Source organism: Osmia bicornis, chromosome 7, assembly GCF_907164935.1.
Source record: "Osmia bicornis bicornis chromosome 7, iOsmBic2.1, whole genome shotgun sequence".
Classification (NCBI taxonomy): domain Eukaryota; kingdom Metazoa; phylum Arthropoda; class Insecta; order Hymenoptera; family Megachilidae; genus Osmia; species Osmia bicornis.
The window spans coordinates 4386186-4447133 of NC_060222.1; the positions used below are offsets into that span (position 1 = coordinate 4386186).

A 60948-nucleotide genomic window follows, 5' to 3' on the forward strand; every position below is an offset into this window, starting at 1 on the left:
CAACGTCCGACCTCGCGAGAATAATTTCGTTTTCAGCCTGTTAATCGGGTAATTGGACGCGCATGACTTTCGCTCGATGATCGAATTGCTTTCCAGGCATAATTTATCAGGGCAATTGCACGACACGGCCGCGCGTGTCTTCCTGTGAACACGATGCAACACAGTGTAGCCTCGATATTTCGTGGTAAACGGTACCACGCGGCCCGGTTAACCGAAACAACCAATTGCGGTGACTTTCGTGCTGCACCATTTTTTTTTTTTTTTTGTTGAGTTTTCATTAATACACTCGAACGATATTCCGAAATTCCGTGTTCCCTTGTAAACAGACACGAGCTTGCAACGTGATAAAAGTAGAATTCGATAACGCGTTTTAATTGCGACAGAATGGTAACAACGTTCGAAAACAGAGCGTGACTCTTGCCATTCTTCGTCATAACCGAGAAATCGTTTCAATTGATATCGATGTGCATCGGCGAACAGGCGTTTTTTTCAAACATGTTTATTCATAAACGCTTCTGTACATTGAATTAACGGTGTCATACGCGATTCGAGTAATTGTATCGCATATAGTCTCTTGTATCCTCGCCCCCTCGTCACGTTTGTTTCTATTCGTTTTATTTGGCCAGGTTTCGTTTGTACCATCGTGACCGCGCGATTGTTTTATTAACCTTCGTTTTATTCGGTACCGATGAAACCGTGTTCATGGGATTTTGTTGTCTGCTCATAATTGCTTTTCCGTACACGTCCGTTGATCGATCTACCCCTCTTTCTATTTACGGCCATCCTATCGTTGCTCGGTTTGATACATCGCTAAGAGCCGAATGATATTTGCAATCTCGATTTTCATCGATTCGATTAAAACGACGTATCCTCGATTCAAAGATCCCACTTCATCACAGTCAACTCGCAAACTAAATTCCATCGAAGAATACACTTTCATACAATTCCTAGCTCTGTCGAAAACCGGAATTCTTTCATAAAACTTTCAAAAGTTAATTATTCAAGGTCAATTTTCTCGAAGAAAAAAATAAATAAATAAATGCAAACTATTCGCACGGTAGGTATTTAATATGCAAATCGAGATTTAATCAGTTATCGAATTGTATTTCGTTCTCCGTACACCAGCAGCTCGAAATTCGATTTCCAATCGAATTTTTGTCTCTTTTTGCGACACAGCCGATAGCTCGGTATCGTGTATATTTGCCAGCGACGAAATCATGAAGATACACATTCGTTTGAACCAGCATCAGATGTGACCCCGGTATTATTGGTCCGCCATGCCAGCCGGCTCTTCACGATTTCCAATGAAATTCAATTCCTTCGAATGCAATCAACCAACTTCATCCAACACTTGCTATTATTTTTCTGGAAAAACTGTGACGTCCATTGGTTCGCACTTTCCTTTATTCTTTCGCCTTCGTATCTGGCTCTCTTTCCGTTCTCTATAGTCGCTGTCGAGGCAATGAACGGTGTATCCTGTTCCGGATTGTTGCGAGCTTCCGGAATCCATACACGGAAAGACGAGCTCCGTTTCCTATTCGACGCTTCACGCCGGAAATCCAATCATACCGTTGAGCTTTCGTTAAAAAAAAAACTAAAGAAATAAAAGAAAGGTAGAAAAATATCGCGCGGATTTTCACTTACACCTTCGAAGAATTATAACGTAATTTAAAACACTAGCTCGAAGTTTGTTTAAAAAGTGATAAAATCGTTTGATCAACGGCAGTGAACGGAAGTAAGGAGAAGTTTCGTGGCCAATTTTCTTGCGTAATTATAAATCATGCCCGAGCCCGATGCGATCAGAAGTTCGTTACGTAAACGCGACTTTGTCCAGGACGGTTAAAGAGACTTGGAGGCGGCACGCGAAGAAAGAAGCTCGGCGTAGAATAGAATTTTCCGAAAGTTTCTTCTCCGCTGACCCACTTACCCGACCGAAACTTTCGAGCGGCCCGGTCGTCTGAAACCACCGTGCTTGCGACAAGCTTCCCGAGCACAAGGATATTTTTCTTCTCATGATTCCCGGAGAAATTATTACTGCCCGCCTCTATACACATGTACGTCGGCTTCCGAAAAAGTAATTTATGGATTCGCTACAACATCCACCCATCCTTTAAAGTACACGTGTACCCGTTTATTAAAGTCGCATATTTTTTCATTTTTTAACCGACTTCGAAAAAGGAGGAGGTTGTTCAATTCGATCAGTATATATTTTTTTATTCTCAAATTTTCAACTATTATAGATTTCCCAGGACTTCTTTCAGGGTCGGTTTTCCATTTTTGTTTCATTTTTAATACACTCAAATTTTCGCACGTTAAATATTTCCCAGGGCGCTCAAAGTGTTGAAAGAGAAAGAAAAGATGGGAAGTATAAACAGATTTAAGTTTAAATTGTGTTACATTTTGCAATGCATTATTCACGGCTCCACTTTTGGTTCGATCAATATTTCGAGGATCGATACGAGGTAGCATCGTGGAAACAGGCGTTCACGATAGATCCACAGGATGGATGTTTCTTTTCCGACGTTTGCTCAACCCCCACCCGGGGGGGATGGGTAGTCTTTCAGCTTTCCCTTGGATTTCGTAGCTCTCTTCTCTCCTTTTTTATCCCGCGAAAACTTCGATCTTGTGTACACACGTGCGCGTAAACCTACAGGAGCATTCTGTTGCTTCCTATTGGAGCTCGGTCCTAGGATTCCCAATAACACGCGAACGTTTGGAAAGGACACTTCAGAACGTTATTGCGAGCTTTCACTCCTTTAATTTCTCGGTTGCATTTTGCCGTGAGACGTTGCCTCGTTCCCGAGACACGTGTACAGGAAGAAGCGACGATAGGAAAAAGAGAGAGAGAGAAACGAATGTGTATACAAGGGTTCCTTTATTGGCTGCTACCAATTGGCCTTAGGTTGGCTGTATCTACTTTGTCAATAACGACTGATCGAGAAACTCTTCCATTTACCGCTGTAAATACGTGTCTTCGCTTTAACTCAAACTTTCTCCTCATGTTAATTTAGTTGCGCAATTTTTCCCCTGTCCCTCGTTCCGTACTTGGAGTTTGATCGAAAGAGAAACGGCACGGCAGGCTACCACTCTTAATGGGTTTAATCAAACACAGATAGCAAAGTCTAGCGAAACGTGTTAGCGTTCAATTGAAAGCAGCAATAGCTTCGGGTCAGATTCAAACGATCTGGAATAGTTGAATGCTTAGCGCATACTCGAGGTAGAGCTACCGGTAGGAATTCGGTTGGATAGTTTATAGGTCCGAAAGGTGTTTGAAACAATAGCACCCGGGAGAATGGTTTAGCAGAGGTGTGTTCCCCTTGTTACCATCGGGCTTGCTAACCAGAAAGCGAAAGATGCGAGCGCACCCTCGAGATTCGGCCAAGTTCCAAGCGTCCAAGTCAGCACGTCATGGAAGATTAAGCTTGCCGAAGCTTGCAAAGCCCGCACCGCAGGGGAGGGAATTGTTCATCTTTCTCGCTAGAGTAGTTCGAGGAAAATGAAAAAGAATCGAGGACGTTTGCTTAATAAGGGAAAATATTGCACGAAGCTAGTTCCAGGAATCTTTACCCGATCTCATTCAAATTTCTGCGATATATCTAGACGGAGGGGTCGTGTAATCGGGTCTGCGAAGATTGTGGTCGGATCAAAACACTCAGGACTCCCTGTGGTGCCGGTAAAGGAGTCAGAATTCTGTCGGCGTTCGCAGACGTTCAATGTGAGAAGCGTCCTTGCCCGGCAGAGATTGCGGCGAGGAAACGGAAAAATGGCGAACGGAAAATTCGAGGGGTAAAAGCGGAGAGCTGAGCATAATCGTCGAGCAGGGACAGGAAATCCAATTTCACCCTTAACTCTGGTAGGAGGGAGGCGTTTGCATCGCTCTTAATAGAAGCCCCACTCGAAGACAGAAGAACCGTAGCTGGTTGCACCTTGTTGCCGATCGATCAGCTTCGTTGTTTGATCGTGTCACGCGTGTTCAAACATTTCACAGGGAATTACAGCGTAAATTCACCGTGAACGATCGGGGATAGAATTAATACGACACACCATCCAGCCACGATATTGTTCCTTCTTAATATCTGTCACGAACAGTTGGAACGCGAATACAAAGTGTCTCTCGGCTAACGGAACGCTTAACGAAAATTACAGTCACGTCGTAAGTTTCTAACAGCCGACAATCCTTAGTGGTACAACACCGGTGCTATTTCGAGAAAATCGTCTTCGATTAAACTGGAAACCTACTAATCGGAATAAGGACCGCAATCTTGGCTTGCAAATAAAAGCAGCCGAGTTGATGTTTAGTTTAAATCAAGCGCAGCGTTGAAACTCCTTGGAAATTTGGTAAATCATTTTAGAGAATTAGTTGGAAATCTTGATTGGACGATATTATTCGTCTGTAACCCTTTGACTTAAGTTAGCAGACCGTTATTCTGAAAGTTGGATAAATCGCGAGGGCCGAATTCTAGCTGGAACACGTTTATGCAAACGAGACTCGTTATTTCTGATGAAAGGGTTAATACGAGATACATTTTATCTGCTCAGCCTGTTAGCGGATAATGAAGCTCGAATCTGTAGGAATTCGCGCTTAGGTAGCTGTTAAATTCGTCTTTGGTGTCCGTTCGGGCGAGTCAAAATTTTGGCTCGACTTAATAGGAGCTGGTAGACCACAGAACGGGAGCTGAACGTTGGTAAAGGGCGGCACGAAACCATTGACATAAACCGAGATTCTCCAAAACTTCGGAATTGATTGGTGGAGTTCGAGTGTAACGCCGTCGAGACATTAGCCCGTGGAGAGTCTCCTGTTACGATGTGACCATAATCGTTTACATATATCTTCGATAAATACCATGCAAATGGGAGACTTCCTTAGTGTCTTGTTTTGGGATACCGACTTTTAGCTGCTTTTCTACACAGCCAGACACGAATATTCTTTTTATAATAAGATATACAGTTATTCACCCTTTTATTTAAAAAAAAAGTTAGAAATATAAGGCGTTTTTTAATTTTTCAACGGCGGCCACAATTTTAGCCCGAATAATTTTTGTTCCGAATAAAATTATAGTTTATTTTCTACCCTTTTTTAGAAAAAGGGTTAATGAATATATACGTTATCCTATCGAGGATTGTCTGCTACTGGATTCAACATTTAATCAAATAATTTCATTCATTTATTAAGCCGTGTAATAAAATAATTATGTCTGTTTTTAACCATAATAAACGTAAAATTAGAAGAATCGTTTAGATCCCGTACAATTTTATTTTATTAGTTTGAAAATTGCTGGAAATATTCATTCTGCTGTACACACGAGCTGTTCGTAATAAAACGAGCTTCGTTAATTAAAAACGCAGTATGAGCTCGTTCGCAGCAGACGAATTTTCAAAATTAATTTGCTCGGAAGGGTGCTGTAACCCATATGAAAAAAGGTATTTTATTCCACATTCTCGACTTATTGCTTCACCTACGATCGTTCATTTTCTCCTCGCGCCCCGTCAGTTATGTAACACTAACTAAATTCCTAATGCTTCGGTATGAAATTTAAAATCTTTTTTTGCAATCGTTTTCGAACGTTCCAGCGTCGTGGAAATCGCACAATTCGAAGCGTTTCACGGCGGTATTATCCATCGCAAACTTCTTGCCAAGCGTCGAATTCGTCCGACCGTCCATTAATATTCGTAAACGACGTTGAGTCAAGTGCTTGGGGAAATTCGAGCACACGGAAACGTGGCTGCAAATTCGTGCCCTTAGACAGAGACATGGCAAAACAGTCGGGACGAGGACGTTTTCGCGGGATTTAATAGAATCGAGCGTACCGCAAGAGCGGATTTCAAGAGTGTTGCATAGATCCGCCGCATCGAGAGCGTGACGGTGTTGACGTAAACTCAAATTCGTATGCAGTTCCTGGCGAGCATTTCCGCTTGACATCGATGTATATACGTATACTTCTAGAGGTGTCAGATTTTCCGTCCACCAACGGAAAGGCGAATCCCATTTTCGAGGCTAGCAATCACCCTTCGTCCGCGTTCAAGAACTTTGCCCTCATTTCCGGGTGTAGACGCGACATACACGCGTCCCACTCTGCTTTATGGAAACAATATTTTCATATTGACGTTGCTTCAACGTCCCTCTGTCTCTCTTTTTTCAGACAATATTTGGAGTTCTTGTTTTTTTCGTTGAATACACTTGTTAGCTTGAAAAAATACGAGCGAAGAGAAGACCACTTTGTGTCATGCATACGTGTGTTTTCTTGTGATTTTGTATTTGCTAGCTTGGTATTTCTTTAAAAATATAGGGTAATGTATGCGGCTGTTGATCCCTGTACAATAATTGACCCCTTTCCTAAGAGAGTAACAAATATAAAGGATCATTGAAAGAACCGCCAAACAGTGGACCATGGAGAGAGCCACAATTCCAATTTAATTCTACACCTTATATTATTTTAATAATAAAATATAATTATTTGTTCCGAATAAAATTATAATTTATTATGTTAGAAACGTGTTATTTTCTACTCTTTACAGAAAAGGGTCAATAACTATGAATATTACTCTGTTCATAATTTGAACAAAAAAGGTGTGATTATAAGTTTGAAAGAACAACGTTTTACAATTCCTCCCAAAGTTCGTTGACTGTTCTAGTTGCCCGCTCGTCTTGTTTCGAAACACTGGACAAGTATTTCATTAGCGAGGATCATTTAGATAACGTGGTCCACTTTCGTGACTGTCCCGCGAATGCATCAGCCCGCCAGTAATTAATCAAAAAATGCTTCTGATGGAAACGCGCGTAGGAGCACGAGTGATGGACACGAGAACGAGTACGGATCCTGTTTAATTTAAGTCAAGTTATCGGTGCATCTCGTCGCGACCTGATTAACCAAATTATTTTCATTTTATTCCAAGTATAATATTTTTTATTTAAACGCATAATCAAATAATTTTGGACCTTTGCAAAAGAACGCAGCAATGATGAAAAGCTCTTTTTTATACACAAGTACCACTTCATCTTCCCGAAGATGAATTTTATGTTTATCCAAAGATATCCGCGAAATCGATTCGATTCGGGAACAAAAGTAGGACAGCAGCACACGCTTTACCGTTGGCTGGTTCCAGATATCAAAATTAATTGGACTCGGACTGTAAATCGTCATTGGCCGCGGAAAGGCAGCCAAAAAGTCCTTTACTTCGCTTCATATTGTCTTCCTTTCGCGAACTTTCGACAACGTAAATTCAGGTCGATGAAGGAGCGACCAACGAAAGAGAACGAGAACGAGAGAGCCGTTCGATTTTCCAGACTGTCGGAGAACTTCGTTAATCTTGCTTGGGAAAGCTCGAAAAAGAGGATCGTTACCCTGTCAGGATATAGCAAATATTTTTCTGCACCGAATTTCGACGTATCCTCGAGCGAACTCCATTTCCATTCTTTTATTTCACGGCAAATCAGGAGGGTGTAAAATGAAAAAAAAAAAAGAAACATTTTCCTCGGCTTGAAAACACCCGACCGTGAAATATTCTACTTCGAAATGAAGCCGATAACTTTCTCAACCAAGTTAACATTTATCGCAGAAATTTAGCACGCCGCTGCAGGTGGTCCTTTTTCATCGCTCCACTTATTTTCTATTAAAATTCTGCAAACTTTTAACATTCTATTCTCCACTTTTTATAGCATCCCCCATCCTTTTCCTTCCGAATTCTTCCAAGAGTTTCGTAAAATGTTTGACAACCGGTCACGCATCGTTCTTCCTCCGGGTCAAGTCGGACCCGGTTCGACGACTCAGCTTCGATACGCAAGGTAAATTTTCTTGCGCTATCGAGTTTTCACCAGCACCCTTTCCTCTTCGCGCCGTTCCATCCCCGCGGCACGACATGTGTCGGCGAACAAAAAACATTAGACAGCTCGAATGGAGGGCAAACATCGCATTTCAATTGCGCGACTCGAATCGATTGCTCTGCAAAACGAGCGTACCAACGAGAACGCAACGATATATCCGCTTCGCGGAGGGCGAAACGAACAAGTGCAGTATCCTGTGTCGGACGTGTTACCCTGTTGAATTTATATCCCTATATTCTGCCTCTCTCTTTCCCTTTCCTCATTCTCATTGCTCTAATCTGTCCTCATTAACGAGAAGCATAGACACGACATTGAACAAGCCAGCCGTATCGTCCTGAGATCTAATCGCGCAGAGGACACTCCTCCTTTTAATGCTTCGTTACTTTATTAATGTTTGCCTCGAGGAGAAAATTCTGTTTAGCTTGATATTCGTAAGGATAATTTGTCATTAACCATCTAGATTTCTATCTGGAGATAGGTTAACCACGCGAACCGGAATGTCCTCTGTTCTATGGTTAATTCGGTCAACCGGGCTGTCGCTTTCAGGGACTGATTGTTATTTATCACCTGGCCAGACGAGCCGCCATCGGTGTTAAGGTGTCGGATGTTCCATATAACTCGAACGGTATAAGCTCTTGTTACGAGGAATATTGTTTTTTTTCTTTCGTGTTTTATTTTTTTTTTTGCACGGCAGGATTATTGTATCATCGATTGGCTGAATGGTGTGGATGGAGAAGGTGGTAATCGAGAGGGATGAAAACTCGCGCAACCAGACACTCGCTATGTTTAACACCTAATCTCTGTTGAAAGCTATCCCGCGTTCGAGCAGCATTTTCGAAGATTACCAACGTCAACAACATCGATGGATAATTGTACTTTTGTATCGATACTGATCCATATTATGTACCATTATCGTATGCCAACGATGACTAATACGTCTGTTCGCGTCAGAGGAATATTTATCCCGACGGAATAATTACATCCTACGGATTTGATAATTAATGAAACGTGCGCAGAGGAATGGTAAGCAGAGATAATTGAATTGCTAATCAGTTCGGGGAATTTTATTTAAACCCTTATGAATTCCTAGGCTTCTGAAACACCGATCTTGTACGATTGTCGAATAAACAAATAAAAAGTGAAAAATGAATTTTCTATGGAAATTATAACACAGTTTAGCCCGGTCTATGAATATTTAACGACAACCGTCTGTCGAGTATCGTTTCACCGGAGAAATGAGATCGAAAGAGGGTGGAACGGACGATGAAAGAATTTTTTTTTTCTTCCAACCGACAGAGTGCATCGAATCGCTATTTTCCTCGTTTGGGTGATCGCAAAATCAAGAGTGCAACCGAAGAGACCCTTTTGTCTCGCTCAACCCTTTGTTCTCGATCGCTTCCTTTGCTGCCCTTCGCTCGTACCACAATTCGTTCTTCAGAAACCCTTTTTCCATTCTATGATCTCACCTCTTCATCATCGACCGACTCGACTCGACTCGACTCGACTCGTTTCGTATCCACCCCTCGACTCCTCCCTTTCTCTCTTTCTCCTTCTTCTCACGGGGGGTGAATACACTTTGCCCGAACAAAAAAACTCTTAATTGCTGTGCAGCGTATTACGAGAAGTCCTTAGGGTCGAACGACGGAATCCGTGAGAAGTTGCTTCGGAATTCTTTGCATGATAATAGAGGACCGTGGCTCTTTGTTGTTTCGTATAATTTCACCGGAATACCATCGTGTGTTCTTCGAAGGCGAATTATTTGCGAAACAATGATCTTCAACTACTTCTACGATCACTCGAGGGTGTATTATTTTTTCTAGGATAATAGCGTTCCGACGGAAAATTGGAAAAAGAAAATAACCTTTCGACGGTGGAACGACTTTATCCAAGTACTCTTGCAACCCTTAGAAAAATAGAGGAAAGAAAATATTCGATTTTGTGATAATAGAACGTTGCTTACTTCGAATTGTGAAAGAAAAAGGATCATCAATTAAAATTGAATGAAAATGGATTGAAAATCGAATTTCATTTCGTGTATATTGCGAGCTAATTACCATAACAATTATCAAGGGGAAATTCTGTCCATCGGAGTACTCGTCCTGGCGAGGATCGAATTCTACTGAAAAAGTACGCATAAATCTTTGGGCCTCGTTAAAGCTATTCGACAGCCAATTAAGTTGCCGATGTCGAGGCTTTTTGTGGACGTACTTTGCTCGTGGAAGCGTTCCAAAACCAATTCTCCAAGGGAATTTACGGGTCGCCTACTAACGTATTCAACGAAATACCCTTGATCGTCGATGACGCCACTTCCGTATCCTCGGTACACGCTAGATACTCGATAAATTAATACCTTATCATCGTTCGATCTTTATTATACCGTGAACGTTGGCTAACTTTCGGGTCAAAGGTGTCGCTCTCTGTTTTTCAATATTTAAAGTCGCGATCGTTATTCGAAACAATGAATCGTTTAACGTTTAAACGTTGTTTCAAAAGTCGGCTCCCTTTGTCTGGCAAGTTTCGTTGAAAATGCACTCTTTGAATAGCGTTTCACGCCTTGAACGTCACTCGGCTAGATTAATTTTATTTTTGATTTTGAATGCCTAGCATTCCTTAGAGAAACTTCGTTTTCAAAGGGGAGCGTTCACTTTGAAATCTGCTACGCGAAAGTTCCTCTAACGAATAAATTTTCAAAAGTGTTACGTTTTAATTACTCAAACGTCCTTTGTCTGTTCCTCGCATTTTGTCCGCTAAATGAACTTCCAAGGGTTCGTTATAAATCGTGAAAGGTATTTAAGATCGACGTGGATCGTAGGGGAAAAGGGGCGAGAAGCGAAGAAAAGGAGGAGTGAAATTCGGCGTCGCGCCATTTTCTCATCGCCACTTTAATTTATTCGTTTTCTTTGCTGACGAAACAATACAGGGACGCTCTTGCCAGGCGAGAAAAGGCTACGAACTGGCTGTTCGTAAATTTTACAGCGCCACTTAAATCGTTCGCTCGGTTAATTAATTAAATTCGCCAGCTTTTGCGCCGACTCGCTGAATACTCTGGCAAAGAAAGGGGTGACTCACCCTAAACACTGTGGTTGTTTCGTCGAAACGCTTCGGTTAATTGTTTTTAACAGTCGATGTAATTGGGTCATCGATTTTCGTGATATCAGGGTACCAGTCATAATTGGAAATTGAAATTTATTACTTGAAACTGAGAGAAGCCTTTTAAACATTCTAATTAATGTACCTACTATCTTCGTTACGTAAAACAAAACAAGCAAGATATAATGGAGCCTGGCTAATGATATTCTCGTTATTTAAACATACGCTGTTGTAAACAAGGGATTTGTTTCCACGGAATTATATTTCTTTTATGCTTTACACCATCCAACTTCGGCGGTGGAAAGCGGAAGAGTTATGGGAAACGAGAGAAGGAAAAGAAGAAAAAGCAGAAGCACGTTTTATACCATTATGCCGAGAAGCATAGCCAGAGGCCGTTTTAGAGCGTTAATATTTCTCAATGTTTCCCTAGACGACGTAATTAATTTATGTCTCGACCCTTGGAACTTCCTAATTAAGCTTCGCTCACGTTTCACCGACAAACGGAACGCGGAATCCGCGTCGATCGTTCGCTCTCATTTCCATTTCATTAATCGCGATTCAGAGCGAATAATAAAAATTTACGTTTTCAATTAAATCATTCTATTTTAAACATCGGGTACAATGAAATTGCCGGATATCCTATTTAATTGATCGTCGATAGACGTGTTAACTCATTAACTATCCCCAGTCGATCGTAATGAATTTTCGCGAATACAGGTCGCGTACTTTCGTTACGGTCATTTATTACGATACTTTTGCGTGGACCGCGTCGAAAACACAATTAACATCCTCGAATGTTAACCAGATACCGTGGATAATTAAATGGCCGAAACGTAGGACGCTCGGTGGCAACGCATTTAGTCCTTGTTATTAAATTTTCAAGGTTGTCAATTGTATTAGCCCGTGACACGATGAAGCGAGTAATTGACGCGACGAGAGTATTGTATTAAAACGGTTTCAAACAAATAGCCGTTCGCTGACGTCATCGAATTAATCGATTAATCCGTGTAATTACACTTGTACAGAGGATCGATTGAACGGTATTAATCGTTTAAGCTTTGAAACGAATTATCTATGAAACGCGGTTAATGAAATTTTATAATAATCAACCCCGGATGCGATTTCTTGCGAAACATTGAAGAAGCAACGGAAATGACGTCGTGCCATTTAGAGAAATAGAAATCTCTCCACTTAGAGAAACAACGTAACTGTTCGCGTCTAAAAACCCTTTCGCTCAAAGGGTTAATGAACAAACGTGGATAGAAGAAAGAGAAGTAAACGTAGATGTACAACGCGGATCGTTTGTAACATGGAAACAGAAAATCGTGTCGATCTTTTTAACCCAAATGATTCTCGTTCGAGTTAACGACTTCAATGAATAAAATCCTTGATATCCTCTCGTGTTCTTTTTTTTCACGCTACTTTGTTTTTGTTGGAACATCCCGTTGATACTGGAAAACATGGTTCTGGATGAAATTGCAATCGATAATCAGCTGCAACAGGATACGCTTCCGTTTTCATCACTCTACATACGGGCATGTTCCAACGATGAAAAAACGTAATCAAAGAAGAAAAAACAGGAATCGAACGGTTATCGATAAAAACACACCGACGAATTTCATAGTTCGCGCTTAACGAATAACGTTAATATTTGAACGGTCTCCTTTCCAGTATGGATTTATTGTTCAATCGAGCGAGTGATTGTTGGAACAAAAAGTATTATTCGTTTATCGTCTTCAAATAAAGTTTTAATGAAATCGGTACGAAACAATATGCAAATACATCAGATAATAATATTTAACCCGAAATTGAAACGAATGTGAAAGAATAACATATATCATATTTATGTAACGCGTACTTATTGTTTGCCTCTGTTTTACGGCCATTTCGGGAATAAATTTAATAAATCGTTAATGTGCGAATGCGTTTGGAATCCAGAGTGTAACTACCAATTTGCCATACTCGAGTGGAACGTTCAATCTCGTGCTTCCTAATCGCTTAAAACCTTCGATCCACCTAACTTGGGCTCGGTATTTGGATATAAATCTATCCTATATCGGGATCCAAATCCCTCTTACTTATCCATCAATTAAGCAGCTGCATTGTTGAACGCTAGAATCTAGCGAAACACGAACAATGTTCGCATCAATGAGATCAACCCTCAACGATCTCCTGAAAATAGGGATGTAGAAACGTGTCGCTGGTGGCACTGAAAGTATCCGTCAATGATTGATTGACAGACAATGGGCACCGCTTATTTCCACGGCAGGATATGACCATTCGAATCCTCGATAATCGTCATCGGGCTTTTTCAATCGATAATCGATGCCGATTGAAGCGCGACGACCGAGCAATAGCCAACATACGGGGGGTGCAGAAGGCTTGTAATCACTTCGAACCGTGTGTATTGTGAAAATATCAATTCGTTTCGAGTGTCGTTGAAAATTACAAGAATTCGAAGGGGGTCGAGTCTCGAAGCTCTCGATACTCTTAAAATCTTTGAAAAGTCTCGAGAGTCTGTAAGTTTCCGAGATGTTGAGGAATTTCTAAGTTCCAGGAATTTTGTAACTATGAACGAAGGTGTCGATTGTATTTTGCAAGACGGTGGTGTTAAATTAGTCGAGCAGGCGATTAGCGAATCAGGGATCTCGGGGATCGGGTAAGGCTGGGACGTGGGAGACGCGGATGCGGCGCGCCACCAGATTGGCTTTGCAACGGAGAAAAGTTTTGTTTGATGTTTCGATAGCCGCTCGCATCCAATTGGCCCACTCTAGCCCGGAAGCCGCACACGTACACCGGCCTCCGGTGCACCGGGTAATTTCGTTTCGAGTGGACTCGCGTGACGAGCCTCGGCCTGCCGGCAGCAGCCGAGAAACGGACAGAGCAAGAATACCGACGAACCGACGGTGCAAGAGAGAATGGAGGAGCAAGAGGAAGCACTCTCGAGTAGCAAAACTCCATCCAACAGGGGTAGGGGCGAAACACGAAAGACAGAGACGGGGTTGTGCATATTGATCCTATTTGCTTCGCGGAGTCGAAATGGAGGAATACATAAAATTTCAACGAACAGAAAGGAGAGGGAAAACGAAGGAAAGGAGGACAGGTATCTATCGCGGTTGAAATTCATATTGAGACACGTAGCGCGGAATCGTGGTTTCGGTTCGAAGAGTTCATTTTCTTTCTCCCATTCGACGCGCAGCAACCCTTTCAACTATTTCGCGACCGACGGCAATTATAACGATCCTCTTAAAAACTGTCCTGCATAATGATTTCTAGGCTCGCTAGAAAGTTTGCTTTGCGAAATCGTCAGTCTAGCGTGGAAAGGTGGAAAATTGTTAGCCCGTAAAATCGACTTGGCGACATGGCACCGGTAGAAAAATTTGTTTAATTAGCCTGGCCGAGTGGACGAGGCGGAATTAACCGGCTGGTTTATTTAATATTTCCCGGGTTAATTAGTCGCCAAACGTTTAAACATCGTCGCCGTTGCGTACGATCGAAGTAATTAAAACGCCTACCGTACTGACATTGATTTATTAATGAAAAACTACGAGTACCTTGTCTTCTCGTCTGTCTGGCGAACAACGTTCCGGTCTATAAACGCGAGAGACAATTAGATTTCGTCAAAGTACGAACAAAAAGCTGGCCGGTTGAGCAAACATCGAGGAAACAAAGGCGCGGACGCGTTAAAACGCGGCTCGCGATGGCTTTACGATAGACATCGATATTTTGTTTCGTCGAATTTATTGGATTGATAAGCTAATGCTTGGATTCTGACGGGAGGGGGTTAATAAACAAGCAACGCGATAAAAGCGAACGGACGAGTGCCCGATGACGTTTCGAGCTTGCAATTTGCTTCGATATGTCAGCTTCATTTTAACGTTCTACTGTCGACGGGAAATGAATGGTGTGTTTGCTGTATGATTCAAAAATACCAGTATCGTTAATCGTATTATCCAATTCCCACCACCCCGGTCGCGGGATTTTCTACCCTTATATTTTCTAATCAAACGCTTACGTCTGCACAGCTAAAAGATAATAAATATCGAAATCGATGCGTTACTCGGACGTGTTCGTGCAACAGCGTATTCACAGTCGAAATAAATAAAAATTATAGAGTACCGTAAACATTTGTTTTAAAACATAGTTTATCGCGAGTGAAATATTCAAAGATAACATTTTCTCGTATGAAGGATATTAATATGCAAACATAATTTTTTCAAATTACCACCACAGAAAATTTCTCGTTATTCTAAATAAAGAGGGCATTATTTTTAACGCGACACGTGAAAATGATACAGTAAATGTACTGGAAGGATTTACAAGGATTTTAACGCGGTACTTAAAGCATTAACCGTGAAAATACTGTTCTGCTCGATTACTTTTGTCCGCCAATATATTTTACTCCGTAGACGGACAAAAAGTGACAAAGAAGAGCTTCTAGTCCAGAGAGCTGTACAAAAAAAGGAACGTACCGGAAACAAAGGGAGCCATTGTAATTCGTCGGACATGGTGTTTAATGGCTATCGTAGAAACCTTTAATCGGCTTCTGTTATCTGAATCTATCTGACGGGAAAGTGCTCGTGTAAATCACGATTACAAAACGATTTAATTAGAGAGATCGATCGCGGTCGAGCTGATTGCTAGGCTGAACAGCAGAATCGATTCGCTATTCGACCCTAAGTAGCTACTTTCGAAGGAATCGTTTCGTTAAGGTCGATTGTACACTCGAAAATTCAGTACCTTGCAATATTTTCCTCGGATAAGTAGAATTGCAAAGTCACCCTTTTACACACCTAAAGAATCCTAACTCGAAAGTTTAGATTATGATTTCATGTACCATTGTTAACCCTTTCGTTGCATACAATTCTCATTCCATTGAAGTAGCTAAAATTCTCGAAGCATTTAACGCACGCGAATAGTTGCAATGATGCCTGCCGGCAATTATACGGTAAAAGGCGTTGCCGAAAGGATTTCGTTGGATTTTCTTTGTTTGCATAATTTATGTTGCCTCTCGACGCTTTGTTCTTGTTTCCGATCTCTACTGAGCGCACTTTACGTTATATTATGGAAATTCCTCGGCATTAGTTAAATGTGTATCGAAGTTAAATGACGAGGATTTTCGTGGATCAAAATCGAAGGAACTTTATAAGCTGATTCGAAACATCACCAACCATGCAGAACCGTCAAGAGAAGGTTTCCTTTTTATTAAGCTCTCTAATGGTTTCTCCGCTATCTTTGAGCCGGTATTTGAGTTCGCTTAATTTGTTAGCTAACGTCAAATAAGCCGAAACGTTTCGAGCGATGATTATGCGAATGGAAGCGTGCAAAAGCGCAAGGGAACAGGTAAACCCGAGCGGCGACGTGGAAATTTCCTTCGTAACTTCGGCTATGCGACTGTTTGCCTGGCCGCCAATAATTTCCGTGACCTGGCCCGCCGACGAAATCCCGAATTAATTGGAACCGCAAATACGTTTCGAGGGACACAGACTAATGAGAATTCGAACCGCCTTCCACCACCCACGCTCGACCCGCGTAGAACGTCTCAGGAGACGAATGGAATGATCCGTCCTGATGGAGACGAATGGCACGATGAATGGATGAAATTGATAGCTGTCTTCGTTATTATTATTATTCTTCCCACGGCAATGTCTTGAATTACGTCACGAATTGTATCAAAATACGAAGATACCGGGATGAAAAGCAGAAGAAACCGGAGAAGTCCATAAAATCAAGGAGGAAACGAGTATTTAATTTCCCGGGAAAACTGATTCATTTCCTTCGCTTCCTTTCGCGTGGAAATTGAAATTCCCCAATACCGGTGAACGTAATTCTAGCGCAATTTCAATACTTTATTCCGTAATTCGTACGCGAATGATTTTTCTTTTTCTATTCATCGTCGGCAGAATCGTCGAAATCGACATACAAAATACTTATTTTCTTTGTACGAAACAAAGAAAGTGTCGGGAGGAATAAAAACGTCGGGACACCTGTTCCGTGAAAGGTGTGCGTAAAATCAATTCTGTCATTTTCGAAATGGATTTGAAAGACGTCTCAAAGTCGCTGACTAAAATCCTTCGTGTTCTCGGTGTAGCCCGGTTCTTTTTTCCCCTCTATCCGAGCGGGAAAGTAACAGAAGTGAAATATTGTAACGCACGGTGGGCCTTTCAAAGTGAAATGCAAATGAAAAGGTAGGCCAGTTAAATGCGAGTACGTTTCAAGTGGTGGAAGAGGAACAGAAAAGAGGATAAAAGAAGCTCGTCTCGCTGTCGATTCTGGGATTACAGTCTCTTGCTTGACGACCCTTTTCACCTTTTCAAAGTATAAAATAGGAGAGGGTCAACCCTTTAACTTGCCCAGAGGTCATCGAATTCGTCTCCACGGTCACCGGTTAAAGCTGCGGTCTCAACCAGACGGTCTTAAAACCCTCGCCGGTGAATGAAAAACAATTTTTCATTCGCAGAAATGAAAAAGCTAAAAAGGAAATACTATTGCAACCGCGGCGGGAGTTAAAAGTGAGCCGCAATTATCCCGCACACAAATTGTCCTGGAGCGCGGACCGTGAACAGGACGAAGAGGATGACATGGAACGATGGGTAACCCCGGGTGTTGCTTTCGGAGAAGGCAACATTCGCGAGATATTTCAATTTACCCCAGGACCCGTAAAGCCGTGGTATTAAGATTCGCAACTGGTCTCTCCCCGGGTCTCCAGCGAACCGTCACCACGGACAGATGCGACATTCCCCAGTATCATTATTCACGGAAACTTAGAAACTAATCGGTTAACTTAAGTTTCTACCCGCTGCCTCGGAAATAACATTCGGCTTCTGTTTAATACACAGCAATAAGTCAGACCCACGATACCATTCTCCGTAGTGTATACGTCCAACACGATTCGATGGCAAAAGCACAGATTATTATGGAGGAATTTTATTCGAAAAGCCCGCGGGCCGTTCCGCGACCTCTTTTCGTTGCGTCATATTGAACTTGTAGCAAAAGTGGTATTGTATCGAGAGCGACCTACTTGAGCGACCAAAGGATCCTAGAAATTTCCTATTTCCTTAGGAAAACCGTCAGGATCAGTGAAAAGTTTTAACAACATCCGTTCGAATTAGCCGTTCGGAGAGCAACAGGGTCGGTGAACCCGAGGTGATGCTGTCTTGTGTGTAAGGGTTGAAACTTTCCCGACACCCAGGCGGCTAATTTACTCTGGATAGCCAGCTCGTAACCTTAGCCAATTCCTGAGATTCTCGACGCTTTTGGTCAGCGAGAATCTCGTACCCTGGAGAATCCCTTTTCCTCTTCGAGAGATAGCGAACCGGCATCGCGGTTAGAAAGATCCCGTGATTCTTCATCGTCGCGTCAGATGCACGTGCGAAACGGCTTAAACCGTGATGCAGTTAATTCGAGTCCTCGTGATTTGTTCGAGGGATCGAACAAGAGCGTCGGGCGACGAGAGGGTCTGACGAGAAAGAGAGGGTAAACAGAAGAGGAAGAAGAGAGGAGGAGAACGGTAAGAGGGCGTGTGCTGGCGTAGAAACGGGCGCGAAATCACAAGTTGCCAAGAGGCATGTAATGTCGTCGGATTTGCAATTCCATTACCGGCTGCCAGCGTATAGGTAAAGGGTGAAAAGGGTGGCGACGCCGACGCTCTCGTCCTCGCTTCTCGACCGTACCTCACATCCCTCTTTCCCAATGTCGCTCACAGTTTCTCTTTTGCTCCTCTCTTCTCCCCCTTTCACCTCTCTACCCATTCTCCTATGCTTCTTCTATCGGCGAATCCGTAGGTTTCACCCTTCAGCTTGTTTCTACTTCCGTTCATCCCTTCACTTTGCTTTTCACCGCCATCGTGTCATACATTAGCTATTAAGCCGGGGATCGAACGGCTCGTAAGAAGCCGAGTGGCTTCTTTCGTCGGTAATTACAGAGTTCCGCTCGTTCCTTAGACAAGCTGGTAGAAGAGGAACGATGGATGACCAGTTTATTGCATTACTCGAACGTTTAAACCCTTTGTGGGGTCCGACGGTGCTTTCCAGTCGCGAGTTATGAAATTCAGAAAATTTCATCCCCCCTCGATAAGGATTTAATACTTTCTATCTAATGAAACGAAACGTTTCGCGATATGTTTCTTATTTCAACCTGCATTTTCTATTATTTCGTTTAGCGAATGACCGGCTACAGTGGCTGATGAATTGGCTCTAAATAAGCTGAATCCTTCGGCAAATTGGATCAAACGTACAGAATAAACAGACCGCAAGGGGTCAATATCTACTTTAGGGTGCAAAGAAATACGTGATCCAATTTCGCTGGTCTGATAACCGATAGCCTGCCACTCTATGTATAGCTACCGTGGTAAAATTCGATCGGGCACTTGGTACGAGTTAATAATGCACCGATGCCGCGAACGACCAACGGCAGCTAGCCGAACGAGCCGCACAGTTTATTGATATATAAAGTAATTAAACGGTCAGGCTGATTTTCGGGCCCTGCGAAACGTGCCGACCGTTCAAGTAAATCTGTTATTAACCGTTATACGCTGAACGCGATAATAATTTGATCTGCATCGATAGCGGCTTAAACGTTGAATCCACTGTGCCCGACGCTTTATTATAATATCCTGCCGGTTATGATCGATACCATCGAATCGGTTTATCGTTTTATGAGGTTTTGATAAATGTATTCGTATCGGGTGTATCTAATATTAGAGGTAGACGAACGATTCGAACGACGAAAGGCTTGACTAATTTTCGATTAATTATAACAGACGCGTTAAACGATAGGTCGATCGGCTCCGAATGTTCCACCGATGTCCAACCTGACGCTATTAACCCCCCGATGTTCCGGCTCCTACAGAGCGTGCAACAACGCGTCGGTTTTGCTCGCGATCCTGTTCAAAACCGCGGATCAGTTTCCAGTCATTTTGAATCGATTCGACAGGAGGGACGCGTGCGCGTTTGATCCGCGACGATCCGGGATTTCGGAAGCAACTATGCCTGCCATACCGTTCCGGTGGAACAAGGACACGTGTAACTCCGCTAGACGTTGCCGGCTAGAGAGGGTTAATTTAACCCCACCTCAGGGTGGTAGAGAGGTGTGGGAAGTCAGGGGGTGAGGCACCGGTGTCACGGATGTATGCTAATGGAGACCTCGGGAGATGTCTAACATCCAGCATCCTGAATTGCCTATACCGGATACGCATGAATCCTCGAATGGTAATGGAATTTAGTAGCGTTACGAATCGACCATTCAGAAATTTATTAGATTACACCGGCTACCTTTGACGTTTCTTTCTTCGAGACACCCCGTTCAGTCGAGCAGAAACGTTCGATGATTGAGTTGGAACGTTCCTGCTGCGCTGCGATCTTGATACACGGGTTCTAAACATATGCAGATGGAAGTTGCAATATATCGCGCGAGAAATCGAAACATTGTAATGCTGATTGCGAGGCTTGATCGTGAGACCGCAGGTGAATGAACTGTTCGTTCCTATTTAGATACCAGTCAGACTAATATCATTTTCATTGATCAAGTAATTCTACCGAAATTTTGTAGAAGCATTTTTAAAGAGCTTACTTCAGCGACCGTCGTTCTTGTCGCGATAAAATGACAAGACTTTCAAGGAACGTCCAACAATTTAATGGAAGTAGACTTTCAGAGAGGAATCTAAAAAGACCAACGTTAATAATGGAATTACGTCTGGTATAAAGGAAATAGGCGAACGGCGATGTCGAAGCTAGCAGAAGCATTAAAAAATAAAACCCGGTCTTCAGGAACTATAAAACGTGAATAAACTGTTGCCGCGGTATTACGTCGCATCCTAAAGAATGGTCGGATCCGCGAGATACTCGCATCCGACTGTGCATACACGAGGTATATCAAAGTTTACCGCGGAACCTACGAATCTTCCTACTCAACGTTCCGGATATCCGGCTCGTTACGTACTCGCAGAGCATCAAGACCGTATCGCGCGGATATATTTATGCAAATTCGGCTAAGCGCGCGCGCTTTTTCGCGATTCGATGCCAGCCAAGTCGAGCGAATCTTTTCTTCTGGATTCGTTCAACGAGATCAGAGTTACGGAGCATGATTTATATAGGTAAACAATAATGTGGGATGCCGGCGGAAAAATTATGGCGTTTCGTCTACCACATGCATGGGTTCTACAGTGTGTCCCGCATAACTGGAAACACTCTATTATTTCCTAAACTAATAAAGACACAAGAAATTGCTTTGGTGGTCATTGCATGGTAAGAGGGGGCAACATTTTGAAGTAGACGAATTTCTTTTTGCATTGTTATTTTCAAAAATATAATGGCAAAGTTTGGTTTTTTAAATGGAACTATACATTTTTCTTTCGATCGTTTAATGTATATTCACAGATCTTATTATATACAATATCGACAAGTCCTGTGATGGACCGCTTGCGAGAAAGGATGGAGTTACACGCGCGACACCTTACGGCCATCACAGGAAAGAGGCCCACAACCCCCACAATAAATTTTGAGATAATTAAACAGCGCTACGTTTCTTCGCCACCGTCGTTCTAAAGGCATCACCTTTACTACCGGTCAGTACGACTTCACAGTCGTGAATCATCTTGAACGACACGATAAAATGACGACAAGGTGGTAATAGGATTTTCGCAGAAATCGCTGATTCATGTAACTAGTTTGTACGTTGACTACGTGCTAGAAATATCCAGCCGATCTGAAAAGGAGGTCGAGCAAACGTACGAAATTTTGCCTTCGGCCCTCGGATACCTTCGGAAAAGTGATTGAATACGAAGGAAATTCGATTGTTGCCTATCGACGTCTTTCAGAACAGAAACGAGAAAATCTGACAAGCGGTAGTTAGCGAACCTTCTTAAAAATTCGAAAGCAATTTTATAAAATCGCGCTGATTATTTGATCTATCGAAATTAGAAGAGGATTTTTCTAATCAGATTATAATTTATCGACAATTCTAAACGGGATCTTTCATGGAAACGGTGAAAAAGGATTTCCAGGACCGAAATAGAATCGAGCTTTTAATAAGCGTTCCAGCTATTTTTAAATGTCTGCTCGAATTACCATATCGCAAGTGAAATTTGCATGAACATTTACATTTTATGGCTCGAACGGTTGGCTATCGCGATTACACAGTACGTTACAAAGTTATTACGGAATTTTTGTGAACGTTAAAAGCAAGAAAGCTGGTCGCTCCGATTGTCGCGTTCAAATTCGTTCGTTTTCCCCCTTTGATCGTCAGAATCTCGGCCTCTTTACCCTTTAAATTCGTTTCCAGTCAAAATACCGTGGACGGTTCGTCGATAATACACATCGAGGAAAGGAGAAACGTCATTCTGACGAGCGGGCAGAATGGGGATCGAAAATCTCCGATAATAAAAGCTTGCTCGTCACGCGAGTTTAATTGGACCGTATCGGTTCTAGCGTGTTTAATTTCCTTCCCCGTGTCGCTTTGTACGCATTCAAAGGAAAACAAATTGAGACGTTCGTTAGAATTACAAAGAAGCATAATTACAGAAGAAAATAGAATTGTCCGGAGACACTTGGTTGCTTTTGTACGACTGAAACGATCGAATCAATCGACGAGGACTGAACGTTTCGTGCCGATTCGTTACGCATTGAATCAACCTTCTCTTTGTACTTATGTATGTATAAATTTCTAACGCTTTGCATGTAAAACGTTATCGTTCCTCTTCGTGTTCTTTTTTTTTCTTTTTTATTTTAATTTCAAGTGAAACACGCCAAATGGCGTTGGTCGAAGTTGGAAAGCCCGTGTAACTAACATTTCGACGTTGAAATGGAAAAACTGAAAAAACGGGTCACAAGGTGTCAGTGTCCCACGATCAATGATTTTAATGGAATCGGGGTCATTCTATTGGATTTGAAATTCGTTCGTGTTTTACACCGTGATCCGCGTGCTTTTGAACGATCGCGTAAAATCTCTGTACACGTCAAAGGCTAATGATTAAAGTTGTACGAATACCAGATAACTATTCGAAACGAAAGAATCGTTGCATTATAATTTCGTGGAACGATTGCGTAACGATTTTACATGTAAAAGAAAATTCACAGAGATATTCAAACAGTGAATAGAAAAATTCGTGGAAATATTTTATACAATATTTTTGTAATATTTCGTACAATATAAAAATGCGATGGTAAAATTTACACAGGAAAAAAATATTCTCCACCGATAACAACTTTATTTATATACAATGGATACTTTTAAAATGTTAATGCATAAAATAATATCGTAGTACTTACCTTTAGACGTCCAGGGAAGTTGAAGCCAACCGGAAGACCACTCGTTAATGTAGAGGGATGATTCACTTCGCTCGTGCGCTAATTAACCACCGGTACACTTCAATTAAAACGCGTTGTTTCAATAAAAATAATTGGAAAGTACAATCACACGCGATACTGTACGTAGCGCGTCTACGACGAAAGACGGAACGCGACTGGTTTTAAATACAGAATATCAACATCGTGAAGTCGCGACGAGGCTCGAACACCGAGGCTGTTTTTGTTTTGGTTTCGGTTTCGACTCGAAAGCTTCTTATCCGCATTCCAACGCGATGGATTAATTCAGTTACCCGAGGACGAACGATAAGAGAAGACGTATTGATAATTAGTAAATCTTTGGGAGGTTAGGAACTCCCCGCGAAGTTACTTCCGGCGACCCCCACTTGTTTCGAGGGACTTGGTAAGTTTGTGATCTTTGATTCACTGTTTGCGAGTAAAAAATACCGTTTATTGATACTTAACACTTTTATTGACCGTATATATTAATCGCAAAGAAAGGCGTTGCGAGTATAGGCACGCGACGCGCGAAGACAATACGCAAATAATGGCGCCAAATGGAGATGCAACTTCAGGGCACCGGATCGGTTGCCGCGCGCTGATTGGCTCCCGGCTAGGGAACTATAGGTAGCCAACGAATAAAAGAATTAAAACATACCGCCCGAGCGATCGAACTACCTGGTCGATGCAAAATCCGATACAGTAATACTGTAGCGAATCTACTTTAATAAAGGTACGTATATTACAATAGCAGAGTATGATCAAAGAGAATAGCTAGAAATATCAGCTTTTTGCACGGTCGGCACCAATATCCTTTTACTCTCGTCTGTTAGCGCGAAACGAGCATACAGATAAGCATAGGAAAAATAACCATCGCATGTTATTTTCAACCAGACGGTGTAGAAATCGTATTGGTTTCAAGAATTTCGATTGTTCCGTGAGCACCAAAAAAAAAAAAATTCAATATCCCGCGGCAACGCAACGTGTTGCGCGCGGATGAAATTGGGAGAAATTTCGAAACGAAACTGCAATTTCAAACATCGCGTCGCTGTTGCGGAATCAACCTCCGAGTTCGTTAGCTCGCAACGGGTCGCGTGTTTCGCGATTGAAAGATGAACATAGTTAAAGCGGTGATCTTTCAATGTCTGTTTCAATTCCAATTCCATCAACGCCGCAGCTATACGCGGGATTTTTTGAATTACTTCGAAATTGTCATTCTTCTTCCTTTCATTTTGATCATCCGCGATTAAGAGAGAATCGTTGGAAGAAAATTAAAGAAACGAGTTTTGCGCGTAGTCGGTATCGCCTCTCATCAACGAACGCGTTAAAGGATTGCGGTCGAAACGATAGAGTGCGAGTAAAGAGCGAAGAAGAAGAGGGGTTGAAGGGGTTGTGGGGGGCGGCGAGGGTGGCCGATGGCGTTGGAAAGGTCGGCCCCGGGCCGATGGAGGGAGGGTTCTGCTAGCCCGGGACGAGTATACCGACTTTATGATGTTTTTTGATGCGCAGCGCGGGGCCACGAGTAGAACGGAAATGAACTCGAGAGTGCTGCTTCCTATCTGCTTTTCAGTCCCGCAATGGAATGGACACAGAAGCACTTTCGTACTCTGTAAAGCTCGGAAATACGCGGGCATACCATTTTCATAGGAGCCGGGGTTGCATTATGAATCGACCGCCTTCATCTCGTTTCGCTGATCACCAGGCCGGTTGCGCACAGCGATGCACGCTTTTCCGTTTTTCTTTTTTCTTTTCCTCTTTTTCGAGGATTAAAACTGCCGCGAATAAACGAAACCTTTTATATTCAACAATTCGGTACACGTTCGTGCACCTAACCGTTCGTCTTCGTGTCTCGTGAATTACGTACCCGGATCAAATATACGCGAGACTTTTCATACGGGCTGTTCCAGCGCTTTTCCCGCTAAAATACGCCACAAAGATCCGGTAATTAAGTCGACTTTTGTGTAAATACGTATCTCTTACAGACACCCTGTATAGCAGGTTTTGAACGTGCACTGCCGTCCATAAGTCACCGGACACTAAAATAGAATACTCTTTTTAAAATTGGACCAAAAGTGTAAACATTAATAATCTAGATGACACGCTTTTGTCGTTTTAATAAAATTACAATTTGTCGCAGTCACGACAAAAATACTGAAGGGCACTTTTTATAATCATCGAGATCGGCGTTTAAAAATTATAAGCAATTGAAGCTAGTGATTTTCATTACAAGCTCAAAGTAAACAATTATAAAAAGTGCCCTTCAGTATTTTTGTAATTTTATTAACACGACAAAAGCACGTCATCTAGAATATTAATTTTTATAGCCTCTCAAAAAATCTCAATTCCAATTTGGTCCAGTGTCCGATGACTTATGGACGACAGCGTACGTGACATAGTCGAGTATATTCGAAGGAATATTCAGGAAAATAGCAGCACAATTTTAGCAGCACGTTGTCCGTGGGAATAACGAAAACTGTACTATCTTGTTCGTCCAAAATACGATGTTGCACTTCCGGTTTGTTCCCTCGGTATCGTTGCAACATTCTTCTTGCCGGACCACGTGTATCGTATAAATTACGATGAGCGAGCAAGAAGTAGGTAACACAATTGCGCGGACCGCATTACGGTTGCCATAACACGGCAGACGTTGTAGAAACTTCAGCGAACCACTGTCGAAACTTCACTTCACATTCCGCTTGCAACGGAAATTTATCACCTTGTAACTACCATTTGTTTACGTCGCTTAAGGGAGCGTTCAGGCAAAAAGGGGTTGAACTCGTGTTACTTGTTTTCATCGAGGTGAAATAACAGAAGGCAGCCAATTCGCGATGGCAAAAGCAACTGGATGTTAATGAGTTTGGATTAAGAAGACTTCGAGTTTGCAAAGAATAATTTCACCTACCTCTATTTATACAGACAGACAGCGAAACCGCCTTCCGTTTCAGAGGATGTTCTCGTTACCGTACTTTGATCAACAGTTTCCATGTAAACTTAACATCTTTTTTTCCCTTCTTTAATGAAGATGTCTGGGAAGCCGTGTTTTCTGGCGTTCCGCAATTCCGTGCAGTACAGTAACTTTGCCCCAAAAATTTCATCCACGAGGGATCGGGACTCTGGTTATTAAGCCGGATAGCAATTACTCTCGAATGTTAACCGCGTTAGATATTCCGTCGTATAAATTCGATGTTGCGTGTGGGAAATTAAAGCGAAACGGTGAACGGTAAAAATCTTTCCAGGCACGTAGGAATTCCGGTGTATTCCGGCTGCACGGGAATCGTGCATTCGAAATGAAAGCGCCTTCGTTCCATTTCGCGGCGAAACGAAGGAAAGGGTGGGAAAATAAAAGAAAACCGGTGAATTATCAAGGGCTGGGTCAACGCGGCCAACGAATTCGAAGATTCTTGGTTTACTCCGTGTAAAACTGGATCGCACTCTGTTCCTGGTCTCTGCTCGATATCAAATATTCCCGTTCGAATTGATATTCCAGAGAAAAAATTCGAATTCGAATCAGCCGGAACGTCAACAGTCGCAGCCAGTGATCCCAAGGGAAGGAAAAAAGTCGACGAAGAAAGACGAACCCTTTCGACACGAGGATTTTCCGGCGGCAAGGGTGGATTGCAAATTACAAGCTGACGAAATATTAACAGGAAATGCCAAGCTGCATGGAGAGAGGCATCAAAATTTCATGACGAGGTAAAGTTTTCGGTGAAACGCGTGGCGATGAAAAATTACATCTTCACCAGACCGTCGAGTGTTTTTATTAAAGGGCTACTTGGATTATTTCTTTCCTCGAAATTTTTTTCTTCCCACTCAAACGTTGCAACCGAGCAATTTTAAAGCTTAACAAGTTTTCAAGCAAAGTCTTGCAAAATCATCGATTCGTTATAATTATTTTACTTTCCAGATTCGAGTACCGAGGCTTTGCTTATGGAATTATTAATACGATTGAAATGTACGATTCAACGATAGCCGGAGATTATTTTTCCATAACGCATTTCGTTTGAGTGGGATGAAATTTCTGGATACGTTCATTAAGTCAGGTAGTGTTTACGTGAACGCATTTACGTTTACGTGCACAGGTAAATCCACATTAAATATTCAATAACAGACAGGGACGGCTTTTTTCAGTCTGAGTATGATTCGACTGAACTCTTTGAGTGCATGCATCTAGCAAATCCGAAAATCCGATTTACTGCGGCAGGTAGCCCGGAACAAGGGCGAACCGAAAATGCAATTTCGCGAGCTTTTACCTAATATTATGACCGCGTACTCGTGCCTAGCGTATTCCCAGAAAATATGGAAAGAGGACTTTACTCTTATCCTTTCCCTCTTTACGTGCCTCTTTGTCTGTGTAAATTCGCACCGCAAAATGTAACCACGCGTCTGGCTGGAACGGTATGAAAGGTTAAATACACACGTTGAACGTTGACGAATGAGACTTTGACGCCTTTTCCTGCTTTTTTTAACAACTAAAGGACGCGAAACGGAATAGCTCTTTGCGTGAAACATCAATTTTTGCTGAAATGCAAACAGCAAAGGGTGTCGTATTGATTTTTGTATAAATCCTGTGTTTTACAGCTAAATCGAACTGCATGTTTCCTCTGGAAACAGTGCCGGTCCTATTTTCGAAACTTATTTGAACCTCGAAGAGAAATCAATTTCAACTTTCACACCTTTTTCTCTATTATCCTACTTTTCCATGATTTCATCGGTCTGATAGTTTTTCCGACACAGAAACGGTGTAATAGCAATTTCTTTGTGTATAAGAGGCAGACGTCGTGAGGCAGTTACATTTTTGCGAGATACGAGAAGCCGATGGAGAATTCAGGTTTTTACCGGGAAAGGGAGAGACAAGGGGTAAGATCGATAGAAAAGAGGGAACAAGATTTCACGAGGCAAAGAATATCTCGATTCATTTTTTACGACGCTCCCGACCCTACGACATTCTTGACAAAGGTAAAGCGTGTCAATCGCAGAAGTAATATCTGAAAGTAGGGTAAGATATAAGAAGTAGCTAAGGGGGGGGATGAAAGGTGTAAAAACGTGGGCGCGATCGTGTGCCTCGTGTCGGGGTAATCTACATGAAAAATTTCCAATTTCATCCGTGCCATCTATCGAAGACGGGTCAGCAAAAAAGCGTCGATATCCGAATAGCAAAAATTCATTTTTCCCGCGCGAAACATTATGGTCACTTTATCGTTGACCGCCGATATATCCCAGAACGATGAGAAAGAATTTAATCTAACCATTAAACTATCCGAGCTGTCGATGAATATTTCGTCAGAAATTCCTTGGCAAAACTGTAGAGCCTGAGTAGCTGGCTGCCTAGATAGATAACACGTGAAATTCACGGTTTGCTTGCTATTGATACGAGGAAAAACTGGAGCATCGCTTATTGAATTGCCGCGAGGTCGTTCGATGAGCATTGCTCGATACTAAAACCGAAACTTCAGTCTTCCCACTAAGCAGATGGAACTACCTAGATGCAGGAAATGAAGTGGAACTTAACGTTCGAGGGAACGAGCGAAGTGATCTCGAAGGATCTTAATGAACCGAAGAGGAAATCTATGATATAGTGTATGTACGTCCTCGGTATTCATTAATTCTTTTCCCCTGACACGTCTCTCTATTGATACCAGATTTTCTATACGACGGCTTTTAACGCAAATCGATTCGACGAAATGGAATATTTCAAAGGAAATTCATTTCCACGGTTAATATGATGCAATTTTTGTTCAGAATTTTCTGTGAAAATGTTCGACAGACGTGTGGCAGTTTAAACGTTTGACGTTTAATGAACGACGAATACCAGGTAACATGCCCGGAGAACTATTCGTGAAATTGACTCGAGAGTGGTTGGAAACTCGTAACGTTGAAACGTTATAATATTTTTATAGTCGGTTTTTACGCTGGATCGAACAAAAGCGATCCATTTGGTTGTACTAGACTTTGTTACGATTACAAAGGGATACGTATTGTCAGATGTCTTTCCATGAGTTTTCAAATACAACTGATTTCCAAAGAAAATGGAACGGTGCATGTTACACCGCCATTTTGTATAACGTGTATATTGATCCTTTCTCTTAAAAAAATAGAAAATGTAATATAATGCGTATTTTACATAATAAACTATAATTCTGTTCGAGCCACGAAAGATAATTATATTTTATTATTTAACCCTTGAACAGCGGAGCCTGTAATCGTGACTCAAACAAGAATATTAATCTAAAGTTAAATGTAGGTATAATTTTTCAAGAAAAGAATTTCATGTATCAGAAAAATAATTTTTAAAGGCACAGCGTGAAATTTGGAAAATTAAAATAATATGAAATGGCTCTCTTCATGGTCCGTCGTCCAAAAATTAAAAAACGCATTGTATTATATTTTTTACAAATTTCTGAACTTCTTTTCGGTAATACCACTTAGAATTTCCCATGCACCGCCGGTAAAGGTTTCCCTTACTCAGGAAACCATTGAAAAAATAAAGAAAAAAGTTCTTACTCCTTTAGAAAAAGGATGAATCATTGTATAAAGTCAACAACTGTATATTTTATCGAACAATAAAAAAGAAAATGATTTTTCCTATCGGTCCTCGATCAGACCGCGACCGTGCCATAAAAATCGTAACGAACATAAGCAACCCGCGGCGTACCGTAAAATAATCATTCTTTCGGGGGAAAAATCGTGCGATTGGCGAACAATAAAATCGCGAACGGCAAGTACCTCAAGAGAGATACAACTGCGCGAACGCATTAATCAATGAAACATCTATCGGGGTCGACTCTTGCCACTTTTGTTCGCGTGTGTTTCGCAGCCGCGAAATCGAATCGTCCTCGGTGAATCCGTAACGACGGCTCGTAAAAAAAAAAAAGAAAAAAAAAACTTGGCATCGTTACCGTGAACCAGAGACAGAAGGGAAGTACGATAGCATCGAAACCGTGTAATATTTGCTCGAACAAATATCGTGACCGGTTTAATAAATACCCGCGTCCTCGTAGCTCGCTGGCCTCCTTCGTACGGTGCCGAGATATAAAGGCTCGCAATAATTTCCACCAAACCTGGCTATTAATTACCTTAACGACCGTGCTTATATGCTTATCCGACCCTCGATCTTGCCGCTTTTCGATTGAAACAAACACCCTCGCGTGTATCGAAATTCCGAAGGAAAATACTGGTGATCTCAGATTCTTGCGCGCCTTGATCCAAGCATTAAGCACACCCACGACGAATATTCTCTCCTGTAAACCGCTTAAATCCCCAGACACCGAGCTTCCACTGATACCTTTCGTTGGCAAAGTAAATTACGTGTAATATCCCGAAAAGAAGCGTAGGAAATCTCTGCGAGACCATAAAGGGGAAGTAACTAAAGTGGAGACCTACCGAAAAAAAAGAAACGAGGACAATTCAATATTTAACAGAAACGAAACAAGCGTCTTCATTTTACCTACGCCCTTTCTCGTTAATTCTACTTAAATGCTAATTCCCTCCAGTTTTCCGAGAATTTCGGCTAGGGGAAACAGGAAAAAACAAACGGAAGCGAAAGTTCAGCCGGCGTCGTTGATAGGGTGCAGAGGTGATGCACTCGAAGAGGTAAACAGGAAACGGGACGAGAGAGAAAGAAAGATAGACGGGATGTGCACGAGGGGGCACGGGGGGTTTACGTGCACGCGAAGCAGGAAAAGCCAGCTCGAGGTATATCGTGATTGGTAGACGAGCCTTCGGCTATGTGGAGCAAGCAGCAAGTGCAACGATGGAAGATATTTGAATTTCAGGGCACAAACCGACCGCCTCTATCAGCAGCCTCCGGCTTGCTGATCTTACGCTCATCCTACGTAGCTTCTCGAGTGCAAGTGTACACGACTGAGAACGTTTTATCCGCTTCGTTGAGATGCTTGGCTACGTTCTTCTTCCTTCTTTATCGGATGACGAACCAATCTTGTTTGGATTCCTGACGAATCCTTGAATATAAATGAATTGAATTGTTGCTGGTATATACACAGTGATTACACCCTGGAAATAAATAAATCCAAATGACGGAAGAAATTGCTTTCGTACCGTGATATTGAAACCTATGGAGGAATCTGGTAATAAAAGAAATCGTGGTGAAGTGTATCACTCGGGTTCGATTTTGCCGACGGAAAATCATTATGTTTCCGTACAAGTGCAACCGATAATCAGCGATGATTCCGCGGATTATTAGCCTCTCACGATGTCGATTGGATCGAGAGAAGGAACGATGAAAGGAAGAAGCGAATGTTTTTGAAAGTACAAAGTAGCAAATTGTTCTCCTCGATAAAAGTCGATGTGCTGAAAATCAGGCCAATGGAATACGGCCCACGGCATTGTTTCCCGACGTAGTTCGGTCATTATCGTTCACCGGTGACGAAGAAAGTCTACCGTGAAAAAACATCGATCGGGATAAAAGCAGCTTCAAGAGGGTCCTTAATTCCTCTTAATCGTTGAACGTGTCTCAAAACTTCTTCGACTGTTTGAAATCGCGAAATCTGGACAAACGATTCCGAAATGTAGCTCGTCTCTTTTGTTTCCCTTTTCAATTCGCCTCTTCTTTACAGGCCATTTACCTCGACTTCCGCTTGATACCGGATACGTCGTAACTCCCGTCAATCTCCTAAAGTACAAGTTGCTTTTGTGTATTTTGTCGACTAATGGAGCCCTGTTGCTTTTTCAGAATCGATCGCGCGACCCTTGGTAAATGTACCGAAACAAGGGCTCTTGCCTCCCGGCAATTAATTAACCCTTTTACGTGAAAAAAGTAGAAAACATAATATAATGCGTTTCTTACATAATAAATTATAATTCTATCTGGAACAAAAAGTATTCGAGGCACGAAAGATAATTATGATAAAGAGCAGAGACTAGGTCCACCGTGACCTACATTAATCTAAAATGAAATGTGCAATTTTTAAAGAAATACGAAATTAAATTAAAAAGGGGCAGTGTGACATTTCGAAAATGAAAATAATAGATTTTTACTTAGGAATTAGATTAGAATTGCAGCTCTCTCCATGGTCCGCCGTCGAAGGGTTACGAAATTCATTACATTACACTTCTTATTCTTTTTCGAAAAGGATCAATTACTGTATACCTTTCTCTAGTTTTATTCTGTTATAATTTTAAGTCAACCTATAAGAGTTCTTACGCATTGCTTTTCTGAATCACAGAGGGTTACTGAAAAAATCACGAAGCATGAGTATAACGAAGATACGTGTCTCTCCAGTTTGTTAATCCTACAGGGACGAGATATTCGGAAACGCGAGTCGTTTCGGTACGGTCCAAGCGTCCGAGAAATCGCTGGTTATTCTACTTGTCCATAATTCATAGCTCACCGCCGTGGCACGCATACGTACGTGCAAAGGTAAATTAACAGGCGGCTAGGTTGTGCTTTAATAATCGCAACGACAGAGTCGTGCCAGCAGGAAATTATTGTTAGTCTTCCTTTCAGGAATGATTTAACAAAGATAGCAGACCAACCCGTCCAGTAAATTACGATGTTTGGAATACTGTACAGAAGCTCTCTCTCTTAGTCACTCTGTCTCATACAACAGCGTTGCTTATATGGATATTCAAAGCAATCGTCCACCAGCGTATCTCGACGAGACGAGAGTTAATTAAATTTTCCATGACGATGTTTAAACGCATCTCGAGCAGCAGGTGAAACTCGAAGCATCTTGTTTGATCAAAGATAAAGCCAGTGCAGAGCTGATTACACAGAAGACTGTGAAAACGTGGTTCCATGCTATCGAAAGATTGCAGCCGAGGTAAAAAGTGTCGATGAAAGGCGGCACGGCAGTAATGTGGCTGCTCACGCGAGGCCTTTTCAAATATTTCAACGTCTAGATGGATGCTTTTCTCTTAAATGAAAAGGGTAAAGTTTAAATGAAAAGCTCGCGTATATAAATCGCGTTGAGGAAAATTTGTTCAACTAAATTTTCTTTACACGGGTCAGTTTGCCGTGCTAATCGTTACATATAGTTTACACGGTGGCTAAAAAGCATAGTATGCAAATCCTCTATTTTTTTGCGGCATAAAGTTATGAAAGGTTGATAAAACATCGTTGCAAAAGTTAGAATTTATAATTTACTGCGAGCCTGTTAATTCCACGACAATGAATGTGTTTTAAATTTCAGATTACCGTATGAACCTCCGAGCACCGCATCGTTAATCACTCGATAAATAAGAGATACCAAACATTGTTCTAATTAATATTCCGTCGATCCTTATCGAGTATTCATGTATTCATAACGCAGCTGTGTACTCCGATGACACTATTTTCGAATTGCAATCGATCGGATTATAAAGACTCCAGCAGAATTTCCTAAAAAATAATAGTTAAAAACCACAAAATATCTAAACTCGAAATCCAAACACTGCAATCACTGCTTAAACAAACATTTCCCTCTCGAACGGAGGGTGTTTCTGCATCTATGCAGAAATTTGTTGACAGGCAACGCAGTGACCGTTTCCTTTCGACGAATCAAGACGGACGTTTCCGTCGAACGGCTATGAAAATGTCCGTGGGAACTAGAGGAGATCGTGCGATTCCGCCGGTTGGATTTCTAAGCTCGCTTTCCGAGCACGTGAAAGCGCGAGAATGTGCATAGGCACGCGAGGAAGCAGTCAGCGGACTAAGATGGATGAGAAGCGCTCGGATCGAACAGCTTCATCCAACTGCTAGAAGGAAAAACCCTGCGATCCTCTTTGTTACCGCTTACTCGATCCGTTCCGTCGTTAAACGTCGCTCGTTCCACGATTTTTTCTCCCGTTTGTCACACATCCCGCTAGAATTAATGCAATTAACGTAACGCGTCGTTGGAACCGCGGCAGTGATAAATTCGGGGCTTAACGCGGGGCTTCGCGGGATAACAAAGAACCTTGCTCCATCGAACTTTGAATCTCGGTTATTCATCGAGTGCAATCTGTTTAAAAAGCTCTCTTGGAACGAGCCAAGCAATCGCTTTCGTAACTTTATAAATATTGACGTAACCGTGGTGAGATTGCTCGAACGTTTCAAAGGATTTTCTTGTTTTAAAGCGGATCCCCTGCACCTACCTCTTAAAATCTGAAAGGTTTTTCCATAGTTTTATCGATTTCGCGGGTGTACCACACGCGGCACATCCGGCATCCCCGGATGCCGATAATAAAACGTAGGAAAGGGGTGGAAGGAACGCGGCTTTCGTTCCGTTTACGACGCATCAATCAACGAGCGTCAATATTCCAGGCTGTTCTACTTTTCAAGGAATCCATTTAGGGATCATTACGTCTTAATACCGACACGCCAATAGCGTCGCCACTTAACGAGATTGCGACGAAGGAATCCGTTCGCCGCGATGCTGCGGTAACAGGGTTGTTTATCTTCGAACGGAACAAAATAAACGTCCCTTTCAGACGATTCTCTCTCTCGTTGGATGGACAAACGCGGGATCTCTTTTTATTTCGCGCAGCTGTGAGTGCATCGTGCACGTTGCTGTCCGAGAAAGGAGATTACCGCTTTGTGCCACTTCGTGTTCGCGAGGAATGCCGAGACCTCTGATTCGTCTTAACGACGTGGAAACGCGACAACGAGAAGACAATGCGGATACACGGCTCAAAGGCACCTCGAACCGTGTCCTGGCATCGATATTCGAAGAGTTGGCAGCTGTCGTCGCGGCGATATAGGGGGCGGCGAGACAGTGGGGCAGATAAAAAAAAGAAAAAGGAAGAGAGAGGGAATCGATACCGTTCCAATGCCTAAAACCGCATCGACAGAGGATCTCCTACGAATCGTTCTTGCACAGTGCTTTTCATCGTTCTCACGCTTTGCTGACATAGCACTCGAGGGTTGCTATTGGTGGGCTCGCGCATCGCCATCGCAATCTCCTCGATCGTCTCAAATCGGTTTTACGGCGAATCGATCGATCCACGCGTGCTTCGTTCGTTAATAACCGTTTTATACTTTGAAAATTCGTGAAGAAAAGGGAAATTCCTGTGCTATCTTCAAATTTTAATTATCCTTAATGACCGCTCACCTGCCTCGTCGCGATTTTTTCAATTTCACTGTTTCTTAGTCGAACCGTGTCATGAACATAGAAATTTCAGGAGGGTAGCTTCAAGTCTGACGAAGTGACACTTGCCTGGACCCTAAGGAAATTCCGCTCGGTTGTCGAGCTGCCTGAAAACAGCGAAGAAGCTGCAGGTGTCTTTCCTCGCGAAGAAATTTTCACTCCCTTCACTTTCCCGAGTTTTGCAAAATCAACTTCCAAATCGTTCGATTCTTTTATGCAGCTTGCATCTCTGAATAATACGACGTTTATGAGATACGTACGTGGTTCGACGTGGTCTTTGAAAGTAATACTCTAATGGAAAGTAATACTGTTAATCCATTTCGAAGCCATACGTCAAAGTTCTTGCTGTTGGCAAGGGGGCGGTTCGCAGCGAGCAACGTTAATCGATCTGTCGCGGCATGCTCGAGATAATCTCGACAGCTTTGCAGCTCGTTTATCTACGATCAACAAAGGCTGAAAACACTGCATACACGCAGCGTAGAGAAGGAGCTAGAGGCTTGAATACACTCCTGCGAGTGCCGCTTTCCTTTATGGAGCGCAAACGAGTCATTGTTATCAAATTCTCTCGTGGGACTGGTGTGTCCTCGTTCGCCGGTATGAAAGAGAATCTCTTGCGGAAGGAGAAACGTCCATGGAACGATCCTGCGTACTTTTCCTATACTCGGAACCGTCCCGCGAGGAATTCCGACCGGGCACAACCAACAGCCCCATGGGCAATTATTTTATTACCACCCGCAAACATTACGGTACATAAAACTGTAGGTACCACCGTTCTCGTCTTTCAATTACACTACCGGAAACCATCCCGATGGTCAACTTGTTAAATTTACCAGAATAATCTACCCTGTTATCCGAAACTGGGCCACGAAGGTTTAATAGTTGCTAACAAACCGTCCAGGTGAAGAGCACGGATCGTGCATGTATGGTTTTCGAAAGAGATCCAACAGGGTGGTTGTTTAACTATTTACTTTCAAGCAAGCGTGAGACTATTGTGGGAGAAATTGAATTTTCTCGTCCGATATGTTCAGCATTTATCGTTCGTAATATAGAATACTTGAGGACCGATCGATAAATGCGTGGAAAGAGCGTGGCACGGGAAAGACTTGGCTGACAGAGGAGTCTTTGTAAAAATCCACGAGCACTCGTGACAGGGGCGAGTCAACGACCCGTTAGGAATATCGTCAGGCTCGGCTCGTCAGAATTTTTCCCGTTTCCAAAGGGCGTACTCGACGAAACATCTGAAATAACGTCGACCTCATTATCCGCGCGTGCGGTTAATTAATTTTCCACTTTGCCCGTACACGAGGTCTCGGCACGTGAACCGAAACGCACACATACATACTTATATACATCTGTATGTGTATATATAGATATACATATTCTGTCGGCTGCAATAATAATTATTGTAACCGTGTTTAGAAACGGGCCACGTGAAACGTCGCATGGGAAATCTGGCCGGTTGAATCTGCCGCTCCCCATTATAAATTCATTTGCTCATAGATGCGGATTTCGCGCTCACCTTCCGGCCGCACGCACGTGCCACCTGTTTCGTTTCATATTTCACGCGAATTCGAGCGCGAATAGAAAATCTTAATTAAACGATTATCGAAGAGTGTCCGTCGTTTGGAAAAGAAAAGGTATTTCAAGGGTGGTTGGGAAATTTAATCATCTTACGGAGAGGAAGAGGGATCAGGATCAAGGGTGGAGAAAACGGAAATGCTGCGTCGTGACATAAACGGTGCTCCGGTAAAGAGAAAGCAAAAGGAGAGATCGAAAAGCCTTCTGCTACTAACAGATAATAACTTGGAGCTACCCCTCTGTCTGGGTTCGACTATCTTCCATGAAACTTCTATGGAACTTTGTCCTCGAATCCTTCCACGACTAGCCCAGGTATACACGACGGAGAAGTTTGCGGGGGCCAGGAATCCTCAGCCAAGCGAAAGGACGAATTGGGTGTCTCTGGGAGACCCACTTTACCGTTCCATTGTCGCCGGCATTCGTCCAGGATTTTCTTACTCGTCCGCCTTTTCATTAGTAGTTTTACACTTGCAGCGAGGGCGGAAGTGGCGTTATCGGGGCTAGCAGCCTTTCTGCCACGCTAATTCGTTGAACGCTTTTTCGGGAAATTTGTTTCAGGACTTTGGCGATGATTAATTACGGAAGCTTTTCCCCGGGAAAAGGCACGTTCCGTTGTTCCGCGAAGGTAAAGAGAAAAGAAGAAGAAGGAGAGAAAGTAAATCAACGTCTTCCGTTTGCATTCTGTCGCTGAAGTTTCCATATTTTACAATTAGTTCTAATTGCACCAGGGGATGCTGCATTTCGTCTCTGCCCTCGGCACGCTTCGTACCTCCATCCCTTACTTCCTCGCCCATTTCGAATCGAACCCTGAAAAACATCTTTAATCCAAATTGGATCAGCTTCCGATCGACAAAGTTAAGTTTAACAGCTGGATGGCTATCAATTTTTATTCTACTTCGAGAATCTTTCGCACGGAAGCGGAGTACGGTTCTTTGTAGAAATCCAATTCCGTCGCAAACTTTGGCGATATTTGCGGAAGCCAGCGAAGATCAAAGACGATACCTTCTCGATTCTCGTCGATGAAACTCGTCGAACGGATCTCACGTTTTGTATCGTCGAAGAATTCTTACGCGGTGGTTGCCTTTAAACGATCCAACAGGGAAGACGCAAACCCGAACGCTATTTATCTTTCTGCGAGTTGGAAGTTTCGCGATTAAAGTAAACTTGTTTTACCCGACCAGGGTTGGCGCACATTTTTCTTACCCGGTGCCTAGTTTGTTTCTTTGCAACCCTGAATCTCGCTCAAACTCCGAAGAACGGTTCTACGTCTTCGAAGAAAAGCCACGGTTTTCCAACGACAACGCGACAGTGGATCAACGAAGGATCTCCTGATTTTCTATAGAACGATGCAAATACGTGCGCGTATTCTTGCGAACGGGCATTCAACGAATTCGGGACGTGTGCCAAAGCCGGCGTTCGCAATATTGCAGCCGGGATTTATTAAATACTGAAATTTGTTGGAATTCGTATTTTAATGCGTCGAGAAATTTTAACCGAAACTCAAGTTATTAGAATTTATATTGCACTAATTCTTCCAGTGTATCATCAGGAAACTGTGTTGTCTTCGAAAGAATCGCGAATCCAGAAAGCAGCGTCGCGACGTTCGGCAAAGCGAAGCCGGGAAACGACTTTATTCGAAGAAAACCGGGAACTTTTTGTAATGCTGGCTAGCGGCCAGTTTTCACGGAGATATTAACGCGTGATTTACGAGGTGTTACGCGAATAGGATTTACGTATTTGTTAGCGAATGTTTGGCGCGTTGCGTTCGATCTTCGATCCTCTGGGAATCGTTTAAATGGAACTCTGTTCGTTTTCCCAAATATTAATGATCATTCGTTCGAATACCACGTTTGTTTCTTTATTTAATTAAATTATATCGCGAATAATGAATTGAAGGTTTTTCATGAAAATTTTATGTACGTCATGATTAATGGTTGGAAATAACGCTGGGGTGTTATCACAGTTGGAAGTTGGTTATCTTTACCGTGATACTGAAAGCCTTAAGGGAGGTCGTGTTTAGTTTCTACCACTTAATCGCGGTACACGTGATTCAGGGGAAGCACGTTACGAATATAGTGTCCCCCAGAGCAGCGGACTAATATTCGAGATTAAATCGGTTAAAGGAAGTTAATATCCGCGCGATATTTATTACAGGAAACTGTCCTCTCCTGTGAATCCATGGGCACCGAATTGCGTTGCAATCTGCTCGCACGAATTTCTTTTCCGTCACCTCCATTCTTCGAAAATCACAGGTCAACGAGTTATTGAATATTCGTTTGCATAAAATTATCGACGTCGCATAAGTTTAAAATGTACAGTTGGCTAATTAGTCCGTCAGAATGCCGATGCATCAGCGTTGCATTGATTTGGTCACTGATTTCAGCCCTGCACACGATGCACTTTGCCTAATGCATTATGAAAATTATGCAAATAACAGGCGAACGCGAAAGGGGTTAATCGGTTAGGCAGATAATACCTATAATTCCCCTCTGATTCACCTCTCTTTCGTATTAGCAACATTTTTCTCAACGATGTTACGACGTTTCTCATCGATCTGATGTACAAACAGCACATCGTTTACCGAATCAGGGGCAATCCGATGATTTAACGTTCCCTCTGTTGAACTCGAGACACTGCTCGCAAGGACGTCGACCCTCTACTTGTTTTAAGAGCTTCTTAAAGGAAAAATGGTGTTCATTCGTCTTGGCTAGTTTTTACAGCCACGGTATCCCGTCGTTTGTTCCTAGATTCTCGTGTCCCAGAGCGATTCGTCTATTCGTATGCTCTGGCACCTCGAATGTTTCCAATGATTCTTCAACTATAATTCCCATCGTCGGTTTTGTACTTTAGAATTCGACGAACCTGTAATCACGTTTTCCGAGGAAATGAACGCAGCTCGAAAAAAGCGACACACGGATTTCGATCGAGCTTCGTGGAGAAATAAAAGGGACTTTTATCTTGGCCCGCTCGTTAGCCCGAAGAAGTCGTGGGCGAGGGCGAATTCAGGTCGTACTCGACGTGCTGCAAGCGAAATCGAAATGCCTGATATTCGCTTGGCCTCTGAGGCGGTTCCGTATCCGGTAAATCTCCGTGAGCGGTAGAATCGAGCTTAATGAATTCCTGAATAGGCGGAATATATACGCGGAAGTAAGTCCGATTCACGTGTACCGTTGCACACAGCCATCGCGTCGGATATTAGAGCAGAACGCACGGCCTGTTGACAGTCTGAATAAACAGCGTCTCGACGATCAACAACGTCGCGCCGAACTGATTCATGGTCAGTCCTAGCAAATAGAAGGACAATAAATATCGTCCTGATGCGGAACACCGGCTACACCCGTTTCCCAACGATCTCGTCCACCGTTCCGTCTAAATCGAAGACCATCTCTCTCTTCAATAGGATACATTGTTATCGGACACAAAACAAGGATGATGGGTTAATTGATTTTCTTCTTTTAAATTAGAAGATTTATTATCTTTTTTGGAAGGCAGTGGATCAATAACGCGAAACACAAATCAATTTAAATAGTTGTTACAAAATGATTGATGAATATTTTTAATTACACGTTAATTGATTTTCCTCTTTGAAATTACAATTTATTATTTTTTTTGTAAAGCACTGAATCAAGTGGAAGATATCAATAACGCGAAACACAAATCAATTGAAATACTTGTTGCTAAATGATTGATGAATATTTTTAATTATACCTTAATTAATTTTCTTGTTTTAAATTACAGGATTTATTATCTTTTTGAAAGGCAGTGGATCAAGTGGAAGCAATCAATAACACGAAATACAAATTAATTTAAATATTTGTTCCAAAATAATTGATGAATAATTAATTGGTCCTTTGAAATTCATACATTTATGTAATTAATTTATCATTCGATAATGCGACTGCATAGTTCAACATTGTGTTTGATAGCTGTTGCTACAGCTTCAAGTATCTCCCGTCCAAATATAGCCGCCTGGTGCGTGTCCTAATTGAATGTCGCCATAATTAAATTCCCAAATGAGACTAGAGCATGGCACGCACTTTATTGAAACAATAGGTATTCAGGGACCGTTCGCGTGTCAACTGAATTTACTTCCAAATGATATGGGTTCGATGAAAGCTTTCGACGCTTGAATCCCGAAATTCAATTACGATTATTAATGATAAGAGTAAACGATTTTAGCAACGCCGGGATGAGAGGTTTCGTCTTGGTATCATAAAGAAAACCGGAGTACCAGTAGAGGAAACAGACAATTCTCTCGACAATGGCAATTGATACTCCCAGTTGGCTGGCACGCGTGTTTCTGAGCACAGTAAATTACTTGAAAACGTTGCAACGAGTGTAATAGCGTGTTGCATGTAACAGCATGACGTGGCTGTGCCTGAACATATGCGGCCTAGTGGCGGTAATAATCGTTAAATGAAATTGTCACCAGGTTCAGCTCGTTGGAAGCGTTTACATCTGAATTAATGCCGTCGTTCTTGGTTCCTTACGTTTTCTCACCGAAACGTTTCATTCTTCTTCTGTAATTGCTTTAAACCCTCTTTAGTGAATGACAAACGTTTTGGATTTTCTTTTTTGCAAATAATTTTACCCTTGAGTTAAAAACGCATTATTATTTTTTTTACTTTTTTAGAAAAAGGATCAAAATCTGTATACATCACCATATATTATTTTTCAACAAGTATATCACAGTCCATAGAGTTTAGTAATTTTATTTATAATTTTTCTATTATTCTTTTTTTATTTTCAAAGTAAAATTTAGAGTAGGAAATTCATCAAAGGTACAGAAACAACAGGCGAATGCACATGTTTCAACAACGTAATCATTGTTCATGGTCATAGAACGCATTAGGGCCAGATGATCCCCAGTGTACGACTAATTAATAATTGTTATTCTATAATTACTCTGTGCCTTGCACGGTTTCGACTCCAATTGACATAATATGTTCCACGTGGCAACGCTACCGGTCATTTATACTCATTAAACGTGCTGGATGGGCTTACTAATGCTTCGTTTAGCTGGATAAATCGAGTAACGTGCTGTTCCCTCGTGCCTAAGGGATTTCAGAAAGCCATATCGCCATCGTTTGTCGCGCCATGAGACGCTTCTTTTTCGATAAAGATGATAAATTTCAAATTTTCACTAACTCTGTTGAACTATACCATTCTTCAGAAGAACATAAATCTCTGAACGATTTTCGCTTAGCGAGTTAGAAGATGCGGCAAAGAGTTCTTTGGTACAATTAAACGTTAACGAAATCAATTTGAACAGGGAGTAAAGAGAAAGGAAATTTGCATCTCGACTACCGTGGGTTCCCACGACCAGGGGGATAGGTCACGATGGAACTTTAATTACTACTTTGTGCGTTCACGGTTACTTGGACCTTTAAAGACTGCCTACACACGCGAAATTCTCGATAGCACGGTAAGACTCCCTCGAGACAGGCGACACTTTGACCCACGATAAGTGGCACGACGAAGGGAAGTGCCATCGGGACCCATCGAGGGTGACTCGTTTTCCCCGCACGCACCATAGTGGAAGAGTAAACTTCCTTTAGGTCAGAGGAAAATTTCAAGGCAACGGTAAAATTCTGATTTGTACAGAAATTCGCCTCGTAAAGATAACGCTTTCGGACGAGGCACGGCTATATTCACCGGCTGATAAATTGTGACGGCTATAAATCTTCTGCCGATCCGTGGATTCGAGGACAAATATCAAATCCTCGGGATATAAGTGGCAATTTCGCCAGCTCTTGATCGCCAATAAAGGTGTCGCTACAAGAAAGAAAGATATCCCAGGTTAGAGGCAATTTTCAGTAGACGAGTGTCCTGCTGATCTTTCTTCAAACGAAGGATGTTGTAAGAAATTACCTTGTAACTGTTTTTATTTAAAAAAATATGAAAAATGAAAAACAGAATAGAATGATCGCGTTAAAAGGTTGAAGGGGAAAAATTGAACGATATTTCTTCCGATATCCGATGCGGCCACTGTTCGTCGGGTATTCCATTTCATTAGCAGTTGGTTAATTGTTAATGGATTATAATGCGGCGGTCGGGTCGAGCATGTTACGTGTGCAGCGAACAGCGGCATCTCCGGCACAGCCGCGTTTATTAATTGTTTCACATTGCGGTGGGCAAAAGTGGCCGCGAGTTCTGGATGATTCAATTTCAACAGGAAATTCTACCGTCAACGACCGGCCTCTTCTCTTTGATCCTCCAGAATCATTGGTCGATACGCGTTATAACGATAATAAGTTGCCGAGACGCGTTAATGCCGCTATTATGAATAAACATTAATTACGATGAAATTGAAACCGACAGAACATTAATATCGCTCGGGAAGCTTTTAGCAAAAATAAAACCGCTGTATTTCAGGAAATTAAGTGTCGCGCCCGACATAGATCCCGCGCGAAATAAACGTCACGCGGATCGCGTTGAATCACCTGTCCAATATTATTCCATCACAATAAATCCTTAGGCAGTCAGCCGAATATAAAGATCCCCTAGCCGTTCGGTTTAATTTTATTACGCTCATCCATCGATGAAGTTAGCGGATGATCGTTCAATCGGTCTGATTTCGATTTAGCCGCGGCGCGATCAACGTCGAACCGTCGTCATAACGGGGCTCCGCGTGCCCTGTTCGACTTTCCGGCGAGGGGATGAAGGATGAAGGGGAAGAATAAAACGGCGGAGCTGATCGCAAACTGTCAGGTGATGTAAGCATATTGGATTTCAATTATCCAACGTGACGTAGCCGGGAGAACCGATCATACGTGGAGGAACGTCGCGAATAATGTAACGCTCGAATCCTGAGGGATAAGGGTGGATGAAACGTAAGGGAGAGGGTGAACGGACCGGAGGTAAAGTAGAATATCCGTTTTATTACGGCCATTTTTTCCCCTTCTCGCTCGATATCAATATTACCATAACTTTACATTTATAATTGGTTGGCATCTAGCCAGCGTGACTTAACCGATCGACTCCCTTTACATTTTTTCCCTCTCCCTCTCGATGTCGCTTCTCCCTCTTTCTTTTTATTCGCTGCTTTACACTTTAATTACGAAGAAATTGCACCGTTTCTAGATATTGGAATTATTAAACGGTTCGAAAGAGGATTCACTATACTTTACTTGCCGATAATTAGTCGAATCGTGAACGGTTACGCGTGGAGTATAAAAAGCGCAGAAATTAAATGTGTAATTGCTTATTGATTATTAATCTGAATCTATTTGAACGGGAACGAATGGACGATGTTAAGGAATTTCAGATCGTATTTTCTAATTATTAACCGGAGGATACTCGGGTGTAATTGCTAGAAGTAATTAACAGGTTGACTGGCACAGTGGAAACAATGATCAGACACACTTTACTAACGAAGGTAGCGCACTTTCGGTACGGTAGTTATATCTAAACTTTGGGTGATTATCGGAGAACATCAAAAGCACTGATTCTACGAAAGCATATAGCGTACCTTTCGAAAGCTTTCAATATTAATTGCCTAATAATTTTTTTAATTAGCAAAGTGCCAATGATATTTGGATCGTGGCGGTAACGGTTCCGTTTCGCGAAGGAATTCTGTAAATTCCTTGAAAGTTGACAGAGTGAGACGTGAATGGAGGAGACTCGAATAGTTTACATGAACGGGGGAGTGACTTTGAGAATTCAAGTGCTCCTAAAAGGTCCACGAACGATCGAATCCCTTTCCATTTCCATCCCCTCGTAGTTTTCTCATTTTTCCTCGCCCTTCTTCCGCCATCCACCTGATCCGTTTCAGCGACCCGCTCATTTTTCGTCTTTGTTCGCGAATAAAGGTATTGTTCGACGAACAATCGTCGCGTCCGGCTTCGGTGTCCAATGACTATCGACGACCGGCAAGATACGTGAGACAAATGCTCGAGTACAACCACTTCGAGGCAGAGGGTGGAACGCGTGCGAGAACGCTTCGATAACGTTAAAAGGAGCATCGTTCGAACGGGTAAGGATGATCCTTCGAGAGTACTCGCGTCTCTGCCAAGAATAACGATCTCTTTCTTCGCGACCATGGGGTAGAAAGTGCTTCGAGAGCAGCTGATACTTCAGCTTAAAGGGTAGACAGCCAATAAATGCTTGCACGTTCGGCTCGTCTCCCCCTTCGAGCCAAAAAAACACGTATCCCAATAACAAAACCGGAGGGTAATTACCTTAAATATTAGTATACGAACGTACGAAAGCTTTTTCAAAAACATTCAAGCGTTTCAAATAATTTTTCCTCTCCCGTTTCACGCTTGCAGTCCCACTGCAGTTCCGCTCATTAAATTTACGTTTCAACTTATTACAGCGCAGAATGTTGTAATTATATTTCAAGAAGATAAATTTGCACCGGTACTTTTAGAAATATATAAATACTATTTGGTAATGGGTTTATACAACACGGAAGGTTTTCGCGTGCGGAGCAAAAAGGTTAAGCAGCATTCGTAAAATTCTATTTCGACGAGTAACGGCAGGCAAGAGTTAATTTGAAAGGTACCGGGATGCGTTGGAATAAAAATAAACATGTACGTTAAATACGGGTCTGGCAAACGTTAATTTTTTCCCCTGGCTGCCGAAGAAAATTAATTTTCGTCCGTTCGGGGCTGAAAATTAACAAGAAAATTCTAGCAGTACTCGGTGGTGCGTACTGTAAAGATTTAAAATGCACTCGTTCATCGTTGGAATATTTCTTACTGCTGAGATTAAACGAACCTGTCGGTTCAATCTTTCATTAGATAACTTAGCTCCGTTAAATAGCACCGGGGCTTCTCTGTTTACATCGATAAAAGCTGTACAATGCAGTGAAATTTAAATACCATCGCGTTGAAAATTTTTCCTTAATTAATTATCGAGCGAGCATGGAATTAAAGGGGATTCAGCGAATTCGCTAATGAAAAAATGAATCGAGAGAAAGGTCTGACTCGTTTCTCTATTGTTCGGAATATTTTCACGATTCTGAGGAAAAATTCGAGCTGCTATGGTGCGTTTTGCAAATTGGGGTACACTGCGACTCGTTCGAAAAAGGCATAGAAAAATTGAACAATTATTTATCGTACCGTATTTTTATTTTGTCAGAGCGGTTTAGATGATGTTAGCGAAGCATACGCTCGTCACCAGTTCGCTGATATATTTGCAACGGCAAATGATAAAAATTAACGATGAAATTTTCGTTTGTTCGGAATATTTGTTCAACGAACGCCTCCGGCGATGATGAGTTTTCCAGTGAATTTCATTGTAACCATGTCAACTGTGCTAAACGTAATAAAGGGAATTTATTTACCGATGGCAACAAAAATAAACCCCCCTTTGCACTGTAATAATTTAAAATAACACGGTGTTCGTTTATTTGCCCGGGCCATTGTATTATTTGTACAACGAAGAACGAAAGAGCGTTTGAAATATTATGACGCGATGTTTCTCCTCGTTGCTTTTCCGTTCTATGCAAAGCAGCTTCGATGAACAACAGTGCCAGCCAGTGGCAACAATAAATAATGAAAATCGAAAGAAATCTCTAAAGAACATTGCTGAAAAACAATCGATCCTCTGTGTACAGAGCGATGCGAGGGATCGTGTCAGAATTGCAGTAACAAGACTGCAGTTTGTCGCTGCTTTTTCATTGGATTATAGGAGAGGTAAATATTGAGGTTTCTGTCCATTGCGAAGCGAAGCAGCTTTATCCAGGATCCTCGAAAGGTCTGCTATCTTCAGTAGGTAGCAGCAATTTCTTGGAAAACGGTGGACACAAATTCGGTCAGGCTGGATTCCGAGTCGAGTCTTGCATTTCATCGGTTCACGCTCGAGCTCTCGACGAGTAGGTATCTTGACCTCGGTGTTTGCCCGTTACTGCACGGGAAATTCAATTTCGAGTGGCCCTCCGCTGCCTCTTCGGCTTTTCAGCTCTATCCTCCACCCACTTTCACCCCCTTCACGTGCATTCCTGAGGATCGTCTAGATGTTATCCTATGTAAAACGTCGGATAAACTGTCGCGATGTCTCGCAATCGGGCAATTCTAGGAAAAGCAGGAAAATGATTTTACACCGCGAACGGTGGACAGTCTCGTTTCCGTGCTTGGGCAGGATTTCCGTCGCGTCAGCGAGGGATACCGGTCAACGTAAATTACAATTATCGTTGCATTGTTAGCGGCCCAACTCCGATCAGCGACGAATAACGAGGGATCTTGCGAAATGGAGTATAAACGCGTCTGGTCGGATAGTGGATTCGTGTGAACGAGGCTCGAGCTCGTAAGCAACACACGAGGAGATAAGGGCAGGCGCCAAATTTATCGATTACAGACGATCATTAGCCACCGTTCACAGATATCTCAGGCTAACTTTCCGTCTACGGGATAAATCACGACCAATTGACACGATCACCGCAAACTTCAACTATCTATCGTCAACTTCGATCCGTTTCGAGGATGCTTTCGGATACTATCGAGCTGGGAATCCGATAGATTTCCTGGAAGGCGGATCGAAACGGTTCGAACAGAGTAATCCGTGTCGATATTCTTCCGGGAAACTGACGAGAAGTCTTGAGAATGAGATTTAAATACAGGTGGAGTACATCGAAACGAAGCAACGTTTTTGACTCTTGAATAAGTAAACGGCTTGCCCACGATAAGAGCCTTCTTGAGAATAAAACGAAAGGAACGAGGAGGGATCGAGGCTTGAATACGGCTTGTTTGAAAGTTATTCGAAAGTTTCTGAAAGGAATATTATTGTTTAGAAATTATTCTAACCACGGATTTGAATTGACACGAATTCTGATAAGAGGAAATGGAGAGGGAGTGTCAATTTATCCTGTCCATTGGCGAATTTTGAATATTTCCTGTTACTCGAACACTCCCGTTGGCCATACGTTTATTATTTCAGTATCCTATCCACGAGGAGCATGTAGGTTATCCATGTGTAGACAGGTCAGACACGGTTCGGATAAAACTAGCATCCTTCTACTGAATATTTCAAGCTCTATTCACCGTATGCTTTTGTACTTTCTATATTTAAAGAAAACTAGGCTGAGCTCAGATTAAGACAGCTGCTGTAAATAAAACGAATTTCTGTCGGGGTACGTCTGAAAGTTTGTAAAAAAAATGATACGGAAATGCGGTAACATCGAGGAATGATATTCGAACAAAGTTGTTTACACGATGCAACAAAACGGATAAGAAATTTTCTTGGAAAGTTAGCAAATTGCCTTAGCGAAACGATATGCTAAACAGAGTCGATTGTTTGAAAAACTGGATGTACATCGTTTATCTTGTTCCTTAACCAGCAGTTTCACCGTTTTACGTGTTATATTGTTTCGTTACTATCGAGGTCGAAATCCATTCTGGTTCGTTGAAAAACATCCTGTACAAGAGGGGCTGTTTACTCCACTGATCGTGGAAGATTAATATTTACATAGCGGTTGCGGTGTGGGGTAGAGATAATAGCAGAGGCGGGATATTAATACCTGGAAAGTGCTTGAAATCAAGAGCGTGGTGGATACGGTTTGTTCAACGATCGGAAGATGCGAAGCAATTGGAACGAGAGGAAAGTTCGAAGTGGGGAATTAAAGCGTTGAGGGAAGCGAGTGTATCTTTCGGAATACGTCATTGAAACATTGTTGCAACGATGAAATCAGACCAACTTCAGAGGAATCGAATATTCAAACGGAATCTTAAGTATTCGAAGCACGGGAAGAAGTCCGGAAGGTCGGCGACGCACGGTACTTAGACTCTGATTCCCTCTGTCCCCAATGAAACTTAGATTTTTGGTCTTTACTACCATTAGATGGATACAATTTGGGCTTAGAAACTTTTCCCGAGGTCTTCAGTTTTCATAACACTATGCTCTCCTATAAATGCATACCCAGAATCCGTCCGGAAGGTCGGCGACGCACGGTAATCACAACTGTTCCCCTTGTTCGAAGATATTCCTTAAGGTACGTATTCCTATCGATCCTACAAATCCGTCGGTATATTCGCGAGAAAATTTCTATGTCATTGCACATTCAAAAGTCTCTGATGAAGTATGAAAATCCCATGAGTTTTTCTAAAACGACCGTACGAAGAAGTTCGACATCGGGAGCGAAATCTCAGCGTGAAGCAACGAGAAAAAATTCTAATTTCCGCCAGAAGGAAAAGTTCCGACGATTCTTCAGACTTTCTTCGAACGTGGCGCAGTAAACTCTGTTCTGCGTGGAATCCAGCAAGAGTGGAGGCAATGTTCGGTCGAAACGTTCGTTAAAAGTCGTCAGCGAAACTCGAGGGTGTTGGCGAATTATGCGTCACCGTGAAAGGCACCCCTCGAAAATATGAAAAAATAGCTTTTGCTAATTGTGATACACAGTAACGGGTCGCATAGGGTGGAGACAAAGTGTTCCACGTCGGTGGACAAATAATTCAAACGGGTTACGGAGTGCTGTAAAAGCAATATCGATCGATCTCGGACGAATATTGCTAACGGTGGTAGGAGGCCTACGTGTAAAAACAACGAGCGAAAGAGAAAATGAATCGGACGAGAAAATGTGAGCAGCGGGGCAGCAATAAACCACAAATCATTGTTTTATGAATATTCAGGAGCGACCGCGAAAATAACGTCGCTGGGAAAGATCGATCGGCATTTCCTTCCTTCCTTCATCCTTATACCGTCGTTTCAAGCTTGCCTTATGCAAATCCCTTCTATATCTATCTTTCTTCCATCTTCTATGACCTTTTCTTTCGGCTCCTTACGTTTTTCCGAGGAAATCTTGTTCGATCTCGGTACACGTTTACGATAACCGACTTTAATCCATTCGTTTCTGCACAGATTTCTACAGCGAATGAAAAATATGTATCGACACGCTTACTTACATCGTAAGAAATGCAAATAATTTTAATTATCGCGCTAATTAATGTATTTTATTTTCTTTCGTAGGAAAAAATAAAGAACAACAAGAAACGGCTAGTAATCCTGTTTATAACTGTTCAAACGAGACCAGGGTAAGTACCACTGGCAGTAGAACAAGAAGAAACGGTTGCTGGCTTTTTCTCGATTTATCCGCCGGCCACGGGGAATGAAATTACGAGACTTCGTCTGGAACTTTATCAGGGGCGAAGATAGATTTCATATCCGCGCTTCCAGCGTCCTCCTGCAGTTTTTCCAAAGTCCCCTGGACTCCTGGGAGGAACCAGCGAACGTATTGCATCTCCTGTCGATAGCCAGTAGATTCCACTGGAAAATCGTATTATTCTTACCTCATTTCTAATATTACACCTGACACGTAATTTAATTTTTTAATAATTCCTCGTCAATTTCGAATGTTGATCATTCTAAGGGTTAGAAACTTCAAGGCTGTATCAGCTCGTCAACGAAAGTTTAGAAAAGCTCGGGGGAAAATGAGGGGAAGAAAAATAGGAAGAAAATGGCCGCGTCGAGACACGTATTCTCTAAATTCTTCAAATCTGCAGCCGCGTTCGACAGGAGAATTATTGGCACGAAAACGCTTCTGAAAAGGTTCCGCTCGTTGGCCGGCCGTCGTGCAGGAAACAGAAATTAAATGCTCGGTCACGTAGCAGTTTCGCAGGAAAAGACTTTCAGCAGTCTCAATCCTACGAAGGAGTTTCAACCAGGGTGTTCGGTAGTTACAAGACCGACGGGACTCATAACACTCGTTCGAGTTCCTGGATTTTTCAATCTCGACGAAATTTAAACAACCCTCGGAGCTGGTGGTTCGGCGCTAACTAATCGTCTATTAAAATTCCTCCGCTGAAACTTACGATCCGCTTATGTAAAACGGTGAAAAAGAGGAAAATGAGGTAAGAACAACTCGAAGGAGGTTAAAAGATTCGAATACATAACCGGACGAAGTTGAGCGAAGTTACAAGTTCAACTTCGAATAATTTATGGCCGATAGCTTTTCTCTAGCGTTTGATTAATCATTCTTTAAGGCTACCAGCATCGCACCTGTGAAATCTCACGAACAATTTGAAACCTATGATATCCGCGAAACGATTAAGAAGTTGAACCGCGATATCGTGGAATCGTGAAAGAACTTCGAAGTCCCTGTGTGATTTTGAAAAATCTTTAGCGTCGCAATAAGTTGTTTGTCAAAAGTTTGTGGTCTCTTTGATCGCGGGAGAATCTTTGTATCAGGACAGATGTAAGCTCGAAGAATCGGATCGTTCGGGCATCCCCCGGGGCAGTGAACAAACTTACGATATTCCAGACGTCCACGGGGATCAGCCGTTGGTCAGGTAAATAATGCTCTTTATTTTCGATAGTCGGGGGGGTATAACCACACAGTCTCCACCGATGTCAGCAGATTTTCCAGTTCGAAGCTGAAAATGGCTGAGTTTCGGATATGAAATATCGCTGGCTGAGCTTAAAATAGAGCTCTCCAGGCGACTGGAATACCGAGTATCGAATGGTATATATCTTCTCTTTATTTAGAAGTTACAGTATATCGAGTGGAAACGTCTAAGCAACAATGAAATTTGTGTTCGTTCATATAATTATATCACGTAGAAGTTACAACGAACTCAGTCGCCTTATCTCTTCGAAGATACCTCGACTCAACTGCCATTGTCTATAATAACCTTGAGTTATACAATTAACGATAGTTTACGAGTTTGAGGAAGGGGATGGAAGCACGCAACGATTACAGGATGAAAGGATTCGGGACATGTCCCGAACACGGAATACCCCTAATTACACAGCGTCGCAGGGCAATTACCTCGACGATGATGAAGCTATTACGAGCACGGCAGGACTCGGAGAAATAACTTGGCCGCTGATAAAAGCCGACATCGAGGAAACTTATTTCAAGTTTCATCTTCGCCAACGTTTCTGCCGATCGTTCCTCGGTTATTGGGCCTTTTGAAAGCGTCCCTCCTTAACTTCTCAATTTAACCCTTCGACCCTCTTTAAATTATCATTAATAATTCGTTGATTCAAGATCAAATGCAAATTTCGTACGGATTTTACCCGAAAGAAAATACACGTATTCCCTGTCCTGCCGCTCCATAAAAAACCAGAAGAACTTTTTCGATCAAAGTTGCATTGTATATCACACGGTGCATTACGAGGGGAACAGTGACACCGCGATAACCACGGGATTTACTATGAAATTGTGTCCAGAACTTTTTATAAACCGGAAAGTTTATCCGATTTTATTGAGTCGACTAAAAAAGTTTCGTTACGAATAGCTAATTGTATCTCTGGTACAAACAGTTGGAATCAGAGACAGCTGGTTCCTTCGGAATCGAGTTGCAACGCATTACCGTTATCGGGATGGTCGATCAACGAATTGTTGGACGCTGAAACGACTCTTAGCGTCGCGTCGCGGCGTTCTTAGCCCTCGTAGAAGTTGGAAGCTCGTTCAAAGCGAAGCCGGAGAACCATTAAACGGTGCAGGAGAGCGACAATAGCGGGTGGCGAGACGACAAAGGCGATCTCAATCCCTCTACGTTTGCTTCCTTTCCTTTTTTTTTTTATTTTTCGGCAGCCAACGGAAGAGAAGGATGCAGAGGAGAAGCAGAAACGGTTGTCCGCGTCGGCGACGAGGCTGAGTATCAATTACACGGGCTCGGTGCCGTTAGAGTTTTCCGGAAATTCGCGTAGTAAGTCAAGCCCAGGGACACTGGAACACCCTGGAGGGCGAACAATGCCCCGAGGTCGACGCTTTCGCATTTGCATATGAATTGGGGGAGCGTTGGGTCGCCACCTACGCGACCACTTGCGCCGGCCGCAGAACACGACCCCGTACAGCCTCTCTGCTCGCCTTCGCCTGGGCCGACGAAAGTGCCTGTATAACAGGCAACTGCTAGATATAACTGCTTATACTATTACTTGAAAATGTTTGCCCTTCCGACGTACAATTGTTTCGACGAAGATGATTTGTTCCTTTTTTTCTTTTTTTTAAATCGCAAAGGTTTCATCGAATGATTAACGATTCGAAAATCGAACATGTAGAATCTGGGAGAGTACTTGAACGTAATTGCAAAGCTGGATGCTTTCCAGAGTTTCGTCGGTGGATATGGTTTACAGATTCCTCCGCGTTCCACCCCTCCTCTGGTCGCATCGGCCTCGCTAACGAGCCGAAGCATTTTCCGGGTCCTTGCTAATTTTCCAAGTGTCCCGATTACAGCGTGATAGCCGGCGCCTGGGTCACACCGGTGCCGTCGGGTTAATTGCTTTTCATCCAGGCGCTGAAGTTACGGATATCCAGCTTGGATTATCGTCCGCTGTAAACATCGGTTTCACCAGGGCATCCACGGCTGCCGGCAGGTCACGAACCCGGATTTTCTTTTTACAGCAACTACCCTCAGAGAACGTCGTATCTTCGTCGTTGCCCGGCTCGTGCCGTTACCACTTAATTGCTTCGTGTTTGCCTTTCGTCGAGCAGAATGTTTCGATATGGGAGATCCGTAAGCTTCTGGGGTGTTACCAGGAACGTTTGGATAAGGGATTCAGTAAGTTTAAAGGTGTAACGAGGTTGTTAATTTTGAAAGCACCCTTTGGGTGTTGGGAATAATTCTATTCAAGTGCCAGATAATATTGCTAATAAGAAATCGGATTATTTGATCCTGAACGCATTGCGTGCCGGCGATCAACCCTCGTACGAAATAGTCAGCAGAAAACTTAGGGGAGCGATAGAAGCAGATAGGATGTTGTTTTGAGATTCCAAATTGCACACAGGGGTCAAGGAGGAATCCTGGATAGCGTTTCGTCGTTCTTCCATCCCCGAAGCGTGGGTGGATCGTGACCTATAAACGTGGAACGGTCGTCGACGCCCTGGAAAGCGAGATGGCGGCGGATATGCCGCGTTCCTGGACCGAACGTAGAGCAAAAGAAACAGATACGGAGAAGAACGCGGAGGAGGAAGCAGAGGAGGATGGGTACACCTTGAAATTCGCGGGCAAACAGAACTATTCGTCTTTATCTGGCTGAAACTATCTCGTTGGAATTTGTTCCGAGGATACTTGGGACATAGTGATCTCGCAAGAGGGTTCCTTGCAATAGCCTCTCTTGTCCTGGGTCAAATGTCAGCACAATTTTCAGAACTGGATCGCCGATCTAACACTTGTATTTTTGCGGGACACCCGTTTCCATCGTCCTGTTTGACCCGGGACTTTCTCGCTGGACGGTTGCTTTAAATCTTGCTAGTTGAACGGTTTAGTATCTCCTTGGCCGGTGGTCGTGAATTCTGGTTGCTCGGAAATTCTGATTTAATATCGGACGAGAGAACAGCTACAACGGCGTAGACAACGAACGTTAATCTCAGGATTTACCGGTTGGATTTCAGTCTTGTCGTCTTCCCTTTTATATGTTCGTATCGCGATATTGCCCGGGAATCATTGACATATACAGAGAGTTTCGAGCTTCCGCTCGTACGATTCCTAGCTAGGTCTTCCACGCCGATCTCCGCCTGCTTCCGTATCCGATTCTGCTTCTCGTTTCCTGCCGCCGCATCTGCGACTAGCATGTTTTACAATCTCGTCCCACGCGTTACGGGATTGCACGCTCGAGCACAAAGCAACTCGACGGCAAAGAGTTACGGAAAATAGATTTGGTGTTTGGCTCCTGGCTTTCCTCGATGCTGATCGCGCGAATTATCGTCGAAACGGGGAATCGTTGATTACTTTCTCCGATGAGAAGTTCGTCGAGTAGCTCGAACCGGATCGATCTCAAATATTAATTAATATTGACCCTTTCATAAGGAACGGTTCGACGGCAAGCCGGCTCCGAATGCTCGAGAAAGAAATTAAGCTTTCGAGGGGACTTTGTTTAATTAAAATATCTCCGTCCGCTGACGAACCCAACGGTAAAAAATATTCCAAGGATTATCGAAGTTACTTTTTAAGTTTGTCGATGAATATCACAACGGTGGGACGGGGATTGTTATTAGCGGCAAGTGTTCAGAGAGGCACTGTGCAAATTGAAATATCCTGATTCATCGTCTAACGTATTCGTGTCGTTTGCAACCGTGTTAGAAGTTATGCTTGAAGAGCTCGTGTCTCAAGGGATAGGAATCCAAATACGATTCTACATTAGTTGTCTATGCGTACGACAGAAATTCAGAAACACGTACGCTGTGCTTGACTCGCATCACTTGCTAGACGGAGTGTTGCTGAATTATGGGTAGAAACGTGCACTTGATAGAATTCATTAAATTAATTTTCCCAAATATTCCTACGTGTACGTAGCCTGTGAAAACTTTACATTAGCCCCCGAACCATTTAATTTTGTATTACAGGAATCAACTTGTTAGGTTTTACTTGTTACTTTGATGTGTTATGGTTAACCAGAGCAATTGAATCAACAATATAACCAACCTATTAAATTTCTGATCAATATTTACACAATCCCAGTTGCCACCTAAAGTCGACCACTTTATGTCGGAAACTATAAACCGTTATTTGCAACAATATTGATGAATGAATACATGACCTAGTATGATTTCAGTAAACATAATTTATATGCATCAAAACTGCTTTGGTAAACGTTCTAGAATTGGAGTAACCGTTTCAAACGCATCGTTAATGACTTCATTAAATAAGTGAAAACAGAAAATATTTAAAACTCGTATATTATAGAAACTTATCCGGCGACCTAAAAAGCTGAAAAAAATGGTAGTTAATTATCAAACACGCTCATTAAGAGTTTCTTTCTGCTGCTTTGAACAAGTTCTACCTACAACCGAGTAACAGTCTGTATAAAAAGAGAGTAAAAGCAGCTGCGTTTCTCGATCCGTCCGCGATCCGTGAGCACTCGGAAATTAAAGTTGTTAATTAGGCGTCATTTACAGCTTCAACTGGACAAACGCGCGAACTGCGAATTTCAAGTTTAAACGAGCCAGGGAAAATGATCGGGTTGCTTCAAAGGGTACGACCGTTTCATTGAACGCGGCAGCTTCATTAAGTTGTAAACCGAAAATTACTAATCAGTTGAGGGGGGATGGTAGCCGTTCGTGGAACGAGATCGATGCAAAATAAACCGCCCTTCCTCGAGCCCTTTAACTCGGTCCCGTTCCTTTTATTTCGCTTAGAGTGTCGCCAGCAAATCTTATTTAAAGGCAGATTTATCGCCAGCCCTGAGATCGAGCTAGGATATTACGCTGGACCCGGATGCGCCATTCACAATGCGACTCCTCGACTCAAAAAGTGTCATAACTCAAAAGCGGAGCGCCTCTTCGAGCACTTCCGCCGTTCCAGCACATCGTGTGCCAGAATCCATCCTCTTTTCGTCTACTCTGGCCACCAGGATCGTTTCACTTCGCGACAATCCCCAGTGCTTTTTGTTAATAACGCGCGGGACCTGCCCGTGGTAATCGAAAATCTTGCGCGGTTTTTGCAAATCGACGCCCGGACTCTATCCGTCAGACAAACTTCCTTCAAATATTCCTGGATAGTTCTTAAACAGAGGAGGATTTTTATAAAAAAATCAAAGGAACAGTCCTCCTTCCATGATCGATTCAAAATAATCCTCTAACCAAGTGTTCGATGTAAAATGAAATTTCAAAGGAAATGGACCGTGTGCGGGTTTCAGGAAGAGATTGGAAATTTGCAATGCAATCTGTCGGATCTATCGTGCGTGACGATCGCTAAACGATAACAGGATCGATACGCGTGTGTCAGCTGGACGAAGAAATCAACATTCTGAGATTCTATGATTTTTGCCCTCCCCTTTCTCAACGCTAGCTCCATTAGAGATCCAAGATTGACTAATGCCCGCTCGAGCGAGCACCGCTCGGCGACGCTTTTTGCCCCGCCGGCCCGCTTGAATAATTGTGTTTTGCAACGTCCGCGTCGGCCAAGTTCCGGGCATGAATCCAAAGAAGAATTAAGCAGAGGGAAACTTTTTAAGTGGACCTATAAAAGGAACAATACCGACGAACGTTGTGGTTCAGTTTTCGGAGGATCGCGAGACTCGCGTCGCAACCGTTTCGATTCCTCCCATTTTCTCGTTTTCTCAGCTAGTTATACTAGAACAGTGGTATGGCTTTTAAAGTGAGTGTACCCGCAATCAACCGATTGACCATTCCTCATTTTTTGTCTAACCATGAGATAGGTGGTTTCGAAGCGACGCGATCGATCAATCGTTTCGTACCATTTAATTATCAGTCCGCGCGCTCGCTCTCTAACAGAATCGTTCCATCCCGGTCTATCGGGAATACCATCGATTCCCCGTGACATTGTTTAATCACTCCGTAAATTGGAAATTCTTTTCAAGATGAAAACGTTGCGTTCCATTCGTTCGCAGTCGAAATTATTTCTTACTTTACCCTTCGATCTTTCTAAACGGCGCTTACTATGTACATTGGATATTTAAAAATTTTGCAAAATTTTGTGATTTTAATATTTAATATATTTTTCTATACAGTTGGTCGCATCCGTCCTTTTGCTTTCGACTCTGTTCGATTGGAAAGTAAACGGCCACGGTCACGCGCACTCTTTCCAACATTTCCACGGGCCTGTGACAGGCGATGGACAGGAAGTGTCGTGGAAGGACAAACACGGACACCACGAGCACGATTACGTGGCCCATCCTCACTACGAGTTCTCGTATGGGGTCGACGACCACCATACGGGTGACTATCACGGTCAGAAGGAGCACAGGGACGGTAAGTACCGCGTAAATTTTCCTCGAGAAAATTAATCTTTGTTCCCGGAACAAAAGTCAAGTACGACTATCTCGACGCGTGTAAGATATGTAAGTATAAAGAGGAAGGATAACCCAGTTACGTCAGTGAAATCGCGATGCAAACGTCTCCGGTAAAGAATAGACAAATGTACGGCAAGCAGGAGGAAGGAACTGATTGCGAGAATAAAAAAGTGCCACGGTTGATCTTTGTTCGCGGAGGATTTCGTAATATCGTGGCTGGAATACGGAATGAAACACCTCGAACCATCGACTCGGTTCTTCCTCCTTCCTCTGTAACCGGGGGAAAAGCCTTTTCGAATCCCTTTCTCCCCTTTCGCATCTTTTTAATTAGTTTACAGTAATTCGAGAAAGCCTAGCTCTCGCGTAGCCTTTTTGAAGTTAAGGGCGCGTCACGAATCCGCCCACAGAGTTTCTTCCATCTTCGTTTTCTACGTAATCGGCCTAATTAAAAGCAGACGGTGTTCTACTTTAATGATACTCGGATTTCGAAAACTTCAAGGGCTCGTTTGCAGTAGGCAGTTAAATGGGTATCAAGAAGATTTCGCGAGTCTCTCAAAACGATGATAATTAACGATATTAAAAATGTTAAAAAATTTTCATTAATTTATAGAAATAATTTTGGGTACAAAGCAACCTTCGGTTTACGTTTCTTGTCAATTTTCCCCATGAAATTCAACGATGTATCTTCGTCAGGTCTCCTTTAAGATGCTCATCGTTCGGCGATCCTGTCGTTAAATCAGACCCTCCTCTGCCAACAGACTTAATAAGATCGTAACATTATACGAGAGAAGTAATTACGTGGTGATAATCTTGGTTTTCGAGGCGACACGTTGATTTAATAAGTGGCTGATTGTAACCTCCCCTACGAGCCATCGAACGAGCTTATTTGAAAATCCTTGGTCGTTTATAAACGAGAGAAAACACGGTTGATATTTGCAGAGCCGGGTTCGACCTGCAACGAGGAGAGAAACACTCGTTGCTTTGCTAATTATTCGTAGAGGGAAATTTGCTTTGGAAATAATTCGCGATACGGTGACGAGCCCCATTCCTCCCTGTTACTTTACAATGTTAATCCTCTAACTAGCTGTGCTTCGACTATGAATTCTATTTACTGTACGCTAAACACCGTGCTCGCGTGTTTAAACTACGCCCTGTAGTTACGAACGAATGTACACCCCTGTGCAAAAGTATCCGTTTGAACATCGTATTTACCATACAGCTGTCCTTTCACCCTTCAACTTTCCAGGAAAGGATTAAAACATTAATTTTCCTGCAATTTTCATCGCAAATTACTCGTTTCTCGTCCCCGCTATCGATCGGTACTTTGAGGCATTACGAGGATCTTCTCGTTATCTATCTGTGTGCATAAATTTCAATTTCCCCTTTTCAAAAGGAACGAAGTCGTTGTTCGATATATTAAATAATTTTTCCCTCTTTTCATAAAATGATAAACGAAGCAAACTGTAATTAATCGAACGTGAAATCGTTTATCAGTTAGTTTCTAATATTTCATTAGCGTAGCAAAATTCTGAATTCTGTCAGCGAAATTACAGTAATCGGGCTAATAGTGGCCCGATCTGGGAGTAATTGAAAATTTTTACGACTTTTAATTCCAGCAAATTTCCCCGACCGTAACGCGGTTTTATCATTTTCTTTTCAGGTAAAGAAGTTGTCGGCGAATATACGGTGAAAGAGCCCGGCGGTAACGTCAGAACGGTCAAGTATCACGCTGGAAAGCACGGATTCTTTGCCCACGTTCATAACAGTGACGGAAACGACCACCATGGAGGCGGGCATCACTATTAAATGGAGTGCAGCTGGTGTATTCCCTGCCAAAGATCACTTGTTACGTTACTATTGTTGCTGTTATTACATAACGTTAATTGTTCCCTTTCAGTTCTGATGATTAAAGCAATCGTATAAAATAATTTTCTAATTTCACGTTTACAACCGGATTCGTAATTACTTTGGCTATATACGGGGGGATAGTTGAAAATTTAATACGATATACAGTTGATCGCAGTAGATCGGATATTATCCGTTTCAAATTACTTGATCGTTTAGCGGCGGGTACATTCGATCGGCGAGATTCGTAACCCGAATCGAAAACCGATGGGCGAGGGCTAACGAACAGTGGCGCGATTTCACGGCGACCGATGTTTTTAACCGGAGTGACGTTTACTGATTGACAGAACGATCGTCAGGGACGTATGCATCTCCCCTGTGATTACATATCCAGGCTTAACGGAAACACAGCGCACCGTCGCGATGGTTTCACGTGCGAATCGATCGAACGCTTTCGGCAATTAATGAGCCTCCTGACTTGAGATACGATCGCTTTATCCCGATATCTCGCGGTCCGATCGATACTCCGCAATCGCATCGATACCGTAAACCGTTTCCAGTATTAAGAGTAAGCTAGAGAATATCCGTTAATTCGCTCGATAATAACTCGTCGTGGAGCATTTAGCAATTTGTTGCGTGAGTACGTCAACGGTAATTTTAACGAACTTTGAGAAACAAAGGAGCCACGCGATACGGGGGACGGATTCTAATCAGGGATAAAGTCGAAGAAAGGCCGGACGCTGTTTAAATGCCATTCATCAGCCGCACGCGATGGTAAACGTGGCAAATCGATCCGCGAACGGCTGAATGAGACGCACTTAATTGCGTTTACGCACAATACCTTCTGACGACAATATGTCCGGAGCACGTGCACGTTCACGTTGTCATCGACGGGACGGTAATTCCGTTTTCGACGGATGCTGTGTATCGTCTTGTCTATGCCTGTGGCTGTTGCCATTGAACGCTTGAAAAATTAGGTAATATTAATTAAATGTTCGTTGTTAAACCAGCACACTTAACTGTAAGGAATGTTCTTACGTCGTCCCGTTGCTTTCTTTCGTACCGTTTGTGCGCTGAAGTGCTCCGAGCTACGTCTACGCTCTCATTCGACGTTTCCCGGGGTATTTTTCACGGCATTTCCGGGTGCTGCGTGCCGAGCTTCCGTACTTAACGCTTCCCGTGTGACGAGAACTAGATTACACGGCGAGAAAAGTCTCCAGACGGAAGGAAGAACAATAATCCGGGAACAAAGCAATAAAAATGTTGTCCCGTGTACTCGAGCTTCGCGAAACGTTGAAGGTAATCTGTTGGGGTACATAAAAATTGATAGTAAAATTCTGTCGTTAAATGGAAACTCCATTTCCGATGCGATTGTCGATCGATGGTCCGAGTTTCGATTTCCAGAAATGACAGTTTCCGCGATGATTTCATGGCTCTGTTTCGTTTAACGAAACTCTATTTGCACTTCAACATTCGGCAAACATTTGATGTATTTATCGATGCATAAATGTTTGTGTCAAGGGAAGGTGTACCCTTCAGTGTAATTGGCGCTGTGCAAATATTGCACCGGCAGTCGGAATTTTATTTAAAATATTTTTTACAAACTGAATTTTCT

At 42.6% G+C, this 60948-nt stretch overlaps 1 protein-coding gene across 1 annotated transcript; it reads left to right on the forward strand.

Moving 5' to 3' along the window:
- The first annotated feature begins 13482 nt into the window (after nt 1–13482).
- LOC114874060 (pro-resilin-like) lies at nt 13483–59331 on the forward strand. The gene is made up of 4 exons (XM_046286534.1): nt 13483–13571; nt 26862–26907; nt 57207–57447; nt 59149–59331. Exons 1-4 carry the CDS (start codon nt 13483–13485, stop codon nt 59292–59294), a joined length of 522 nt encoding a protein of 173 aa, XP_046142490.1. The 3' UTR covers nt 59295–59331.
- Nucleotides 59332–60948: the final 1617 nt, after the last annotated feature.

Bases quoted from the DNA above. Each gene is read 5' to 3' on its own strand.
- LOC114874060 (XM_046286534.1), top strand. From the start codon at position 13,483: ATGAACGAAGGTGTCGATTGTATTTTGCAAGACGGTGGTGTTAAATTA. The intron at 13,572-26,861 runs GTAAGGCTGGGA...AAATATTAACAG, and splicing joins TCAGGGATCTCGGGGATCGG to GAAATGCCAAGCTGCATGGA. The intron at 57,448-59,148 runs GTAAGTACCGCG...TTTTCTTTTCAG, and splicing joins TCAGAAGGAGCACAGGGACG to GTAAAGAAGTTGTCGGCGAA.